At 32.9% G+C, this 72,089-nt stretch overlaps 3 protein-coding genes, 1 long non-coding RNA gene and 1 pseudogene across 4 annotated transcripts; 4 read left to right on the forward strand and 1 right to left on the reverse strand.

Moving 5' to 3' along the window:
- The first annotated feature begins 21,239 nt into the window (after window positions 1-21,239).
- Window positions 21,240-48,310, forward strand: LOC140049135 (uncharacterized). The gene is made up of 7 exons (XR_011845193.1): window positions 21,240-21,258; window positions 44,501-44,593; window positions 45,314-45,456; window positions 46,182-46,418; window positions 46,878-46,950; window positions 47,533-47,617; window positions 48,215-48,310. It is a non-coding gene; the product is annotated as an uncharacterized lncRNA (long non-coding RNA).
- LOC140049124 (integrin beta-1-like) lies at window positions 21,700-36,544 on the forward strand. Its single transcript, XM_072093952.1, has 9 exons — window positions 21,700-21,759; window positions 23,021-23,171; window positions 23,463-23,535; window positions 24,773-24,857; window positions 25,417-25,620; window positions 26,059-26,188; window positions 33,271-33,378; window positions 33,899-34,065; window positions 34,503-36,544. The coding sequence occupies exons 5-9, from the start codon at window positions 25,537-25,539 to the stop codon at window positions 34,563-34,565; spliced, it is 552 nt and encodes a 183-aa protein (XP_071950053.1). The 5' UTR covers window positions 21,700-21,759; window positions 23,021-23,171; window positions 23,463-23,535; window positions 24,773-24,857; window positions 25,417-25,536; the 3' UTR covers window positions 34,566-36,544.
- On the reverse strand, window positions 37,893-40,639 carry LOC140049123 (uncharacterized). The gene is made up of 2 exons (XM_072093951.1): window positions 40,058-40,639; window positions 37,893-38,108 (listed from the first exon to the last, which is right to left on the reverse strand). The coding sequence occupies exons 1-2, from the start codon at window positions 40,630-40,632 to the stop codon at window positions 38,075-38,077; spliced, it is 609 nt and encodes a 202-aa protein (XP_071950052.1). The 5' UTR covers window positions 40,633-40,639; the 3' UTR covers window positions 37,893-38,074.
- A 26-nt stretch (window positions 48,311-48,336) lies between the features above and the next one.
- Window positions 48,337-53,243, forward strand: LOC140049125 (integrin beta-1-like). The gene is made up of 5 exons (XM_072093953.1): window positions 48,337-48,400; window positions 48,764-48,893; window positions 51,238-51,345; window positions 51,955-52,121; window positions 52,554-53,243. Exons 1-5 carry the CDS (start codon window positions 48,350-48,352, stop codon window positions 52,614-52,616), a joined length of 519 nt encoding a protein of 172 aa, XP_071950054.1. The 5' UTR covers window positions 48,337-48,349; the 3' UTR covers window positions 52,617-53,243.
- A 5,066-nt stretch (window positions 53,244-58,309) lies between these two features.
- LOC140048889 (organic cation/carnitine transporter 2-like) lies at window positions 58,310-71,674 on the forward strand (annotated as a pseudogene).
- The last annotated feature ends 415 nt before the right edge of the window (window positions 71,675-72,089 follow it).

The following is a 72,089-nucleotide window of genomic DNA, read 5'->3' on the forward strand; positions in this document are numbered from 1 at the left end:
ACAACTACCCCCTTAGGACAACTACCCCCTGGATAACTAACCCCCGGACAATTACCCCCTAGGAACAATTACCCCCAGGACAATCACCCCCCCCCCCCCCGGGTAATTACCCCGCGGACAACTACGTCTGACACAATACTCCCCGTAGGACAACTACCTCCTGAACCTGAACAATACTGCGAGGGCAAATAATCTTTTAGGACAACTACCTCCGTAGGACAACTAACCCCTGGACAACAACCACCCAGACAACTATCCCTTTAGAACAACTACCCCCCGGACGGACAACTACCACCCAGACCATTCAACAACCTGACTCTGCCACATTGTATAATAGGAATTAATAACTATATTTTAATTCGTTACTTTGACGAATTACTATTCATTATTGTAAACAAAAGTAAAAGATTGAACATAAATATAGTCCTAAGGGAGGGGGTAGTTGTTCGGGGGTAGTTGTTCGGGGGTAGTTGACCGGGGGGTAGTTGACCGGGGGGTAGTTGACCGGGGGGTAGTTGACCGGGGGGTAGTTGACCGGGGAGTAGTTACCCGGGGGTAGTTGACCGGGAGTAGTTACCCGGGGGTAGTTATCCTAAGGGGTAGTTGTCCTAAGGGGTTGTTGTCCGGGGGATAGTTGTCCGGGGGTAGTTGTCCTAAGGGGGTAGTTGTCAGGGTGGTAAACATTCGGAGGGTAACTCTCTAGGGGGTAGGTGTCCTAGAACCCTTTTAACGATCAACGATGATAGCGTCGAATGACGTCGCCAGGAAAACAGGCTTTAGGAAATGAAGCGACGTAAGAGAGGGAAAGCCGCAGGTGTTCGCAAACGTCTCCGTTCCAGGCATTTTCGACCGTACTTACCAATACTTATCATCGGGAATCTACGATCGATTAATAACAAGGTAGACGAACTTAGAGCTTGTGTGAAATATTTCCATGACTACAGATCGGCATGCATTCTCGCATTCACCGAAACTTGGCTTTGTGAGAAGATAACCGATACCCATGTGGAAATAGATGGATTTAAGCTGTTTCAGAGGAGATAGATCTGGTGATATCGGCAAGGATAAGGGTGGAGGACTGATTGTTTATGTTAATAATCAAGATTGTCATCCAAACAATGCTACATTAAAGAAATCCATCTGCACCCCGAATGTTGAAGTATTGGTTGTGTCGGTATGGCCGTATTACATACCAAGAGAATTCTCCAACATAGTTATCCTAACTGTGTACATTCCACATAGGAAATTAGCTAAATCAGCAGCAATTGAAGTGGGTGAAAACATAAATGATATTGAGTCTTCTTGTCCTGAGGCATGCATTATAATGACTTCAACCACGGTACCTTAAATAAAAGTAGTGTATATTACTACCAATACGTGTCTTGTGGTACCCGGGATGCAGCCACATTGTACATCTGTTACTCCAATGTGAAAAACGCGTACTCGTCGACGAAACTACCGAACTTAGGAGCTTCCGATCACAACTTAGTTCTCCTAAGTCCGAAATATAAGCCCATCGTACAAAGACAGAAACCGAGGAAGATAGTAGTGGAATGTTGGTCGCCGGAAAATATTGATCGATAAAAAGGTGAACTTGACGCCACCGACTGGTCTGTTTTTACTGAAAATTCGTCAAATATAAATGAATTGACAGAATCCGTGTGTTCATATATTGGTTTCTGCACAGACATCGCGATACCCTCAAGAAATTAAGTTATACAGCAATAACAAGCCATGGATCACTTCGAGTGTTAAAGCAATCATCAATAGGAAAAAATCGCGTTCAAAAGCGGTGACAAAGATCAACTTAAAATCATCCAACATGAACTTAAAAGTGAAATAAAGGAACAGAAACGTAATATAAGAAGAAAATTGAAAATAATCTCGGTGGTAACGACGCAAACAAAGTCTGGAAAGGCATGCGACAAATGAGTGGTTACTCAAGCGTATCAAAGCCGGACGTAAAAATAGTAATATGAATGAACAATACGCAAAAATGAACTTAACAACTTCTATAACAGGTTTGACAAATAATTATGATTTTGCATCTGAACAGAAGGTTATCGAGGACACCCTACTATCCGATCACGACGCCTGTGCATACGAGTTCCAAACTGATGTAGCCGAAGTGAGGAGATATTTTTCCCGCCAGAAACCTTCTAAGGCAACTGGCCCGGACTTTAGGCCTATCTAATCAAATATTATTAAAACATGTTCTTCACAGGTAGCTGGAATTTTTACTACCATTTTTAATGTAATATACTCTCATCTTGAAGGCGTAACTAAATTCGGTCACTCTGTGAGAATCATGTATTATGACTTTAGCTCCGCCTTCAACACTATTCAACCTCACCGTCTAATTAATAAATTGTTTAATATGGAACTCCCGCGCTCACTAATATTCTTTATATATAATTTTCTAGTAAATCGTAGTCAACATGTTAAATTAAGTACAGGAGCCATCTCGGATTTAATTTTTACAAACACAGGCACACCCCAGGGTACAGTGTTGGCTCCATTTTTATTTTCAGTCTATACCGCTGACTTTAGATCTAATGACCAAACCTCCTGTCCTGCTATTAAATTCGCTGACGACACTGCTCTCATTGGGTTACTCAGGGGGATGATTATTCTCAGTATATTTCAGAAATTAAACGATTTGTAGAATATTGTGATTTAAATTATTTGGAATTCAACGTCTCGAAAACCAAAGAGATGGTGATAGATTTCGGACTAAAAAGAGGGTCGAGGCTAAAGACATGCTAATAAAGAATGCTAAAGTAGATAGGGTATCTATTTTTAAGTATTTGGGGGTGGTTTTTGATGAATATCTGTCCTGGGGTAACACATAAATTACATTATAAAGAAACAAAATTCACGCATGTCGATAGCCACATCCTTTGTATGTTTTATTTGTCAGTGATTAGCTCGTGTGCACTTTAAAGAACCTAATACATCTTTCGAGACGAGTAGGGGGTTACCCCGGTGTATTAGTACATCACAGCCACTGATCACCAACTGGGCCTTCTGGGATTCCAGTCTTTGACTGAAGAGGTTACCCAGTATAAATATAAATTTCAATCAATCAATTATTCGCACATCTATCATTGTACATCATAGTCCTCTGTAGGCCGGTAGATTGATTGATTTATATCTATAATTATTTCATTAATATCCTAAAACCATACGTAGGCCTAATTGTTTGCATAATAAAAGACACGACAGACGTATATTCTCTATATAATATATTAATTACAGTACATATAAATAGAGGTAAATTATTATATGCCTAATATAACATTATGCCTAATATAACATTATGCCTAATATAATATTTAAACGTGTTTACAAATGGCCATTTTGAAAAGACAGTCCTTCTCCGAGACCTGTGAAATACAAAAAAAAATTAATTTAATGATTGATAATAAATATTTATTAACCAAGTGTAGTGAAAATTTATTTTAGTTGGTTCCGAGCTTTCTCAGGCGTATATATTTCCACGCGACGTACACAGCTGTCACTGAATGATAACTCATACAAAAAGTATATTTAACTCAACTAGAACTTTTATTCCTTGTAATTCGATTAATACATCTTTCTACCACTACCAGTCAAGCCTTAATAAATTCTTTATCATCTTTCCGTTTATCTACTCTGATCTTATTCTCTCTTTTCCTTAATATCTATTACATTCCACTTTTATACTGGACATGCAAATTTTAGGCTTCAGAGGAGGATAACATTTTCTCTCCAAAATTTATACGATTTTGATTGGCTAATAATATAAGGCGGACCTGGTCTAAAGCATCCTTCTCTAAACACAGAGAATCACAACATCAATAATATGACATTCCCTTTTTTGGGAAAAAGATTGTGTCAATCTTTCCAAAAATTTAACATTTAAAACCATTTTACTTTAAACTATCTACTAATAACACCTCTATAATATTATTTATGCACGGCTTAATCCATCTGCATTTCCATTTAATGATTCTTTCTTGTAAATAACTTTAAATTTATATCCTTGTAAAAACAGAGCCCATCTCATAAGTCTAACATTGGCACCCTTCATTGAGTCCATCCATCTCAATGCCTGGTGGTCAGTATGAACTTGAAATTCACAACCATACAGATAATACTTAAGTTTATTGATAGCCCAAACAATAGAGAGGCACTCTTTTTCTGGCACAGAATATCTCTGCTCATGTACGGATAACTTTCTACTTAAGTACACAATGGGATAATCATTACCCTCACCATCTATTTGGCTCAGCACTGCACCTATGCCATAATTTGAGGCATCGGTTTGCAATATAAACATCTTATCAAAATTTGGGGCTTTTAATACATTATCATCAGTAAGTCGTTTCTTTAAAGTTACAAAGGCATTTTCACATTGTTCATTCCACTTAACGGTATTACGTTTACTCTTTAAAGTTAAATCAATCAATGGCTTAGCAATATCGGCATAGTTCTGTACAAATTTTCTGTAATAGCCAGTTAATCCGAGAAATGATCGGACTTGTTTCTTAGACAAAGGTCTGGGGAACTTTTCCACAGCCTCAACCTTATCAATCATGGGTCTAATTTCTCCATTACCAATCTTATGCCCCAGAAATTCTACCTGTGCATAGGCAATTTTACATTTCAAAGGCTTTGCTGTCAATCCAGCACTACTTAATCTTTCTAATACATCATTCAAATGAAAAATATGATCTTTCCAAGTTTGACTATAAATACATATGTCATCTATATATGCCTTAGCATATCCCTCAGTACCTTGTAATATATTATCCATTAATCTTTGGAAAGTACTAGAGCTATTTTGCATACCAAATGGAAGTACATTGTAACAATACTGTCCAAATTGTGTAATAAATGCTGATTTGTCTTTGGTCTTAGGATCCAGAGGCACCTGGTAAAATCCTTTAGTTAGATCTAACGTAGTTATGTATATTGCGGATGATACCTCATCCAACATTTCGTCTATGCGAGGCATAACATAAGGGTCAAATTGTGTAGTCTTATTTAGTGATCTAAAATCTGTCACCATTCTAATTTGGTTCTGGCCTTTCTTCAGGGCAATAATAGGTGCAGCATAGGCACTAACTGTAGGTTCTATTATACCCATAGCCAACATACTATCTAATTCTTCTTTCAATTTACCCTTTAATGCTTGGGGCGTTCTATATGCCCTATGCCTTATAGGCATTTCACCATTAGTCTTAATTTCATGTGTCACTAAGTGAGTTCTACCTGGTACATCCGAGAATACATTCTGTTGGTACTTTAACAATTCTGTTAATTGTTTAGTTTGTGTATCATTTAAATTACTACTAACGTTAACATCTCTCCATGTTTGTGATTGATGATAAGACAATCCTATGTCTATTTCACTATCTAACTCATTGTCATGGACTGTTGTTTCATTTAAGTCTACTTCTTCAATCGACTGAACATTTGTTACTACATAATAACCATCTTTACTTATTTCTACTTTATCATACCATCTCTTTAACATATTAACATGTAGAATTTGTTTTTCTTTTCTTCTACCTCCTATGTATATTTCATAATTTACATCATTGACCTTTTTTGTAACAGTGAAGGGGCCTTGCCATTTACTGCCTAACTTACTATTTCCTACTGGAAGGAATATCAACACTTTGTCCCCTTCTACAAATTCTCTATCAATAGCATTCTTGTTATAATTGTGGGACATAATTTCTTGTTGTTCAAGTTTGTTTACATTAGCATCTTTCATTAATTCCTCCATTTTTTCTCTTATGTCTAACATGTATTTGATAACATCAGTAGATGTTTCTTCATCTTCTACCCAATTACTTTTGAGTAAACTCAAGGGTCCCCTCACCTCTCTACCATAAAGCAATTTAAAAGGTGAATGGCCCGTCGCTTTACTAGGAACTTCTCTGTATGCAAACAGAAAGAGGGTATGTAGTTATCCCAATTTTTTCTTTGCTTAACTGTAAGTGTCCTTATCATATTTTTCAATGTACCGTGAAATCTTTCAACAAGCCCATTGCTTTGGGGGTGGTACACTGTAGTCTTTAATTGATTAATCCCCAACATACTACATATAGATTGCATAATTGAAGACATGAAATTAGTTCCTTGATCATGTACAATCTCTTCGGGTAATCCTACTCTAGTAAAGACTTCTATTAGAGCCCTGTCTACTGTTTCAGCTCTAACATTGGGTAACGGGATAGCATCCGGATATCTCGTAGCATAGTCAATTATAGTAAGCATATATTTGTTATTACGGCTTGTTCTAGATAAGGGTCCAACAATGTCTATCGCTATACGTTTAAATGGTGTACTTATAATCGGTAATGGTATCAAAGTATGTTTCATTTTACTTTTACCCTTATCTAACTTTTGGCATTCCTTACAGACTTTACAATAGACTACCATATCTTTAAATAGACCTGGCCAATAGAATTGGTTCAGGACCCTACTTTTAGTTTTCTCAACACCCATGTGACCTGCAAATGGCACATTATGACCTAAGTGTAATACACCCTGTCTACACTGAGTGGGTAATACAATCTGTTCCACTTGGTTATTCTTATCTTTAATACTACTCCAATTTCTCATCAATATACCTTGTCTCATAAAGAAACATACCCTATGCTGACCTATTTCTTCAATAGGGACTACCCTGTCAAACACTCCTTTGAGTGAGTCATCCTTAGTTTGCAATTTGATTAGTTCTTGTTTAGTTAGGTTCAGCTTGTGCTGTTGTTCATAAGTTTTACGTTTGACTGTTTTATCTTTAGCTTTATCCTCATTTTCGTCAAACAAATTATTCATTTCTGTTCCATTCATATCATCTAAACACTTAGTTTTATTTACTTTGTTGTCATTTACTACTGTTTTCAACCATTGTACATTAGTTTCTTTAGGCGGCTCTTCTATCGGCTTAAAGTTACTATCTTTCCCTAACAATATCATTTCGTCTAGTATTCTAACATCATTTTCTATTCTGGCTTGCTCCCTAGTTAGGACGAACATTTCTTTAGCCATAGTTTCCCCACAATTCTGGTCCAAATCATGACCCAATAACATATCCCTCTGTAATCCTTCGATTACGGCTACAATCACTTTTCCTGTCACTATCTTACTTTCTATAGCTACCTCAGCTAAGGGGACGATAATATCGCCTCCTATACCTCTTAACGTAACCCATTTTCCTGGCAAGTAACATTTGTTAGGCACTAAACTTTCCTTAACAGCTGACTGGGTACATCCCGAGTCTCTAAGCATAGTTATATCCTGTCCTTCTAATTTTCTTGGTATTGTACACTTCTCCATTTTATTTTCTACACTATCCATAACTACTTGGGGTCTATCTGATTTTTTTCCTTCACATCTTAAGCCATCTTTCACATTCGGGCCCTTCTTAGTGTCATAAGTCTTTCCTTTTGCTACCATCTAGGACAATCCCCTACTTTATGTCCCTTCTCCTTACAATTAAAGCATAGGCCATTAATCCATTCATTTGAAGGTTCTCTCTGTTGGAAATTTCTACCATAGTTATGGAATTTGCCTCCCCTTCCGCGATACCTACTGTATCCTTGCTGCCTAGCTCCAGGGTTATTCTGAGTCGTACCATTCTTAGGTTTACTATTTTCTTGGCCCTTATAATACGTAGGCTTATTTTCAGAATTTACGGCATTCCAATAGCCACGGCCACCTCTATTAGCTATATAATCATCGGCTATCATAGCCATATCATAGCTCTTATTTACTTGTTTATCTCTAAGATAAAGCCTCAGATCTTCAGGCATTTTATCAAGTGCCTGTTCCATTATAATCATTTCAATAATGCCTGCAGCATCATCTTCTTTTACATTAGCACATTTTATCCAACATTTTAAATAATGGGAGAGCTCATTCAGCCATTCCCTGATGGACATATCTTTAACTCTGTTTGAATTTCTAAATTTAAATCTGTAGGTCTCTGCGGACACATCATACTTTTCTAAGATTGCCTTCTTTAAGGTATCATAATCTACACATTCTTTTACGGTTAAGGATGCATATGCTGTCCTAGCTTTACCAGACAGTTCAGGTGCTAACCTAGCGGACCACGTATTCTTATCCCAACCTGTGGCTTCTGCCAAGTGTTCAAATGTTCTAAAATATATATCAATATCATCTGATTCCTTCAAAGTAGGAACATTTACCTTCATTTTATCTACTATATTTCTAGCATTACTGTAGCTAGACTTATTTTCTAATTCCATCATTTCCACTCTTTCTTGTGATTCAATTTTTCTTTGCTCTATATCTGCTTCTAATCTTAATTGGTCTTGTTGGTATTGTAATTCTAACTTTTTGTTTTCGGCCTCGGCCTCGAACTTCATTCGAAAATATTCGAGCATCATATTTTTAGGCATACCGCCGGGTATTTCGGGCAAATCAATATCCCTAGCCATGTTATCATACATTTCATTGACTTGGTCAACCATATCTTCCCTAGTATCTTTGTCTGACATAGTCTTATCTATATTTTTACCCGATCTTAAAGTTGTCATGCTAATAACAATTTTACTAATGAAATATGAAACTTATGTATACAAAATATGTTATAAAAGTATTTGTATTACCTTGATTCCATTCAGATATGTAAAAATATGAAATCCACATAAATTTTTAAATGCAATACAATCTAAGACATTAATTTACTTCAAATTCACAAACAACGTTCCAAGTTCGCTCCGTACAAAAATTTACTTTCGAAATACAAAATAGTTTACAAAGTCAGCTTTGCAAATCTTCTCCAAATTTACTGGGCTTCCTTCTGTTACTTCAGTCTTCTTCCTTCAGACCTCGGTGAATATATACAGTATCTCCGATGAATATCCAGCAGTCTTGAGCTCAACAATACTTCTTCTTCGTTGTAATATCCAAACAACGCACGTTATAAAAACTGTCAGGAATCCAGATCTTCGTAACCATTTAACTTTTTGGTTACTGATTTAACAGGCCCGTAGAGTAGGCACTGTCACTTCTTCTTCTTCTTCTTCTTGATACTTAAAGACCCCTTCCCTGCAATTTTGGACGTTTTTTGGAAAATAATACATATATATCACTTTAAAAACATTAAACCATGTCATTTCTTGTCTTAAATGTACGTTTTATGGTAAATTATGATAAAAAGTGAGAAACAATGCACTACCTAAGTAGCTCGCGGCGATCGACCTCTCGTGGACGGTCTTAGGCCTAGCCTAGCTAGGCTTAGTTTTTTAGGCCTAGCTGGTAAACATCGGTAACGTACGAACATCGTACGCGAGCTATATACCTAGCCTGACGTTGTATAGTTGCTGCATTAATTGTCTTTCTATTTTTGCCAGACTCCGTTGATACAAATTGGGGAAAACCCGGTATTTTCGCTGAAAAGTTAGGAGTCTTCCATTTGTTTTGGCCTCACGATCGATCGAAAAGTGGGCGAATTACAGGTGAAAAACAAATATATCAATCCGCGCGCAATGCATTTTGGGATTTATAGCGGGCCGCTATAATTATTAGAATCGACTTATTTTTCACATTTTTAACCATTTAAAGACGAAAAAAGTTATCGCAATAGGACCATATAGTATTATTTTTACATTAAATATAGTTTGTGATCTTAAATTAGATCTAAAAAACGTAGGGAATGGGGCTTTAAATCATGTAAACAAAAATTTTCACCGCTGCCACCATGTAGTGAATTTAATCTTAGTTGGTTCCGAGCTTTCTCAGGCGTATATATTTCCACGCGATGTACACTGCTGTCACTGAATGATAACTCATACAAAAAGTATATTTAACTCAACTAGAACTTTTATTCCTTGTAACTCGATTAATACATCTTTCTACCACTATCAGTCAAGCCTTATTTTCTTTATCATCTTTCCGTTTATCTACTCTGATCTTATTCTCTCTTTTCCTTAATATCTATTACATTCCACTTTTTAGAATTAATGAAGATGACGTCACGAATAATTATGGCATAGATCTTCTCAATTTTTGTAAAGAAACGAATTTAAGAATTGCTAATGGTAGAATTAACCCAATGTATAGTAAAAGCTACACTTTCATAGGACAACAAGGTAAAAGCGTAGTCGATTATATATTGACAAAAGCTGATAACTTCAGGTACATAGCAGATTTGAAAGTAGAAAATAGAATAGAATCTGATCATATGCCAATTACGTTTCAATTAGGCCTACTAACTAAAGATAATATAAAAATAAAAAAATTTAATATTGAAAATTGTCCTAATCCTAAACAAACTAAATTCAATTGGTCAGAAACATATACTGAAACATTTAAATTAAGATTACAGCATAATAAAATCGATGAACTTAAAAATGAAATAACTAACTTGATTAATGATAACCTAATTGATGAAGCTGTTTCAACTGTAGGTAGATTGTATGAATATGCATGTAAAGGAATTATCCATAGGAATTCCAACAATAAAACAACTAAAGCTAAAGACACATGGTATGACAATCAATGTCTTACACTTAAAAACAAAGTTCGAAGAAATTTAAATAGATTCCGACACAATCGTACACAAACATTGCTTAATGCATACCTGGAAATAAAAAAAGAATATAAAACATTAATAAAAAATAAGAAATACAGCTATATTAAAAGATCACGTACAGAATTGATTAGATCATTAGGAGAAAAAAACTCCAAATCATTCTGGATTAAACTAAAACAAACAAAACCAAATTTTCCAAGTAACATATGTATTAATACATGGCGCACTCATTTCGAATCCTTATTTCATATTGATGAAAATAGAGGTAATCAAAATGTAGAAAGTATCATTAATGATGAACCTGCTGTAAATGAAAACGAACCTAACCTAAATAATGACATTACAGTAGATGAGGTAATTCATGCCATTAAATGCCAAAAAAACAGGTAAATCACCTGGAATCGATGGATTATTACCAGAACTTTTTATACACTCACCTCAAAATCTAATCAATCTAATAACAAAATTATATAATATAATTTATAATACAGGACAGTTTCCACAGCAATGGGCAACCAGCCTTATTGTCCCAATATTTAAAAAAGGTGACAAAGAACAACCAGAGAATTATAGAGGAATATCACTTATTCCCGTTTTTGCTAAAATTTTCCTACATATTATCAATAAAAGATTACAATTTTGGGCAGAAGATAAATTAACATTCTACATCAGGAACAAGCCGGTTTTAGAAAGGGGTTCAGAACATCGGATAATGTATTTATTCTTAACACAATCATTAATAAATACCTAGGAAAAAAACGTGGGAAAGTATATGTTGCTTTCATTGATTTTAAACGAGCTATTGACTCCGTAGGACATCAATATCTTCACATAAAACTAAAAAATTCAGGAGTAAAAGGAAAAATGTTAAACGTTATTAATTCAATGTACAATAAGTTATCAGCACATGTTAAGGTCGACGGCAACATTAGTAATTCTTTCAAATGTCTAATAGGTATACAACAGGGTTCGCCACTCTCGTCCTTTTTATTTAATGTTTTTATTAATGATTTTTTAGTGAAACATTAAATGAGGAAGGCGACGAGCATAGAATCCAAATAGGAAATCTAAAAATTAATCATTTACTCTATGCAGATGACCTTATGTTATTTGGTGATACCGTTTATGGTCTACAATATTATTTAAACAAGTTATCTACCTATTGTACAAGATGGGATGTAACTGTCAATGTTAACAAGAGTAATATTATGGTGTTTAAGAATGGTGGTAATCTTAACAAATTTGAAAAATGGAATTACAATGGAAATACAGTTGACATTGTCAAATCCTCTAAATATTTAGGAGTTGTTTTCAACTCAAATGGTAATTGGAATAAAGCCAAAGAATACAATTGTCAACAAGCTAATAAGGCTTTGTTCGCATTAAAAGGATTGACCCATAGACGTTTTGGTAACCTCCAAGTTAATATATGGAACCATATATTTGATGTTAAGATTATGCCAATCTTACTTTATGGTAGCGAAATATGGGGTTTAAATGATATATCAGTATTAGAGAAAGTTCATCTAAGATTCTGTAAATACATTCTAGGAATAGGTAATTCTGCACCAAGTGTTGCAGTGAGAGGAGAATGTGGAAGATTCACTATCCAAATTCAAATATCATTAATATAATTCGTTATTGGCTTAGAGTAATCCAAATGGATAATGACAAATTTATTAAACAATGTTATGATTTTCAATATAGAAAAGCTCAAAGAAATGAGCAATGTTGGGCCAATGACGTAAAACAAATACTATGCATAAATGGATTTGGTAACATATGGTACTCACAACAGGTTAATAATATATATACTTTTATTTCAAATTTTAAACAAAGGCTTACAGACATTGAAAGACAGAAATTCTACGAAGATACTAGGCTACACTCTAAGCTCCAATATTACAAGCACGTTAAATATAAGTTTGGAATTGAAGAATATCTAACAAAAGTAACAAATTACAAACATAGACAAATTATGACTAAGATACGACTAGGAATTTTAGAATTAGAAATTGAAAAAGGAAGATGGAATTGTTTAAATAGAAATGAAAGATTATGCAAATTATGTGCTTTACAATCAATTGAAGATGAATATCATTTCACTTTAGTTTGTCCATTTTATTCAGATATTAGAACTAAATATATGTTTTCCTTTTATACAAACAACCCAACTAAATTAAAATATATTTATCTTATGTCTGCCACAAATACTGATCTTATTGTTAAACTTGGAAAATATTTATTTTTTTCATTTAAACGTAGAACAGAATTTTTAAACGCACTCAACTGGTATTTATTTAATATTGTATTACATTGTATATTATTTGGGCCAAAGGCCATATATAATAAATGTTTCTTGAATCTCCAAGAAAGAATGAATGAATGAAAGAATGAATTTATACTGGACATGCAAAGTTTAGGCTTCAGAGGAGGATAACATTTTCTCTCCAAAATGTATACGATTTTGATTGGCTAATAATATAAGGCGGACCTGGTCTAAAGCATCCTTCTCTAAACACAGAGAATCACAACATCAATAATATGACACCAAGTAAAAAATATCCACATAAATAATCTAGTTCCTAAAAATATCAATTAAATCTATATAAACGAAAAATGCATCGCATCCCGCCCGATCCATACAAAATAGCGCGACCGATTTCAAACGCGACCGATATAATCAAAAGTATAGCACTAGCGGCGCGCCATACAAAATACCGGAAGTTGATTTTATCGCGACCGATTTCAAACGCGACCGATTTCAAGCGCGACCGATTTCATCTGACACCAGGCCTACTAGCCTAGGCTAGGCCTACCTTTTTTTTTTTGGTGAATGATGAAAGGTTAAATATCAACTCGGCGTTGCCTCGTTGATATAATAACCTTTCATCATTCACTTCATGCCATTATTTGTACCATTACACGAATATAAAACATTCATTATTTTGTATAATATTGCATTTTGTGTGTCTGTCGACGCCTTGAAAATAGCGCGATGTGTTTAAATCCATATCACATAATAACTCCATTCGCGAAAGCATGTGAGTTTGTTCATACTAGATAGAGTCATGTTTTTACATGTAACATAACGATTAAAATCGAAATCTTTTTATAGAATCTGTAAATTCAATGTGTTATCATCGATTTTTGTATGATTTTGGTCGGATTTTGTGTAGGCCTACACTACCATTTCGTAGGGTCTTCGCTGTCGAGGTCTTCGCTTTTGACACACCCACCATTGTTGTCATGTGATAAGCCCAACATCTGAAAACCAACCAATATAGGCCAGGCTTGGCTAAAATCTGAGCCTTGCTTTTTGCATGGACTTTGTTTAAATACCAAATTATCTTGCCCATTTGATGTTTTTTTATAATTTTTTCAGAGAACACTTAAAGATCAAACCTTTTCGATGAGTCTTGATAGACCCGAGGGTGGACTTGATGCCCGTTTACAAGCTACGGTCTGCAGGGTATCTAATTTTACCTATTTACTTGTGACTCACATTTGGGATGTATGCTAAATTAACCTGCATATATTGATGGATCAAAAGTAGTTTTATTATTTTATGTTTACATTGATTTAACTATCAATCAAAGGATGTTTCAATACTATTAATTTAATTTTAATGTAGGCCTACATTAATTGATAATTAATAGTGCTAGTGGGCCTGTACTCGTACTGTTTACAATGTTTGTTTGATTTGTGTTTAATTTAACTTTTTCTTTTGACTAAGTTTTATAATATAAGTTAAAAAACATTTTTTTTCTCAGAGAAGTGATTAACTTTATTTAATTAGAACTACAAAATTGCCTATTTTCATGTTTTTTTTTTTTCATCTTTAAAACAGGAATTCAAAATGAAACACAGCCAAGAGAAGGCCTTCCACACTTTTAATGATCATTTGATGTAATTGATTTTTTAGGAGCAAATAGGTTTGCGTAATTATTCAAGACGTCATTTTATTATTTATATGAGTGATGCAGGATTTCACTTCGCACTTCATGGCAAGGTTTGTAGAAAAAAAATGTATAAGATATCAGGGGTAGCTGGCTCATTTGAGGGGTAACTGTATCATTGGAGAGATAGCTGGCTCATTTGAGGGGGAGCTGGCTCATTTGAGGGGTACTGTAAACTGTATCATTTGAGGGTTAGCTGTATTACTTGAGGGGTAGCTGGCTCATTTGAGGGGTAGCTGTATCATATGAATTTTTCTGGATTATTTGAGGGGTAACTGTACCATTTGAGGGGTAACTGTATCATTTGAGGTTTGCTGGATTATTTGAGGGGTAACTGTACCATTTGAAGGGTAGCTGTATCATTTGAGGTTTGCTGGATTATTTGAGGGGTAACTGTACCATTTGAAGGGTAGCTGTATCATTTGAGGTTTGCTGGATTATTTGAGTGGTAGCTGACGCATTTGAAGGGTAGCTGGCTAAAATATTTAGTCATAATTTAATTATTGTAAATAATTCACTCACATTATGAGTGAGTTCAAAAGTGGAAGAAAAAAAAATTGCAACCAAATGTTTTTAATTTTTCTTTTAGGTTGGCGGGCTGACTTTACCAAACGAGGGTGAATGTCATTTAGATGATCAAGGATATTATAGGCCTACTCATTCTGTAAAAAATGTAACTAATTTTCTGATTTACTTTTCTGATTTCATTTTTCATTGTTGTGTTACTTATGTAAATACGGACAATAATCCAAATAGGCCTACGAGATTGAATTGAAATCATATAAAAAACACAATTAATTAAATTACAATAATAATAATACGGTCAACCCTACCAACTGAACTCTCTGAAAACTGAAAACTTTCCCAAAGGCAGACGTTTCTTGAATTATAAATTAATTTTTACCATTAAAAACAAAAGATTTCTGATATTGGGAGAGTTGACTGTATTATCTATTAAAAATCCACATAATTCTATCAGAGGGGAAACAAGACAAAATGGCGCAGGCACTATCTGAACCCACGCTTTCTCAAATTCCTTGTTATGCATTCCACTCCCTCTCTCCTATTATGCTAAAAAGAGGTAAATTCAAAGTATGATTAATATACATATTTACTTTGTTTATTTTCAGGATTTTCTATCTTTAGGACAGCTTCATGAGAAATTATTAGAAAGAAATGTAATTCCAATTTTTGCAGTAGCAAAATCAAAACAGCGTGACCACCAAGCCACAGCTCCACTCCCTCTCTCCTATTATGCTAAAAAAAGGATCAATACAAAGTATGATTGATATACATTTTACATTTACTTTGTTTATTTTCAGGATTTTTCTATTAGAGGATTTTATTTGATTATAACTATTACCATATTAAAACTTAAACATTAAACGTATCCCTCGAATAAGCACCTACCTCAATGAAATCCGCCCCCACCTCTGCCCCAAAAGGCCAACCCATTCTTTTAAAAATGTACACTTTTAAAATAAAAACGTAAAAGACTTTTTGTTAATGCCAAAACTGTCTTTATTATTTTGTGTTTGTCGCCCTCTAATTGGAAAAGGTTGTCAATGTCAAAGGAAAATTAATATGGCTGCGCCCATGCAAGCATGTTGAGATGTTGGCTAAACTAGTTATTTGCAGTATAAAACAATCACATAGAAGCTATTAAACATTAATGAATATGCAATGTAGTTGTCCATATCAGGGACATTCAACTGTACGGTAAATATCTGTACCCCTTTGATTGAGTTTACATGTTACAGTTTTATTTGATATGTTTGTGTTTATAAATTATGCCTAGGGCCTAGGCTATAGGCTAGGCCTAGTCTAGTAGTAGGCCTACTAGAGAGAGGTAGGCCTAGCTAGCCCTTGGTCTAGCCTAGTTCTGGTCTAGCCTAGGCTTAGCCCATTTATCTTACGTATGATTACTATTGCAGTTAATCGTTGAAGATCATATCAGGTCAACGCATAAATTAACAGTAACCAAATAAAATAATAAAAACACAATTAATTAAATTACAATAACTAGATGGTTCGCTCGCGTACCATCTAGGTCGTTCCCACAGATGGTTCTCGAATATACAGTAATTTCAGCGTAACAAAACTGGCGATTTCAAATGTACTATAATACATTGTCGTTTACAGAAACGAATAAATAGACACAATGATTTATGTAGTCAACTAAAATTAGCACCCTGGGAATTACTTCCGAAGGAGAAACTTATCACAAAATGAGTTCAAATTTTTGATTTGGACTCATTTAAAGAAACCCAATTTGTGTTTTGTATAGGGTTGAGGGATGGGAAAGTGGATAGGTACAAAGAGGAACAATTTTTAAATATATTCTTTATCCACTCAGTAACGAAATATTGTGTTCATGTTTTATAAACCTATACATTATATACCTCTAAATACAGTAAAACATTTGCGATTTAATACTTTGTTAAAACTGTCACTGTCATAATCGATTGAAATATTAAAGTATATGTCACGATACACCACTACGACGTTTATATTTTTGGTAATTATTAATTAATACAAACGTTGAGAAGGAACTGTCAGTATAAAGTTTATTTGTATATAATAATGTGTTTATACAGTATATCTAACAGTAGAGCCTATCCACAATGTCAGTAATACAGTTTATTATTATCTAACAGGACGAACATTCACAGTAAGAAATGTTCAATTCAAATGAGGACCAAAAATAGTTAATAGGTATTTACAGTATTGTCAAAGTATTGCAAGTTTATTCTCAAAGGGCCCATATATTTACCTACCGTATGTGTTAAACCAAGGGCTCATAAATTTACCGACTTGTGTTAAACCAAACTCTGGCAGACTGAGAGATTGGGATGTTCCATTCATCGCAAATCAATACATTTTTATAATCGTATATTAAATCTATCAAAATAGTATTTTTTTAAGAAAATCGGCCTGTCTTCAACATTATGATGGTGTACTGTTCAACCGGTTTTCAGCTATTAAAAACAATTATCGTAGGAGGAGATAGGAAAATGCGAAGCCTCCTCGCATTTTTGTGGCGGGTATTTTTCAAGATGGACATCCATTAGACAGTGTATACCACGATCGGAAAACACCCCTTTTTGGGGCAAATCGTTGAACCTATATTCATTTTAATCGTCAATAACTAATTATCTAACTTAATTTAATTAGTAAACAGGGTTACATCAGGTGGTTAAAATCAGTACCGAAAGTACGAACCAACTTTACATACCATCGAGTAAAAATTCTAGAAGTAAGGCGCGATTTACCTAATTTTGCCCTTACGTAAATTTATATATAGATATTAACGCCGTGGCTAAAGATATGGTAACGTATCCTAACTTCCGTTTACTAAAGGTACGGTAAAATTGCATTGCGTCATAGGCCCGTTTCTGCTGCCAAAAATATACCGTATATATACGGTATATGTTATATACGGTATATTTTTTGGCAGCAGAAATGGGTCTCATAAAAAATATACCGTATATATTTGCGGTATATATACTGCATAAATATCCCCATCGTTTGTGGATATTATACGGTATATTCCAAAATATACCGTATATTTCGTTCCCCGTTTCTGCTGCACTCAAAATATACCGTAAATGTGACCCGACTCATGACACGAGGTCAAAAACTAACAGAGCGCGACGCGTTTGTTTTGGTTTTTCTGCTGCATTGAAAGTTGAAACACACGTGTAAAAGCAAGCAACAGATCAAAATGTCACTGTGGACCGAACAAATCACTATTTTTGCAATTCAATTGTGGGGGGAAGCGAAGGTTGGGGGGAGACTGCATGGCAACAGAAGAGATACCGAGATTTTAATTACAATAAATCGAATTTTCTTACACGACAACAACGTCATGTAAAATCATGGTAAAATACTGTATAATAGAAAATGGAAATTAAAACGGCAATATAGGATAATATAGCATAATATAAACTCAATTTGAATAACAGAGTTTATTTATAGTGACATTTCTAGATTGTTCTTGTATGTGCGGTGTAAATTCGTTGCCACTTCTGCTCATTAGATTTAAAATAGAAAGCAATGCTACGACGTTTTGAGAAACCATCATTGTTTTGTTTTTGTCAGCATGTACCGGTAGGTAAAAACCTCACTACACGAGGTCAATCCATACTTCTCACGAAATGCATTTTGGGTAATGAAAGCCAACTTTTTTACAACCCACCCACGAAGTATGTGCAGCGGAAACGGTGCACGAATTTCATATACGGTATATATACGGTATATTTATACGGTATATTTTGGGTTGGCAGCAGAAACGGGCCCATAGTCAGCCAATGGGGTGCTGGTACGTGTCTGACGTCATCGAATAAGGAAAACAGTGATCAACCGGCGGCTTAACATTTTCTTATTATGCTTCATTTATCGCTATTATCCCCGTCGTGTGACAAAACTAAATGTAGCCTAGTAGGCCTACGTCTGTTATTATTGATAGGCTAAAACATGTTTATTTTAATTCTAGAATACAGACATTGACCGTTTCAAAAGAGGCCTACTACGTACTATAACCATGCTATAGCCTCGGTATATGGGTTAGCCAGGCTGGGGCCAGCTGCACGTGTGTGCGCTGATTTCTGTGACTAAGACCTGGGGCTAGGCTAGACCTATTGTCTAAATCATAGTATTTGAGGGCCCCTTTATTGTCCGCATTTGCTTTTTGTTTATGGTCACCATCTGTAAACAAAGTTTATTATTAAAAAATATAGGCCTAAATAGGCAATTTGGAATAAAAATAAAACCCTCATAGTAACTATAGGCCTATAAAATGGCTACTTAATTTTTTAAAAGATAGAGAACAGCGTGTTAAGCTTAATCACACGTTGTCCTCGTTGTTGATAGTTAACACGGGTATTCCACAAGGTTGTGTGTTATCACCTTTATTGTATACAATATACACAAATGATTGTAAGTCAAATAATACAAAAACTGAGATTATTAAATATGCAGACGACACTGCTCTGATTGGTTATCTGGATTCAAAAGATGATTCAATGACAGGCTTCTTAGACAGTATTAATATTTTTCACAAATGGTGTAAAGATAATTTTTTTGATCTAAATATAAATAAAACTAAAGAGATGGTTTTTGATTTTCGGAAGAAGATAAACTACCTTCCCAAGATCAAAATCAATGGTGAGACCATTCCGGAAGTTAAAACTTACAAATATTTAGGGGTTGAAATTGATAATAAACTTAAATTTGATGCAAATAGTAGGTGCATATACAATAAATTACAAAAACGTCTCTTCTTTCTACGCAAATTAAACTCTTTTAAGATTGACCGTACTATTTTACAACTTTTTTATACTTCTATCTTAAACAGTGTACTTAGTTTTTGCCTAATATGTTATTATGGTAATTCACGTTTTAAAGATAGACTTTTACTTAATAAAATAGTTAAACAAGGCAGTAGAATAGTAGGCTCTGAACAAATTCAACCTGAAGTTTTATATAAGGAATTAGTAATTAAAAAATTGAAAATTATTTTAAAAGACCACGCTCATCCTCTGCACTATAAATTTAACAAAAGTCAACGTTGTGACAGACTGTGGCAATTCATTCGTCCCTGCCGCTATACGATTATATAATGAATGATAATATCATTCATTATATAATCGTATAATCGTATTTTATGCGCTAGTTTTATTTTTTGTAGTATTTTAAATCGACTTTTTAGGATTTTATATGTATATTTTGTATGGCTTTTTTTTATCGTATTTTATATTTTATGTACTGTATCCATTTTATATTTGTATGTACTGTACTTTTGAAAAGGCCAACAGAGTTTCCCCATGGGGATAATAAAGTTTTAATTGAATTGAATTGAATTGAATGGACGAATGAACTAGACGCAACACAATTTCCAACATTGAATTATAATTCCTTTACTTCTAATTTGGCTATCAACTTCTAGTCTACTGTAGTTTAGTGTTTAATGTTGTATAATGAAATAATATTTAAGATTGAGTGCATGATTTAAACCAACCACATGATCTTGCTCTATTACTACAGCATTGACGATTCTGGATTCAACATTACTACGTCTAGCCCCGAGGCTGAGTCACAGAATCATAAGCGCACACATTCTTGCAGCCTGGCGACGCCGATAGGCATTCTCTATATAGCTACAGACGCGAAGTGAAAAAAATCCAAAGTCCATTGGCTGATTATGACGTAATGCAATTTTACCGTACCTTTAGTAAACGGAAGTTAGGATACGGTACCGTATCTTTAGCCACGGCGTGATATTAATACAGTCACCCTCTCAACTGAACTCTCTAGAAACTTTCCCAAAACCAGACGTTTCTTGAATTAAAAATAATTTTTTACCATTAAAAACAAATTCAGAATACCAGATTTACCAGACATTTAGCCCAGCCCAAATATTTCTGATATTGGGAGAGTAAATCCACATAATTCTATCAGAAGGGAAACAAGACAAAATGGCGCTTGATAACTATCTGAACCCACGCTTTCTCATTCAAAAGCATGTCAATTTCTTGTTATGCTTCCACTCCCTCTCTCTAATTCAGCTAAAAAAGAGGACCAATATAAGTATGATTGATATACATATTTTAAATTTATTTTTTTTTTTCAGGATTTCCATCTTTAGGACAGCTTCAAGAGAAATTATTAGAAAGAAATGTAATTCCAATTTTTGCAGTAGCAAAATCAAAACAGCGCGGTGATCCAGCTCTTTATCAGGTATTGAATATGTTGAATCATAAAGATAGAATACATTCTAGTATCTTGTGTTAGTTCTTTAGAATACTCCACATGCTAGTCCTATTAGTGCATGGGTTTAGTATATCTGCTACTTGATCAACTTATATATATAAATATATTGTTATCTGAAAAATAATGGTTGGATATGCCATTTTAATGTCATGTAATAGTTCTTCCATTCCAAAAAATAGGTCGGAAAAAAAATGATTTACCTACCTGCCAGCAGTGCAGCATCTACCCAGATCAGCACGCCAAGAGATTGACCCCTGCTCTTTTTCGAATAATGGACCGAGTTCTTTAACATGCATTGTACAAGGGGCCAGCAGCTTTATATCCCATCCGGTGTATGAGGTATATTTTAATTTGTATTTCTTTATTTCAACAGGAAGTTGTAAATGAGTTTTTCCCAGGTGGATCTGTGGGAACACTCTAGCTAGTGATTCAAGAAACATTACTGAACTTGTTCGTAGTAGTTATGATGTAAGTTTGGAGTTTTTCTTTTTATTTTTTCCTAGTAGTTTTTTTTTTACTAATTATTATCATTAACACAAAACCAGCTAAGCAAACATTTATGCTGTTTGTGGAACAATTTTTGGATTTATAGGCCTTTATCGAGTGTAAATAAAATTAGGCCTTCTTAGAATTAAGAAGGCCTAAAATTAGAACTTCTTGAAAAATTGCTTTTTCTACAGACTTCGATGACGATTTTTAATGATATTGCAATATATTTTTTTTTTTTGATATAGTATTTATATTCATTTTTAATGTTAAATACAAATTATATTCTAAATGTTTTTTATACAATCAGTGCAATAGGAGACCTACTAGATAGTGATTAAGGTCGCTTTTTAGGAATCCCTGTCTCTGTCTAGTTTTGTGTGATGTTTTATTTTCTTTGTCCATGTTTTTCTATATTGTATTTTTATGGAGACAAAAATAAATGAAATGAAATAAAGTTTGATGTAAATTTAATTTAAATTAAACATTTAACTACATAAAAAGACTTCAATTAAAGTAACTTTTTTCTTGTTTAAAATTACTTGTACAAAATCTTTCACACAGATGTGGAGTTATACACCATGCAGCGAAAGGATTAATGCACACATTTTGTTTATTGCACATGTGTTATTAGTTATTAGTATCATAATTAATTAAAAAAGCACAATTCAAAAACATCTTTGTTTTTGTAATTGCATGCAAACATTTCTCTAGAGTCCTCTATTTCTATTGTAAAGTTTTGCCCATTTTATTAAATCTAAAATTTATATTATTTATTCATAAAACACAAAATAGATAAAAAAAATTGTCCTACTGATATGACCATGTATTTCAATTGATGGTGTTCCTGGGCAACATAACAATTTGTTTAGGGTCTTTAGATTTACAATCAGCTTTGTGTTTCTAGCATTTCCCTTTTAAATGCTGTGACATAATCAATAATGATGATTTTAATGGTGGCAATAAAGCATGAAGATGACATAATATGAATGAATGAAGATAATGGCATTGATGTTGAATCATCATAAATATGATACAGTACTATCATTAAGAAAACTTCTTTTATTTCTTTTTTCAAAATTATGATTATTATTATTTGTAAAATGTCCATTTATTGAATAAATGGTATGATACGATGATGATTAATTTCGACTATGCAGTGGTTGAACAAATAAGAACTTTTATCTAATATTAATAAGTTACAGGGTACATGATGTGCTTGAATTTTTATCAAAATGTTTAGTTTTTCAGTTAAACCTCTCGGATTTGAAGAGAACCTAGAAGTTGTCATAATAATAAATTGTGAATGTGAATGTAGCAAGTCTGTGACAGCAGACAGTGAGCTATGTAGCAATGGTGATGGTTCACTGGTCTGATAGTTTACCATGTCAAACGTAAGTTAATTTTTCTAAGGTTTTTTCAACTTCTTTACATTTTTTTCTTTTTGGAAAAGCATGATATACCGCTAACCTAGTTTACTAGTGTTTATTCATAATAAAATATTGCTGTTGAGTATTTTACAAATTTGTTTAACCATTATTTTCTGAACACATACTGTAAACTATAGAGGGCAGAAATCATAATTTTGATTTCTTATTTTCAGTATCCATGAAATGATGTATAGGCTTATGTACTTGTATGTTTAAAAAATATGAGTCAAATCCTATTTTTATTTATTTCAATAGAAGTAACTCATCTTTAGTTTGTTCAGGGCAAGGGTCATGCATATGTGGGAAATGTGTGTGTAACAAGCGACAAGTACAGTAGGTGAAATATAATATGATTTTATAGTTTTCTTATTGGGGCATATCAGTAGGTCAACTATTACAGTATGTACTGTGAGTATACTATAGTGGGTCAATTAGAGGAAAAAAGAAGTTTTTTTAAATCTGTTGCTGATGATAATTGACAATTAGTAAGTGCAACAGATTAAAGGTAATGTAACTCTATAAATAGAGAATGTCACTCTTTTATATAGGGTTTGAGAGGAGGAGGCGAGACTCAAGTAGTCAATTTGTTATTTATAACTACTATACATGGTTTCTCTATTTCTAATAATGGCATGAGGTAATTTCCCGATTGATCGTAATCAAAACGGTACTGGGTTTGGTCTACTAGCGTTCCTGCTCCCAACCAGTACATCCATTCATAGAAGCCTTAATGAAGTAAGCCTACCTGGTGGTGGCCATAGAACGGTCCCGAGATAACGACTATACTTCGGCTTTAGTCGATAGAAGATTGAATAAATTGTTAGAGATAGAGTATACGATGTTATGATTATGTGTAGATATGTGATTTGTTCTTTTTATTCCAATGATGTTATGTATTTAATAAATTTGTTATATCAAATAATTAAATTATCGTAGATTGCATATTATGCGATGAATATTATTTAATAAATTTTTGATATAATTATTATTATTATTATATTAATAAAAAAGATATTTGTTAGTATAAATTAAAAAATATAGATATAAGGAAGAAAAGCAAAGAGATTATGGAGCGGCTGTACCAGAATATACAACACTAAGTATTGTAAAGTTAATATATTAAAAATTTAGGCGATCTTGTCAAAGGTCAAGCGCCTTCAGCCTGCCACGTTTCGATATTCAATATTGAACTTGACCTGACGTGGTTCCACAATATCTTTATATGAAAATGGTAGAGTGGATAGAAACATAAATTAATTTAAATTTAAAATGTTTACCTTAAACTGGTTTTGAACTGAATCGGTTGATGTCTTATCGTTGTATGTATGATTTGGTTTGGTTTAAATTATGTTAAATTAAATAATAGTCAACTGCTATGTGATCAACAGACACTGTTGTCGTGACCATTTAGTCATTTAAAAATATATAATCCAACCCACTAAGTTTTTGCCAAATGTTGTAACCCGGCTCCTGATAATATATTGGTCATATATTTTCTTGAATGCAATTAAAATGTATTATAAATAGAGCTTTTTTTGTTGATTAATATTTTTTTCTTTTTCAAGAATCCTTTAGAAAAAATCACAGGAAAGTTTTGCAACTGTGATAACTTCTCTTGTCGCAGAGATTCTGCTGACCTCATTTGTGGTGGTATGTTCAATTTTGTTTATATTTTCTTTTTCATGCACAGAATTTGGTAAATTTAAGCTCTGCTCACAATATTAAGGATCATATCAGCATTTTTCTACTACAGTAACTAAATATCTTGAATATGATTTTAGTCTGTTTCAAATGTAGAAGCTATGATAGTCACTGCAATAAACAGATTATTAGATTATTGCATTGCATAAACAGGTTAAACAGAAACAAAATAGTTTAGTTACTGCAATAACTGCAATAAGATAATCAATCTCTGTAGAAAATTTATTATATTTCTCTGATATTTTTTTTTATTGTGAATTGCCTTTGAACATTTTTGAAAAAGATAGTATACAAATGAGGTATTTAATTATTATTAATTACTATGAAAATGGTTTTGATCGTCTTGTGTATTATGTACTGTATGCTGTGCTATATAACATATTTAGACTTGATACACTGTCTACACTATCACACTTATCAATACAATATTTGGGCACATTACACTTTTTTTGCCAAACTAGTCTGATAGTATAGACAGAGCTTACTAGGTATTTATTAACTTTGATAGGTCCATCAAAAGGAACATGCGTTTGTGGTCAGTGTGAATGCAAGCCAGGCTATAGTGGTCCTGATTGCAGTTGTCCAACAAGCATTGAAAACTGCCTAGCATCTACTGGAAAAGAGTGCAATGACGCTGGACACTGTGAATGTGGTGTTTGCATGTGTAAATGCAACACTGGTCTATGATGGCCCAACTTGTGAGGATTGTGATGTAAGTTCATTTATGTTAAAATCTTAATGCATCCTCAAATTCAAATGTATGATGTCATCATTATCAGGATTGATCAAATGCCCTATTCATAGAAATATTAATAAATTATTATCCATTAGTTCAATTTTAATTATTTTCTTTCATGTAATCTCTTTTATACAAAGCTTCTTTTTTCTTGAGACGCCATTTCATCATTTTAACATTGTACAGTACCATAATAATTTATACAGTACCATAATTTTTCCAATGATTTTTCTGATGATGAATAAATGTATTTGTATTATAATATAATTCTATTTTCTATGTAAAACTGTCTTAAGTTTAAGTCATGTGACACCCATCACCGAATCGTTCTATAGACGATCTGTCCCACCTATTTTGTACTTACTGTAGGACAGAACCCCAATTGAACATAGTCATATTTACTGATGTTTGTAGACATGTCCAGCTAAATGTGATCGCAATCGTGACTGTGTGCAATGTCTAGCTTATGGTACAGGTATATCTGAGGAAAAATGCCAAGAGTGTCCTCAAAGAATTATACTTGTTGAGGAAGAAGAATTAATAGGTAAGAATTGTGGATACATTTTAATTGAAAAGTAATAAACTCATTTATTTTATTTGATTTGTCTTCAAAATTCTGTAAACCTTCTTGTTTCATTTCTTTTATTGTATTCATCCGATAAAAAAACTTTAAAAAGGATAAAACACGATTAAAATACATTAGTACAATCCAATGTATTGAGTTGCCATGTTGTAATTGGTGGTGCACAGTGTTTATAAACTATAAAGTATAGTAGGACAAGCATATGACAATTTAGGAAATGTTTCTGGTTTGTTCAGGGAAGAGTGCCTTATGCATATGTTGCTTTCACGACACATGCATTGCGTACTATACTTCCTGTCAAAGCAAAATGAACAAGTATTTTAACAAAACTTTTCTCTCAAAACTACACTGTTATGCAAATGAACGAAAATGAATGCTCTTTATTAGCTATCTTTTCATGATGTTATAAGTACTGTATAATCTATACTGAGTTTTAGCAGGTACTGTATAATTTATGGCATTGTAAAATATTATTATAAGGATTTTCTTAAGCACTTAAAGGAAATCTTCTGTGATCTAATAGTTTTATATACTAGCTGTTTATTATCTTGAATTATTAAAGATTTGTAAAAAATAAAGATTATTATAAGGAAAGAAGAAGGTTTAATTGGTAAGAAGTCAAAAAGTTGAAAAGTAATAAACTAATTTATTATATTTATTTTTTATTTCATTTTATTTATATATTCATCCGTTGATTAAATTGATTAAAAAATGGTCCTCATCATCTGTTTTCCATGGGGTTGTGTATTGCTGATCTAGCGAATTATAGGGCTAGGCCTGTTTGTGTTAATCAAAAGCTTTCAGCACTTGCATATTGATGTTTCCAGTTCATAAATTCCTTTCAGGGAAATTGGTTGTTCGAATAGTTTTTACTTTTTGCGAACTGAAAAAAAAAATCAGGAATTGATGGAAGTAATTCTCGGGTGGGACATAAACCCATGACTTTTGGCAGTAATGACTGAAACATTGTTTGCCAAAACATTTTATTTCGGTACTTTCAAAATATAAATAAATAACTAGAATTGAATTCGTCACTTTGACGAATTATAGGTGATCATTTTTATCATTTTAATAAATTAACATTTTTTAAACATGCATGTACGTTAACATACGATCGTTAAAAGTTGATGTACGCCATCCTATGACGTGATGCATTCGCATATACACTTATAGTGCTGAGTTCTACCTATTATGTGTCATACAATATGTACAGTATATACTGTATATCTATATACAGTGTAGCATAGGTGAAATTACGGGACTCATATCGTGTTCTAATTTTTTGGTATGATGGAATTTTCAAAATAAACTCGAAGATGACGATTTCGAAAGATAATGAATTGAGCAAATAAATATAAGGATTGGAAGAAAATTTGACACGTAGAAGCGCAATGCGCGGTCTTTGAAATTTGTATAACTTTGACTAAAGAAATTTAAAAACTACTTTTTAACTTCAACTGGCCATATGATAACATCACAACATCCGATAGGCTTAATTTTAATATGAATTCATATCTACATTTCATCAGATTTCATAATAAGTTATAATCTTCAAGGTCACCTTTAATTCTGAAGAGCTATAAGATATTCAAATGTATGGTGTAGCTGAAATTACACGACCTAGGTTATTCAAGTTTTTACGCATGATGACGTCATCAAAATAAAAAGGTTGACAACTCATTAGAAGAATAATTAATTGAGCAAGCACATACTAAAAGTTGTGCAAAAATCGGGCTCAAATAACGGAGATCCGCTCTATTGAATGTGATAACCCACACAAAAAGATAAAAATTCCTAATTTTTAAATTCAAGTGGCCATTTGATGATGTCATACCATTTTGTACGTCTAATGTGTATATACATTTGTATCTACAACTTATTGGCTTCCATAATAAGTTAAAAAAATTGGGGGTCATCTGCCATTCTGAAGAGTTATATTCATTTTAAAAAGTCCTTATTGTTTACCATTTTTAGCACTTTTGTACAATTAGTGTGCGCATTTTGTCATTTTTAACGTGCTCGTATAGCGTTATTTTAAGTCGGAATGGACTCAAAATTGGTGAATGTACTAAGGATTGTGAGTAGAATGTGATTTATACATCAAATTTTATTTTTTACGCATTTTAAGAATCGTGCGCACAAAAACGCATTTTTGCGCAGTAATTTTTTGAAACACGCAAATGGCCTAATTCATGCTCTAAATTGATCAAAACCTAATTTTGCGCGTTTTAAATTTTTAACGCGCGATTTCACGTGCATGACCTTGAAACGCGCAACTTTTTATTTGCTAATCTTTTTACCCTTGACCTGAAGTTTACCTGTAGTGAATTTCATTAATATGTCATAATGAATTATGGAGATATGATTGATAATGTGATTTCACAAAATGGCGTATAAATGACGTCACGGATGAGTGATCACGCTGGAAAGCTGATTAGGATTAAGTTATATTATTTGAAAGATATTCTGAAATTTTGGTAATCATTGACATTAAACTTTTTTTACCTGTAGTGAATTTCATTAATATGTCATAATGAATTATGGAGACTAGATGGCACGCTCGCTTCGCTCGCGTACCATCTAGGTCGTGCCCACAGATGGTTCTCGAATACACAGTATTTCCCAGCGAGAAAAAAATGGAGATTTCAAATGTACGTACTGCAGGACTACATTGTCGTTTACACAAACGAATAAATATACACGATGATTTATGTAGTCAGCTAAAATTAGCACCCTGGGAATTACTTCCGAGAGAGAAACAAAATGAGTCAAATTTTTTTATTTGGACTCATTTAAACAAACCCAATTTGTGTTTTGTATGTAACATTAAGGGTTGAGGTATGGGGGAAGAAGATAGGTAAAAAGAGGAAACATTTTAAAATATATTCTTATCCACTCAGTAACGAAATATTGTTTTTAATGTTTTATAGGCCTATAAATAATATACCACTAAATACAGTAAAACATTTACGATTTAATACTTTGTTAAAACTCTCACTGTCATAGTCGATTGAAATAGTAAAGTACATGTAACGATACACCACTACGTACGTTTATATATTTTTAAATTATTAATTAATACAAACGTTGAGAAGCAACAGTAGTAATAACGTTTATTTATTTGTATATTATATGTTTATAATCTAACAGTAGGGCCTACCCACACTCACAGTAATAAAGTTTATTTGTATATTTGTTTATATTATATCTAACAGTACCAACACTCACAATAAGAAATTTGCGATTCAAATTGCGATCAAAAGTGGTTAATACCTTAACAGTATTGTACAGCATTGCAATACTATTTATGTTTATTCTCCAAGGGGGCCCATAAATCTAAATCTATACCTCTATGGTTAAACCAAATAATTTGGAATGTTTCATTCATCACAAATCAATACATTTGTAAAAACGTATATTACATGTATCAAAATAGCATTTTTTAAAGAAAATCGGCCTGTCTTCAACATCATGATGCTGTACTCGAACTGGTCAACCGGTTTTCAGCTATTAAAAACAATTATCGTAAGAGGAGATAGGAAAATGCGAAGTGTCCTCGTATTATTGTGTGCGGGTATTTTTCAAATTGACATCCATTAATGTCTTATAATAAATAAGTACTGTAATAGTTACTGAAGTTACTATTACAATCTCGTCAATGAAAACACGAAAATGTATATGCACTTACTTATGAAAACGTATACAGTATTATACTCAGTTATTGAAACAGTAGGTTTAAAAAAGTTTCGTTTGTCTGTAAAATGATGTAATCAAGCTGTTTACATGAGTCTTAATTTATAAGCACATCAATAATAAAATAGTTTATCTATCCTGTAATTGGCGAGATTATGGTCGCTGTTGAATGAAATAAAGCCAATCGGTATCATATTTGTACAGAAACGTTTTCGCGGCCGAAGGGTGTAACCTAAATTCGTTGTATTATCGTCAAGAACTAACTGTAACTAAACTTACATAGAAAGTAGGGTATCATAAATTTGGCCTTAGCACTCGGGGGAGTGGCTAAGATGAAGTCCGTGGGACTACTAAATATAAATTGTAATGAACCTCGAGGGACATAAATAGGAATATTTCATGTTTCATTATCAATGTATAATAAATGGAAACTGTTTACCGATTCAAATAATAGAAATTGGTTTTTAACATTTTCCGAACCTATTGCAAGTTTATTCTCAAAGGGCCCATATATTTACCTACCGTATGTGTTAAACCAAGGGCTCATAAATTTACCTACAGTACTTGTGTTAAACCAAACTCTGGCAGACTGAGAGATTGGGATGTTCCATTCATCGCAAATCAATACATTTGTATAATCGTATATTAAATCTATCAAAATAGTATTTTTTTAAGAAAATCGGCCTGTCTTCAACATTATGATGGTGTACTCTAGCAATCTATCAAAATAGTATTTTTTAAAGAAAATCGGCCTGTCTTCAACATTATGATGGTGTACTCTAGCTGTTCAACCGGTTTTCAGCTATTAAAAACAATTATCGTAGGAAGAGATAGGAAAATGCGAAGCCTCCTCGCTATGTAACATTAGGGTTGAGGGATGGGAAAGCGGATAGGTACAAAGAGGAACAATTTTTAAATATATTCTTTATCCACTGAGTAACGAAATATTTTGTTCATGTTTTATAGGCCTATAAATAATATACCTCTAAATACAGTAGGCCTAAAACATTTGCGATTTAATACTTTGTTAAAACTGTCACTGTCATAATCGATTGAAATATTAAAGTACATGTCACGATACACCACTACGACGTTTATATTTTTGGTAATTATTAATTAATACAAACGTTGAGAAGGAACTGTCAGTATAAAGTTTATTTGTATATCTAACAGTAGAGCCTATCCACAGTCTCAGTAATAAAGTTTATTTGTATATATTTTTATATTACATCTAACAGTACGAACATTCACAGTAAGAAATGTTCGATTCAAATGAAAAATAGTTAATAGGTATTTACAGTATTGTCAAAGTATTGCAAGTTTATTCTCAAAGGGCCCATATATTTACCTACCGTATATGTTAAACCAAGGGCTCATAAATTTACCTACAGTACTTGTGTTAAACCAAACTCTGGCAGACTGAGAGATTGGGATGTTCCATTCATCGCAAATCAATACATCTGTATAATCGTATATTAAATCTATCAAAATAGTATTTTTTAAAGAAAATCGGCCTGTCTTCAACATTATGATGGTGTACTCTAGCTGTTCAACCGGTTTTCAGCTATTAAAAACAATTATCGTAGGAGGAGATAGAAAAATGCGAAGCCTCCTCGCATTTTTTTGGCGGGTATTTTTCAAGATGGACATCCATTAGACAGTGTATACCACGATCGGAAAACACCCCTATTTGGGGCAAATCGTTGAACCTAAATTCGTTTTAATCGTTAATAACTAATTATCTAACTCAATTTAATTAGTAAACAGGGTTACATCAGGCGGTTAAAATCAGTACCGAAAGTACGAACCAACTTTACATACCATTGAGTGAAAATTCTAGAAGTAAGGCGCGATTTACCGAATTTTGCCCTTACGTAAATTTATATATAGATATGATTGATAATGTGATTTCACAAAATGGCGTATAAATGACGTCACGGATGAGTGATCACGCTGGAAACAATAAAAAGAAAAAAAAAATAATAATAATAATAAAGATTTCATACAATAACAATAGGTGATCATTTTATTCTAAATGATCACCTAAAAAGTACTGCTCTAACCACTGTTGAAATATATCCCCTATGAAGAAAACTATGCATTGCTTTCTATAAAAACCTTGTATATCCACATAGTTTTACAGGTGGATGCTTTATATTTTGTGCTAGGTAGGTGTGTAATGAATTGGAGAATGCCAGAGATTTCAGTAAAATATAAAACTTAATAATAAATATATAATACATTTCTGGTTTTAGATAAGTATTTTGATAAAATGCCACACAGATTCCAGTAATAATAATAACAATAAAATTCTTTTTTTTATTATTTGGAATTATTTCAAAATTTTTAAATACAAGGGTTAGCCATGATTTTGTAATAAATTTCTAGGAATCACTCTGATGTTGGTATGGAAACCAAGGAATTCACTCTGATATTGGTATAAAAACAAGGAATTCACTTTGATATTGGTATAAAAACAAGGAATTCACTTTGATATTGGTACGAAAACCGCATATTGTACAGTACAAATCAAAACTTTGGATGAGCCACTAAATATATGTGTTCCAACAAAAAACACAACATTTTCTGCTTTCTGATTGGCTGTTGTTTTGACAACATATTGGGTTAAAAAATATGGTATATATTAACAATATTTTATTGATGTTAATAAAATAATCTGATGGCAATTGGATTCAATTTAGAAATGATAATACTAATATTGCTGGTACAATCAATGAAACATATGTAGATTACATTAACATCATAAAAAATAACTATTTGAAGCAAAGTGTCCTTAAAAATGTATGGTGTACGTTATTGTCAATGCAATGGATTATCCAAACTGTCAATTATGATTGGTCAACTCACTAGCGTTTGTAGCGATTTTTGTTTTTTAAATCATTTTTTTCTGATTTTAATTATTTTTTAAATTATTTTATTTATTTATAAATGTTATTTTTAAGTGTTGTCTTTTTATGTTACTTGTCTTGTCAAATTATATTGTACTAAGGGTCCGTATTATGATCAGCTTTGTCTGGATGTACTATCCTTGTTAAATATTGTTGAAATAAAATAAATATGGGAACCACACCTTTTGGTTAAAAAAACATTTTTTGAATATTGCCACTTAACTTTATTTTATATGAAACATAACCATGACTTTATGTTTGTTTAATGAAACGCATCATCATTGTACTCTACAATTGTCTTAACCTTTTATTGAAATATCTGGTATCTTTATAGATAGAAAGTAGTTCACTACAGTTAAAATTATAAAAGTGTATAAAAATAAAATAATAGTATGGAGGTTATGAATTTATTTATGCCAAATTGGTGGGGTTTTTTCACAGTAAATGGAACTGATCCTTGTACATACAAAGATGAACTTGGTTGTCTCTTCTCTTTTAACTTTGTTATGAATGGAACAATGGAGGTGATTCTGGTACAGAAAATAACATGTAAGTAATGTAAAAAGAAAACCCAGCAAAATGAAACCCAATACATTGTCTAAAGCTCTGTCTACACTATCAAACTTTATGTGACAAAAACATGTTATGTGCCCATATGGTGATGAAAACTACCGTAATGGGTACATTACACTTTTTTGTCCAACTATTTTGATAGTGTAGACATAGAGCTATATATTGAGATCTCTGTGCACTTCACACACGCGCGCACACACCTTCATATATACAGTATACATCCCCTCATTTGACAGGGACAATTTGATGGACATCAGCAGGCATACTGAACTTTTTTCACAAACAATTACGAAAGAGTACCATAGTAACCTGTATTCTTTGTATATTAAACATCTTTTATTTTTCAATTTGAGACATGCACTTCATTATTATACTAGACTTGTTTGTACAAAGTATGTGAAATGCATGATAGAGTTAGAGTGAAAAAAAATGATTGCAACACTTCATGTTAATAATTTATATGAATATTTATCAACATGTGGTACTTTATTTTCAGCTTGCCCAGAAGGAATAGATGCCTTATGGCTGGCTATTGGCATCATTATTGGTATATTACTAGTTGGTCTAGCCCTTCTGCTGGCCTGGAAGATAGCTACATATATATATGACAAACGAGAATATGCTAAATTTTTGAAAGAGTTAGAAAATGCACAAACAGATGCAGTAAGGAATGATTATTTTTTTTATCTTGTAGTTAATGTTTATTTATTTATTATTTATGGTTTCCCTTTAAAGACCAGACCATTTGTATGTAGAGTCAGCACTACATAGCATCCAAGTTCACTGTAGCTGACGTTCCAAGAAAACATTATTTATTTTAAACATTTCTATTTGCATTTGAACTCTCTATCTATCTCTATATCTATTTCTAGTATGATTATGATGTATCGTAGTATTGTAATTGAAAATGTTAAATCTAACAGTATTAGTAAATACCTTTAATTAAAAGTATAAGTATATATTTATGTCAATTTCTGTGATTAACATGCATTGCATTGGAACATTAGCATTGAAAATACTAATTGAAATTTAATTATATGTTTATGAAAAATTAAACCAAGAAAATATTACCTAGACATACTTACTTGCCTTTTTTTCAGAATATAAATCCCCTTTTTAAATCTTCTACAACAACCTACAAGAATCCAACATATGGTAAATAGAAGGTTTTATGCAAGATGTTGATACCTGTTACCAAACAAGACCTCAGTCAGAACCATCCAACAAGGCCCGATCAATTTGAAAACTGATACACAGACTAAACGATATCAGAATAATAATTTATGGCAAAGTTCAGACTGTAACTGACAGATCCATCAAGCCTGTTATCAGAAAAAGAAATGCCCACTAGGCTACAACTGACATCAGATCAAAGTACCATGAGATACTCTCCACTGGGCCACACAGTAGGATATCAGATCAAAGTGGCTTGTCCAGATCCACAAGGCATGTCAAATTATATTTAATAATACTAGATGTCGTGGCCAACACAAAATATACCACATAATTATATAAAATGGTCTGATACCAGAAACTAACAACCAGAGCATCTTGTCAAACAGAATTCACCACAGGTATCTGATAGAACATGACATTTCTGTAGTATAAATTGAGGTATTAATTATTTGGCTAGAGAGCTAACTCCATATTTAACAATAAATTGTTGTATTCATTACTCTAAAAAAATAAGTAATTTATAAAAACTGGACTGTACTTTTATGTATGTTTTTATTTAAAAAATATATATATATACAGTACTGTATATATATTCTGACTCATGTATTCTTCATAATATTGTAAGTTATTGTTTTATGTTACTAAATAATATTTTTGAAAAGATACAGCGGATAATTTGTTAAGCACCAGAACTGTCCTCATCATTTTTCTGTAACATAGTTAGCACTCTAGTCAATCTATTAATACCTCAATGGTACTAGATCATGCTGAATTTGGTGCTAAGTTGCAATATGTGATAAAATTAGAGGTTCATTTGACAAAAAAAATTAGGATTTAAGAATAAATTAGAGTAGCGTATAGTGGTGTGGCCATGTCTTCTGCCTTTAAAAAAAGTGCTTTATTTTATTTAAGATAAATATTTTATATAAAACATGTGAAAATGTTGTTATCTGTTCACATATTTTTTAAATTATAATAATATCTTATATTATGACAGTATAGTGAGCTTACCAAAAGTACTGTAATTGGTTACTCTATAGTAAACCTTAAAACACAGTACTGACTGTATAAATAAGAACTCACAGCCAGTGTTCAAGGGAAACTCTATTAAGCTTGGTTCCCACTAGGACGCAGTAGAAGGACGCATGTTCGAATAATCTTTTGCGTTGTGGCTTACGTCATTGCATTGTGTCATATTGGGAACCAGACTTTAAGGCGACACTGGTCCCAAAGGTGTCTCTATAATACAGTTTCCACTGTAATATTTATGCAGGTACATAACAAAGATGGAGGAATTTTCCCTCTTCTATAAAAATATCCTAACTATCTAGTTTTCTGATTTGATGATAATTCTCCAATTTATATGTATATGTTTCAAAAGTTTAATTGTTAAATTAATACATAAAAAGTAATATAAAGTATTGAAAACGTCAAAAATCTTTTTAAAAAATGTTCATATTTTCTGAATAGATCTCTTATATTTATCCTTCCTTAAATTCACAATATACACTTACTACTGTTTTTTTACTTGGGCCATTCGGCAATGTATTCATTCACTATTATACAATCACAGGTCAATACATAACATTTTGTCTTCTAAATTTGACTCCATTTACATTAGTTTCAAAACTATACAAAGGTCATATAAAAGGCAAACTGTTCCATACTGTTGGACACTATAAACATTAATAAGCAATACTGGTTGTAAAACCATATTGTAATATTACTACTTTCTACTGTTTTAAGTTTGTATTTATTATTACTTTGTTATTGTATGTGTATATTATTACTTGTTTAAGACAGAAAAGACGTTTACTTTGTAATTTAAATATAAAATGTAATAACAAAAACAGATAACAACGTTTATGAACCATCGTGGATCCACTTTCAAGATCAAACAATAATAGGAAGAGTAAACGAGACTTACCTGTAAGTTGAAGTTTGATCACTATTTTATGAATATGTGAGTGAGGTGTAAACTGAGATCCCGACGCGCTCGCGCACCCTCATACTTTAAATCAAACATGTCCAGAGTAATAATTTGCAGCGATAAGTATATATATGATAACCTGCATTGTTCTATAATAATAATTGTTTTACTTGGGGTGGGTTGAGGCGGGCAGTTTACACCTCACTCACATATTCATAAAATAGTGATCAAACTTCAACTTACAGGTAAGTCTCGTTTAATCTTCCTATTTTATTTCATATACGTTCGCTGTAAACTGAGATGTTTAAAGCCAACTCTGGAAACATGTTTGAACTGTAAACCAAATAATTGACGGAAATGTTAGTTTCAATAAAACAACTTTATTTCCAAAAGTCTACATTCATTCATAAGGATGTTTGCCCTAACGGGCAACTTAAATATGACAACTATCGTGTTGTATTAATAATAAAGCATTTATTTTGCTTATAATCAATAGTCCAACGTTTTAGGATTCTCACCCTAAAAACATCAACTAGAAAACTAAACAACAATATTAAACTGGTTCAAAATGCAAACAGGGGCTATTTGTAGTAGCCAACAACAAACACAACCAATATTAATGAGTTGATGAATCAACTTTTCTCAACAGTGCCTGTTGAAATGACGGATTTCCTACAAATTTTATAGGCTTATTATAATATCTGTTTAGTGTGTGTTCGTTTCTCCACCCAGCTGTTTCCATTATTAAGTCAACCGGGACACTCCTTAATTTTGCTGATGAAGGTGCAGCCGCTCGGACCGAATGGGCTTTAAATTTTGTTGTATCTACTCCTGCTTCTGATAAACCTGTCCTTATCCATCGAGCAATTGTGTCTTTTGATGCCTCGGCATACGGTTTCTTATGACATATAAAAAATCTGTACTTATTTTCCCTTAAATTACTAGTTTTTTCCCTGTACTTTAGAATTGTTCTGACCGGACATAGGGCAGGGTCTTCACTTTTGTGGAAAACCACCAGTTGACCTGTATTGTTTGGTCTGCTAGTTTTTAGTAATGTACAAATGTAAAAGGTGATTGCTTCATTCTCGATATTCATATTTGAAAATTTGAAATTATATAAGGTTTGAAGCCTACTTGAGGACAATAATGCTAATAACAATGCTACTTTTATGGTAAATTCTTTAAGCGATAATGTATCGTCGTTAATTGTTCGCCTCAGATAGTCTGTAACTAAGCGAACATCCCAAATTTGTGCATATTTTGGAGTCGGTGGGTTAAAATTGAATAACCCTTTCATAAATCGTTTCAGTTCAATAGACTCCTTCATGTTTATATCTAAGATTTCGAGAAAGTTTACAATTGCGCTTTTCGCCGTACTGATAGTACTGTAGCCTAAGCCCTCGTCCTTCAGCTTTATCAAGAAATCGAGGACGTGACCGGTTTTTAGCTGTTGCCATGTGATTCCTCTGATTTCACAAAAGTCTATAAATTTTGTTAGCTGTGAGTTATATTGCTTCCACGTTGACCGTCTCCAGGATTGCAGAATGACGTCTGCTGCAGTATTGCTTATTCCTTTGTTGTAGAGTTCCGCCCTGATAGCCTGCAGGCAAAAAGGTTAAGTCTGCTATAAAGAGGATGACAATCATCTGAACCATGTAATGTTAAGGCATGTTTGGTATTCTTAAACCTCAGTGGTTCCCCAACCATCATTGATAGTAATTTAGGATACCAATACTGTGTTGGCCAGTTTGGGACCACCATGATAACTATGGCATTATCTGTCAATATTTTTTTGCAAACATCTACCTATAAGGCAGAACGGCGGAAAAGCATAGAGCTTGGCAGAGGACCAATTTTGTAGAAATGCGTCGATACCAATTGAATCTGGGTCCGGTTTCCATGATATAAATTTCGGAAGCTGTGCATTGTGCCTAGAAGCGAATAGGTCTATATCTAGTTCGCCGAATGTTTTAGTGATTTTTATAAACAATTCTTTGTTAAGCATCCATTCTGTCTTATCTTTAAACTGACGAGACTTTGCATCAGCTATTATATTATCTCTACCTGGGATGTATTCTGCACTTATCCAAAAATTGTTCTCAATGCACCAAGACCAGATGGCTTTTGAAATTTTATTGCACGCAATTGATTTTGCGCCGCCCATGTTGTTTATGTAAGCTACTGCCGTGGTATTATCAATCTTCAACCTTATGTGCTTAGCTTTTCTCTCACGGGACAATGCTTTAAGGCCGAAAAAAGCAGCCAGCAATTCTAAGTAATTAATATTTAGTGCCCCTGTAGCATATGCAATGTCTAGGTCTTTGTTTATCCACCTTCCCCCCGTGTGGGTATGTCCATCAGTGGCACCCCAGCCTAGACCACTAGCGTCTGTCTCAATTGTTAGGTCGGGGTACCCATGATATATCAATTTATATGCGTCTTTGACATTATTTTGCCACCAAAGAATATCGTCCCGTCCATTGACGGAAATACTAATAGGCCTATCGTAATGGCCTTTATTTAGTTTTAGAGCTAGTATTTTCTCCTTCTCTAGTGCCCTATAATGAAGCTTTCCATACTCTACAGCAGGTAGTGTTGCTATAATTTTGCCTAAAAATTGCGCAACTTTCCTAATGGTAGTATGACTTAATGTAAGTATGTGTTTACTTTGAACTCTAATTTCCTCCTTCTTGTGATATGGAAGGGAAACCGTCATACTTATAGAATTTATTTCAAATCCCAAGAAGGTTATGATCTGCGTAGGATTCATTACTGATTTTTCTCTATTAATGATAAAACCCAATGAGGCTAGAAGTTCACTAGTTTCCCTGGCGGTACCGCCGGCCAAGTCTTCTGACTGGTTTATACACAAAATGTCATCAATGTAAACCAACAGAATATGCCCTCTGCTGCGCAAAAACGCAATTGGGGGCTTCAATAATTTCGTGAAAAGTCTAGGCCCTGATAAGCCCATTAGGCAATGCGACAAACTTATACAGGTTGTCTTTCCAAACAAATTTTAAATATTTAGTGTCCGACTCTGCTATGGGTACAGTAAAATATGCATCTTTGAGGTCGACTGACGTCATATATACACCTGGTGAAATTAGTGTCAATGCATTTCCAAACATTTCCATTTTGAAATGTTTGTATGTCACATATTCATTTAATTTAGAGAGGTCTAATATCATTCTGAACCCTCCATCTTTCTTTGGCCTTGTAAAAATATTTGATACAAACTGGTCATGTTCAAACATGGCTGGTTTGACCACCCCTTTTGATATCAATTTAACTATTTGATCATCAATAGCCTCCATATCCATGCTGCTGAGTTTGTATGGATGAGGTATTTTTCCTTTTAGGTGGTAGGGTATGGCTTTATCAAACTCTATTTTATATCCTGAAACCGCATTTAGGATGTATGGATCCGAAGTATATTTTTTCCACCTATGTATATATGACCTGAGTCGACCTCCTACTATGTCAAGGTTATTATGTTTGTTAACCTTATTGTTAGGAGAAATACTTATATTATCAATCGACTCATACCTCTTCGGCTGTTGTTTTAGGTCCTTTTTCCCCTGATAAAATTTGGTCTGGTTGTAGTTGTTTGTTGACCATTTGTGTCGCCGGGTTTGACCTAAAAAAGGTTTGCCATTTCTATTGTATGGCTGGTATCTGTAGTTGTTGGACCTGGTCTTTGGTTGGTACGACTTAAAATTAAATAAGCCTGCCGTAGCCTTCCTTTCCTCATCCAGTTTTTTAACTGTAGTACTCAGGTCACCAAATAAATACTCTGTAGGCTTAATGCTGGGTTTACATAAATGAGTATATTTGGCATTTATTTCCGGTTTCAACATCTCCTTACGAAGTGCAAGTAACTCGAAGTTCGCATTGGCAAGTAGGCCGATTGTGTCCTGTGCTATCTCCGATGACTCATTTCCATCAACTAATTTAGCAAGGGCGGTAATTCCCTTTATCAAAGGTTTTTGTACCTTTTGAAATTTTAGATCGTTAGACCGTGCCCTTGGTGTAATGGAATCCCAAATAGTTGGATTGACCTTTGGCACCATTAGGGCCTCTAGATTTTCCGGTATAGGATAGCTTTTGATCAGCTCGGTCATTGCACTCTCACTCATATGCGAGTGCAATAAGTATGTTAGCGTGTCAGCCAACTCTTGGCTAACTGCTGGTGCCAATTCGTTAGAAACAGCAAATCTTGCTGCAAAACCCGGAGGAAGGGGGCCTTTGACCTTACTATTACTATTAGTGGCTGGCCGCTCAGGATTTTCATCCTTCTTGGATAGTTGTGTACCTGTTACTTCCCCCTCCTCCAGGTCAGACACATCACGTTCGTACTGATGATGCCTATCGTAAATGTTACTCGTGAGGCTAAACCACCGAGCTACTGTCAATGTCATCATATTCATTGTTGTGACATTGTGATGACATTTGTGTCATCAACTGAGATAAAAGGTCGTGCGTTGACTCATTTATTTGTTGAGCAGCCTTCGTCTCTTTAACCTGCTGCTCAACCAACCGCTCAAGGTTTTCAACCCTAGCCTCATAGTTCAGGCCTACTCCGACCTGTTGATTAGGCTGCAGCACGTTAGTGCATGATTGCCCGGCGATAGCAACGGCATCGCTGTTGCTATGCATATTACCTTCTTTAGGAGGCCTAGTAATAGTACAGCTAGACCCCGCCTTCCTGGCCTTTTTGGTGGGCTTAGCCACCGTATGCTGTACAAGTGGAGTTGTAGCTGCAAATGTTACATTTCCAGCAGAAATCTCCAGCACATCTTCTTGTATTGCAAGTGATTTTCGTTCCATGATCGTTCGGGTGCACGCCGTCTCCAAACGATGGCGCCGATATGAGGGTGCGCGTGCGCGTCGGGATCTCAGTTTACAGCGAACGTATATGAAATAAAATATACATAATATACCGTAACACATCGAACATAAGTCCATCTCGATATCAAGCCTATTAGGCTTCTTTTCAAGATACTATGGGCTTCTTTTTCGAAATACTGTATTATAATGTCAAAGGAACAAGTTATGATCGTGTTATTATGGTATGGATATATTAATGACCTTGCAACCATTTTTAACCATGAACTCGTATATTTATTCTACAATTTATTGTTTTCCAAATGCTACTTTTATTTCATCTTGCATCTTCTTGTCTGCTTCCTTTGCAAATATATAAAATTGGCAGAGAATGTTTTAAAAATCATATATGAAAGTCATTAATTTAATCTTTTTGCCATTAGATTTTGTATTAGAATTATTTAATTCAAGTTTAATGTCAATCTTTAAATAGACATTTTTGATGAAATAACTGTCTTAAAAAAACTGTTTACCGGTACATGATTGATTTTTTTTAGTATCAATGTGGTAGTTATTAATAGTTCAAGGGTTTGAATTGTGTAGTATTTAGTGAATTTAATATAAACCAAGTCTTATTGTAGGCCTATGTAAGAGCACAAGCTCGTTCAGGGATGTCGGGTCGTTCGATTCAAAATGATTCTAATCCTAAGGTGCCCTTTTCAAGTTAGAAATCAGCAGCGAAAGTGGTAAATAGGCCTCATGACAATTATTTGGCAAATTCATTCATCTGCTACTATACTAGGCCTACAGCTATATTTTCTTTTAAAAATCTTGGCTATGGACTAGGAACAGCGAAGAGTAAGACTCGTTCATCTTTTAAAATTACAGTACAAAGCTCCCGGCCCTTAAAAAAACCCATCAACAATACCTAAATTGATATTGCTTTTTATTTAATTGTGAATTACTATAAAATAGTGTATTTATGTAATTATTAAATAATATATATTAAACACAATCACATCTAACCCAATTCTGTGACAATAAAAAAAAAGGTTTATCTGATTTTCCAACAGCATTTTTTATATAATCTTGTAATATATTTAGGCCTATAACTTAGTTTACACAATTTTATTTATATGTATTTTTGTCTGTAAATAATTGTATCTGATTATAATGTTATAGTGTACTAGAAGAAAGAGATCGGCAATAATAAATAGCAATGTGTCGATTGGTCATGAAGGCACCAACTTCAATTTGTACACCAGGTATTATATATATCACGCGTTTATTTATTATGAGTGTTGATATTAACGTTATCAATCAATCAATCAATCAATCAATTGACTTTAGTACAACCTTTACGTAACGTTATATTTTATAATTATGAATGCTGCTTTATTAGTAGTATGGCCTGTGTGGTATATTACGGCGTTGTATTGTCTTCTCGTCTTTAAAATCGACAGCGTAGGACACTGCGATGTCTTGCAATGTCCAGCAGATGAAGTGGTGCGCGCTGCGAGTGCTGTCTTACAACCTTATGAATTTAGTGTATGTAGGCCTATATAATGTTTGAAACATTAAATTTAAACTAGATGGCACGCTCGCTTCGCTCGCGTACCATCTAGGTCGTGCCCACAGATGGTTCTCGAATACACAGTATTTTCCAGCGAGAAAAAAATGGAGATTTCAAATGTACGTACTGCAGGACTATAATACATTGTCGTTTACAGAAACGAATAAATATACACGATGATTTATGTAGTCAGCTAAAAGTAGCACCCTGGGAATTACTTCCGAGAGAGAGAAACAAAATGAGTCAAATTTTTTTATTTGGACTCATTTAAACAAACCCAATTTGTGTTTTGTATGTAACATTAAGGGTTGAGGTATGGGGGAAGAAGATAGGTACAAAGAGGAAACATTTTAAAATATATTCTTATCATCCACTCAGTAACGAAATATTGTTTTTAATGTTTTATAGGCCTATAAATAATATACCACTAAATACAGTAAAACATTTACGATTTAATACTTTGTTAAAACTCTCACTGTCATAGTCGATTGAAATAGTAAAGTACATGTAACGATACACCACTACGTACGTTTATATATTTTTAAATTATTAATTAATACAAACGTTGAGAAGCAACTGTCAGTAATAACGTTTATTTATTTGTATATTATATGTTTATAATCTAACAGTAGGGCCTACCCACACTCACAGTAATAAAGTTTATTTGTATATTTGTTTATATTATATCTAACAGTACCAACACTCACAGTAAGAAATTTGCGATTCAAATTGCGATCAAAAGTGGTTAATACCTTAACAGTATTGTACAGCATTGCAATACTATTTATGTTTATTCTCCAAGGGGGCCCATAAATCTAAATCTATACCTCTATGGTTTAACCAAATAATTTGGAATGTTCCATTCATCACAAATCAATACATTTGTAAAAACGTATATTACATGTATCAAAATAGCATTTTTAAAAGAAAATCGGCCTGTCTTCAACATTATGATGCTGTACTCGAACTGTTCAATCGGTTTTCAGCTATTAAAAACAATTATCGTAGGAGAAGATAGGAAAATGCGAAGTGTCCTCGTATTATTGTGTGCGGGTATTTTTCAAATTGACATCCATTAGACAGTGTATACCACGATCGGAAAACACCCCTATTTGGGGCAAATCGTTGAACCTAAATTCGTTTTAATCGTCAATAACTAATAATCGAACTCAATTTAATTAGTAAACAGGATTACATCAGGTGGTTAAAATCAGTACCGAAAGTACGAACCAACTTTATATACCATCGAGTAAACATTCTAGAAATAACGCACGATTTACCAATTTTTGCCCTTACGTAAATTTATATATAGATATATATATATATATTTTTCCCTGAAAAAATATGGTTGGATATGCCATTTTAATGTCATGTAATAGTTCTTCCATTCCAAAAAATAGGTCGGAAAAAAATGGTTTAGCTACCTGCCAACAGTGCAGATCTACCCAGATTAGCACGCCAAGAGATTGACCCCTGCTCTTTTTCGAATAATGTACCGAGTTCTTTAACATGCATTGTACAAGGGGCCAGCAGCTTTATGTCCCATCCGGAGTATGAGGTATATTTTAATTTGTATTTCTTTATTTCAACAGGAAGTTGTAAATGAGTTTTTCCCAGGTGGATCTGTGGGAACACTAGCTAGTGATTCAAGAAACATTATTTAACTTGTTCGTAGTAGTTATGATGTAAGTTTGCAGTTTTTCATAGCACCTTTATTTTTATTTGAGATTTTTTCCCATTAGTTTTTTTTTACCAATTATTATGTCAAACATTTATGTTTGTGGAACAATTTTTTGATTTATAGGCCTTTATCGAGTGTAAATAAAATTAGGTCTACATGCCATTAGAACTTCTTTTTCTACAGACTTTACGATGAATAAAGTATTGACAATTGTTAATGATATTGCAATATATTTTTTTTTTTTTGATATAGTATTTATATGCATTTTTAATGTTTATACAAATTATATTCTAAATGTTTTTTATTCAATCAGTGCAATAGGCAACCTACTAGATAGTGATTAAGTTTGCTTTTTAGGAATCCTGTCTCTGCCTGGTTTTATGTGATGTTTTCTTTTCTTTGTCCATGTTTTTCTATATTGTACTTTCATGGAGACAAAAATAAATGAAATTAAATAGAGTTTGATGTAAATTTAATTTAAATTAAACATTTAACTACATAAAATGAATTAACCTCAATTAAAGTAACTTTTTTCTTGTTCAAAATTACTTTAATTCTTTAAAAAACATCTTTCACACAGATGTGGAGTAATATACACCATGCAGCGAAAGGATTAATGCACACATTTTGTTTATTGCACATGTTTTATTAGTTATTAGTATCATAATTAATTAAAACAATTGTTTTTATAGAAAATTACATCTTGTCATCATTCAACTTGTAGACACGGTGACAGGTCCTATTCATGTAACCTACTCAGCCTATTGCGATGGCGAGACATTGACGCCTAATTCGCAGAACTGTAGGAAATGTCATTAAATTTAAACTAGATGTTAGTGTCAATGAGTGTACAGCAAATTCTTTCTCGTAAGACATGATTACATTGTTTATTACCAATCACAAGTGAGGCATTGACCTTGGTGCATGCGTTGCAACGCTTAAAATAAATGTTTCTGCTGCCCAAGCCTGTCCGATCTAAAATTTGGTTAGCTTCTTTTTAAAATTTTTTTATTGTAGGACCATTTAATAAAAAAGCACAATTAAAAAACATCTTTGTTTTTGTAATTGCATGCAAACATTTCTCTAGTGTCCTCTATTTCTATTGTAAAGTTTTGCCCATTTTATTAAATATAAAATTGATATTATTTATTCATAAAACACAAAATAGATAAAAAAAATTGTCCTACTGATATGACCATGTATTTCAATTGATAGTGTTCCTGGGCAGCATAACAATTTGTTGGCTTTTAGATTTACAATCAGCTTTGTGTTTCTAGCATTTCCCTTTTAAATGCTGTGACATAATCAATAATGATGATTTTAATGGTGGCAATAAAGCATGAAGATGACATAATATGAATGAATGAAGATAATGGCATTGATGTTGAATCATCATGAATATGATACTATACTTCTTTTATTTTTTTTTTCAAAATTATGATTATTATTATTTGTAAAATGTCCATTTATTGAATAAATGGTATGATACGATGATGATTAATTTTGACTATGCAGTGGTTGAACAAATAAGAACTTTCATCTAATATTAATAAGTTACAGGGTACATGATGTGCTAGAATCAAAATATTTAGTTTTTCAGTTAAACCTCTTGGATTTGAAGAGAACCTAGAAGTTGTCATAATAACAAATTGTGAATGTGAATGTAGCAAGTCTGTGACAGCAGACAGTAAGCTATGTAACAATGGTAATGGTTCACTGGTCTGTGGTATTTGTGAGTATAATGAAGGCCGGTATGGAGAGGTCTGTGAATGTGATGACACTGGCTCAGACGAAACTGAAACACTTGCAGATAGTTTACCATGTCAAACGTAAGTTAATTTTTCTAAGGTTTTTTGAACTTCTTTACATTTTTTTCTTTTTGGAAAAAGCATGATATACCGCTAACCTAGTTTACTAGTGTTTATTCATCAAACGTCAAGCATTAACAAAAATATTGCTGTTGAGTATTTTACTCATGTTTAACCACTATTTTCTGAACACATACTGTAAACTTTTATTGTTTACTTATTATGTTCAAGTGCAGTATATGGAGAGCCATCTCGATAGTGCTTTGCACTCATGGCAATCCTCAGGATGCTGCACCGCTGTCTTGTCATGTTTTTTGTGTGCCTGAAAATTGAATAAAATAAAAAAAATAAATAAAACTATAGAGAGCAAAAATCATAATTTTGATTTCTTATTTTCAATATTTATGAAATGATGTATAGGCCTATGTACTTTATGTTTACAAAATATGAGTCAAATCCTATTTTTATTTATTTCAATAGAAGTAACTCATCTTTAGTTTGTTCAGGTCAAGGGTCATGCATATGTGGGAAATGTGTGTGTAACAAGCGACAAGTAGGTGAAATATGATTTTATAGTTTTCTTATTGGGGCATATCAGTAGGTCAACTATTACAGTATGTACTGTGAGTATACTATAGTGGGTCAATTAGAGGAAAAAAGAAGTTTTTTAAAATCTGTTGCTGATGATAATTGACAATTAGTAAGTGCAAAAGATTAAAAGTAATGTAACTCTATAAATAGAGAATGTCACTCTCTATAGGGTTTGAGAGGAGGAGGCAAGACTCAAGGAGTCAATTTGTTATTTATAACTATTGTACATGTTAAGTTTCTCTATTTCTAATAATGGTCAACCACTATACGATCACAGACACTGTTGTCGTGATCAGTTAGTTTAAAAAAATATATACAATCATTGTCATCATTATTACAGTTCAATAAATATCTTATTACCATATTAACATGTTTATAATGCCAAGCTACATTATAATCCAACCCACTAATTGTGTGCCAAATGTTGTAACCCGGATCCTTATAATATACTGGTCATATATTTTCTTGAATGCGATTAATATAATATAAAATGTATTATAAATAGAGCTTTTTTGTTATGATTAATATTTTTTTCTTTTTCAAGAATCCTTTAGAAAAAATCACAGGAAAGTTTTGCAACTGTGATAACTTCTCTTGTCGCAGAGATTCTGCTGACCTCATTTGTGGTGGTATGTTCAATTTTATTTATATTATTTTCTTTGGACTTTGGTCAATTTAAGCTCTGCTGACAATATTAAGGACCATATCAGCATTTTTCTACTACAGTAACTAAATATCTGTTTCAAATGTAGAAGCTATGAGAGTCACTGCAATAAACAGTGTGTATTATTACCCAAAAAAGATTATTAGATTATTGCATAAACAGGTTAAACAGAAACAAAATAGTTTAGTTACTGCAATAACTGCAATAAGATAATCAATCTCTGTAGAAAATTTATTATATTATTTCTCAGTGATTTTTTTTTTATTGTGAATTGCCTTAGAACATCATGAAAATGGTAGTATACAAATGAGGTATTTAATTATTATTAATTATTATAAAAATGGTTTTGAGCATCTTGTGTATAATATACAGTATGCTCTGTGCTATATAACATGGACTTGATAGAGTTAATTTATGACTAAGCTCTGTCTACACTATCACACTTTCTGTGTCTAAATTGACGTGCCAATGGACACGATAACATCATATTCAATACCCTTTTTTTTGTCAAACTAGTGTGATAGTGTAGACAGAGCTTATAGGTATTTATTAACGTTGATAGGTCCATCAAAAGGAACATGCATTTGTGGTCAATGTGAATGCAAGCCAGGCTATAGTGGTCCTGATTGCAGTTGTCCAACGAGCATTGAAAACTGCCTAGCATCTACTGGCTGGACACTGTGAATGTGGTGTTTGCATGTGTAATGCAACACTGGTCTACGATGGCCCAACTTGTGAGGATTGTGATGTAAGTTCATTTATATTAAAATCTTAATGCATCCTTAAATTCAAATGTATGATGTCATCATCATCAGGATTTATCAAATGTCCTATTCATGAAATATTAATACATTGTTGAGACCCCATTTCATCATTTTAACATTATACAGTACCATAATAATTTATACAGCACCATTCTTTTTCCAATGATTTTTCTGATGATGAATAAATGTACTTCTATTTTCTATGTAAAACTGTCTTAAGTTTAAGTCATGTGACACCCATCAGTAAATCGTTCTATAGACGATCCGTTCCACCTATATTTTGTACTTACTATAGGACTATCATGTACAGAACCTCAAATGACCATAATCATATTTACTGTTTGTAGACATGTCCAGCTAAATGTGATCGCAATCGTGACTGTGTGCAATGTCTAGCTTACGGTACAGGTATATCTGAGGAAAAATGTCAAGAGTGTCCTCAAAGAATTATACTTGTTGAGGAAGAAGAATTAATAGGTAAGAATTGTGGAAACATTTAAATTACAAAGTAATAAACTAATTTATTTTATTATATTTGTCTTCAAGATTCTGATAAACCTTAATTGTTTCATTTCTTTTATTTTAACCATCCGATAAAAAAACTTTATAAAGGATAAAACACCGATTAAATTACATTAGTACAATTCAATGTATTGAGTTGCCATGTTGTAATTGGTGGTGCACAGTGTTGATAAACTATAAAGTATAGTAGGACAAGCATATGACAATTTAGGAAATGTTTCTGGTTCGTTCAGGGAAGAGGGCCTTATGCATATGTTGCTTTCGCGACACATGTGTTGCGTACTAAACTTACTGTCGAAGCAAAATCAAAATGAACAAGTATTTTAACAAAACTTTTCTCTCAAAACTACGCTGTTATGCAAATGAACGAAAATGAATGCTCTTTATTAGCTATCTGTTCATGATGTTATAAGAACTGTATAATCTATACTGAGTTTTTGCAGGTACTGTATAATTTATGCCATTGTAAAATATTATTATAAGGTCTTTCTTAAGCACTTAAAGGAAATCTTCGGTGATCTAATTGTTTTATATACTAGCTGTTTATTATCTTGAATTATAAAAAATTTCTAAAAAATAAAGATTATTTAGAAAGGAAGAAGAAAGTTTAATTGGTAAGAAGTCGAAAAGTTGAAAAGTAATAAACTAATTTATTATATTTATTTTTTATTTAATTTCATTTATATATTCATCCGTTAAAATTAAGATTGATTAAAAAATGGTCCTCATCATCTGTTTTCTATGGGGTTGTGTATTGCTGATCTAGCGAATTATAGGACTAGGCCTGTTTGTTTTAATCAAAAGCTTTCAGCACTTGCATATTGATGTTTTCAGTTCATAAATTCTTTTCAGGGAAATTGGTTGTTCGAATAGTTTTTACTTTTTGCGAACTGAAAAAAAAATCAGGAATTGATGGAAGTAATTCTCGGGTGGGACATAAACCCATGACTTTTGGCAGTAATGACTGAAACATTGTTTGCCAAAACATTTTATTTACTTTCAAAATATAAATCGCCTTAAAAAAAGTACTGCTCTAAACACTGTTGAAATATATCCCCTATGAAGAAAACTATGCATTGCTTTCTATAAAAACCTTGTATCTCCACATAGTTTTACAGGTGGATGCTTTATATGTTGTGCTAGGTAGGTGTGTAATGAATTGGAGAATACCAGAGATTCCAGTCAAATATAAAACTTAATAATAAATATATAATACATTTCTGGTTTTATATAAGTATTTTGATAAAATGCCACACAGATTCCAGTAATAATAATAATAATAATAACATTCTGATTTTTATTATTTGGAATTATTTCACAATTTTTAAGACATATAATACAAGGGTTAGCCATGATTTTGTAATAAATTTCTAGGAATCACTCTGATGTTGGTATGGAAACCAAGGAATTCACTCTGATATTGGTATAAAAACAACAACATCACTTTGATGTTGGTACGAAAATCGTGTATTGTACAGTACAAATCAAAACTTTGTATGAGCCAATAAATATATGTGTTTCGACAAAAAACACAACATTTTCTGCTTTCTGATTGGCTGTTGTTCTGACAACGTATTGGGCTAAGAAATATGGTATATATTAAAAAATATTTTATTGATGTTAATAAAATAATCTGATGGCAATTGGATTCAATTTAGAAATGATAATACTAATATTGCTGGTACAATCAATGAAACATATGTAGATTACATTAACATCATAAAATTTTGAAGCAAGTGTCCTTAAAAACGTATGGTTTTCGTTATTGTCAACGCAATGGATTATCCGAACTGTCAATTATGATTGGTCAACTCACAAGCGTTTGTAGCGATTTCTGTTTTTTAAATCATTTTTTTCTGATTTTAATTATTTTTTTAATTATTTTATTTATTTATAAATGTTATTTTTAAGTGTTGTATTTTTGTGTTATTTGTCTTGTCAAATTATATTGTACTAAGGGTCCGTATTATGATCAGCTTTGTCTGGATGTACTATCCTTGTTAAATATTGTTGAAATAAAATAAATATGGGAACCACACCTTTTGGTTAAAAAAACATTTTTTGAATATTGCCACTTAACTTTATTTTATATGAAACATAACCATGACTTTATGTTTGTTTAATGAAACGCATCATCATTGTACTCTACAATTGTCTTAACCTTTTATTGAAATATCTGGTATCTTTATAGATAGAAAGTAGTTCACTACAGTTAAAATTATAAAAGTGTATAAAAATAAAATAATAGTATGGAGGTTATGAATTTATTTATGCCAAATTGGTGGGGTTTTTTTCACAGTAAATGGAACTGATCCTTGTACATACAAAGATGAACTTGGTTGTCTCTTCTCTTTTAACTTTGTTATGAATGGAACAATGGAGGTGATTCTGGTACAGAAAATAACATGTAAGTAATGTAAAAAGAAAACCCTAGCAAAATGAAACCCAATACATTGTCTAAAGCTCTGTCTACACTATCAAGCTTTATGTGACAAAAACATGTTATGTGCCCATATATGGTGATGAAAACTACCGTAATGGGTACATTACACTTTTTTGTCAAACTATTTTGATAGTGTAGACATAGAGCTATATATTGAGATCTCTGTGCACTTCACACACGCGCACACACACCTTCATATATACAGTATACATCCCCTCATTTGACAGGGACAATTTGATGGACATCAGCAGACATACTGAACTTTTTTCACAAACAATTACGAAAGAGTACCATCAGTAACCTGTATTCTTTGTATATTAAACATCTTTTATTTTTCAATTTGAGACATGCACTTCATTATTATACTAGACTTGTTTGTACAAATGTATGTGAAATGCATGATAGAGTTAGAGTGAAAAAAATGATTGTGATGGCTTTTTTGTAGGAAATATTTGCAGAAAAATAAATGTCATTCAAGTGCAGCAAACACGGCTTGTCTTGATTCAACATGTGCAACACTTCATGTTAATAATTTATATGAATATTTATCAACATGTGGTACTTTATTTTCAGCTTGCCCAGAAGGAATAGATGCTTTATGGCTGGCTATTGGCATCATTATTGGTATATTACTAGTTGGTCTAGCCCTTCTGCTGGCCTGGAAGATAGCTACATATATATATGACAAACGAGAATATGCAAAATTTTTGAAAGAGTTAGAAAATGCACGAACAGATGCAGTAAGGAATGATTATTTTTTTTATCTTGTAGTTAATAATGTCTATTTATTTATTATTTATGGTTTCCCTTTAAAGACCAGACCATTTTTATGTAGAGTCACCACTACATAGCATCCAAGTTCACTGTAGCTGACGTTCCAAGACAACATTATTTATTTTAAACATTTCTATTTGCATTTGAACTCTCTATCTATCTCTATATCTATTTCTAGTATGATTATGATGTATCGTAGTATTGTAATTGAAAATTTAACAGTACTAGTAAATACCTTAAACTTAAAGTATAAGTATATATTTATGTCAATTTCTGTGATTAACATGCATTGCAGTGGAACATTAGCATTGAAAATACTTATTGAAATTTAATTATATGTTTATGAAAAATGAAACCAAGAAAATATTACCTCGACATACTTACTTGCTTTTTTTCAGAATATAAATCCCCTTTTTAAATCTTCTACTACAACCTACAAGAATCCAACATATGGTAAATAGAAGGTTTTATGCAAGATGTTGATACCTGTTACCAAACAAGACCTCATTCAGAACCATCCAACAAGGCCCGATCAAATTGAAAACTGATACACAGACTAAATGATATCAGAATAATAATTTATGGCAAAGTTCAGACTGTAACTGACAGATCAATCAAGCCTGTTATCAGAAAAAGAAATGCCCACTAGGCCACAACTGACATCAGATCAAAGTACCATGAGATACTCTCCACTGGGCCACACAGTAGGATATCAGATCAAAGTGGCTTGTCCAGATCCACAAGGCATGTCCAGATCCAGATAAAGATCCCAGAAAAACATTCAAATGATGTTTAATAATATCGGATGTCGTAGGCACACAACACAAAATATACCACATAATTATATAAAATGGTCTGATAGCAGAAACTAACAACCAGAGCATCTTGTCAAACAGAATTCACCACAGGTATCTGATAGAACATGACATTTCTGTAGTATAAATTGAGGTATTAATTATTTGGCTAGAGAGCTAACTCCATATTTAACAATAAATTGTTCTATTCATTACCCTAAAAAAATAAGTAATTTATAAAAACTGGACTGTACTTTTATGTATGTTTATATTTTAAAATATATATATATATATATATATATATATTCTAACTCATGTATTCATAATATTGTAAGTTATTGTTTTATATTATTAAATAATATTTTTGAACAGATACAGCGGATAATTTTTAAGCACCAACTCTGTCCTCGTCAATTTGCTGTAACATAGTTAGCACTCTAGTCAATCTATTACCTCCTCAATGGTACCTAGATCATGCTGAATTTGGTGCTAAGTTGCAATATGTGATAAAATTAGAGGTTGATATGACAACAAAAAAATTAGGATTTAAGAATAAATTAGAGTAGCGTATAGTGGTGTGGCCATGTCTTCTGCCTTAAAAAAAGTGCTTTATTTAATTTAAGATAAATATTTTATATAAAACATGTGAAAATGCTGTTATTTGTGTGTAAAATTATAATAATATCTTTTCTTAGGATAGTATACAGTAGTGAGCCTATTAAAAGTAATACTGTAATTGGTTACTCTATAGTAAAGGAAAATATTAGATCCCGTCAATTAAAGTTGCTGGACCACGCGCTTCTAATGCCTGATGACGAACCATTCAAAGAGTACGCTCTGTATGTTCCTCAACATGGGAAAATAAAACGAGGAAGTCAGAGAACCAACTTTCTGAGATACATCCAACAGCTTTTAGGGGATGAAGGAGGCATGATTACCTCTGATAAGCTGTCAGAGTTAGCCAAGGACCATTGTGGTTGGAGAAAGCTTGTAGTCGCCTGCTCCGCAGCCGACAGATGATGATGATAGTAAACATAAAAAACACAGTACTGACTGTATAAATAAGAACTCCCAGCCAGTTTTTAAGGGAAACTCTATTAAGCTTGGTTCCCACTAGGACGCAGTACAAGGACGTAAGCCGCAACGCAAGCAAATAGGTCGAATGCATTGTGTCATATTGCTAACCAGACTTTAAGGGGACACTGGTCCCAAAGGTGTCCCTATAATACAGTTTCCACTGTAATATTTATGCAGGTACATAACAAAGATGGAGGAATTTTCCCTCTTCTATACAAATATCCTAACTATCTAGTTTTCTAATTTGATGATTATTCTCCAATTTATACATGTATATGTTTCAAAGGTTTAATTGTTAAATTAATACATAAAACAGTAAAAAGAATATTTAAAATATTCAAAGTATTGAAAATATCAAAAATCTTTTTAAAAGATGTTCATGTTTTCTGAATAAATCTCTTATATTTATCCTTCCGATACGATATACACTTACTACTGTTTTTTTTTTACTTCGGCCATTCGGCAATGTATTCATTCACTATGTACAATCACAGGTCAATACATAACATTTTTTCTTGTAAATTTGACTCAATTTACATTAGTGTTAAACCTGTATAAAGGTCATATAAAAGGCAAACTGTTCCATACTGACACTATAAACATTAATAAGCAATACTGGTTGTAAAACAATATTGTAATATTACTACTTACTACTGTTTTAAGTTTGTTTTTATTATTACTTTGTTATTGTATGTGTATATTATTACTTGTTTAAGACAGAAAAGACGTTTAATATATAATTTCAATATAAATTGTAATAACAAAATGAGATAACAACGTTTATGAACCATCGTGGAACCACTTTCAAGATCAAACAATAATATACATAATATACCGTAAAACATCGAAAATAAGTCCATCTCTATATCAAGCCTATTAGGCTTCTTTTCACGATACTATGGGCTTCTTTTTCGAAATAGACTGTATTATAATGTCAAAGGAACATAAGTTATGATCGTGTTATTATACGGTATGGATATATTAATGACCTTGCAACCATTTTTAACCATGAACTCGTATATTTCTTCTACAACTTATTGTTTTCCAAATGCTACTTTTATTTCATCTTGCATCTTCTTGTCTGCTTCCTTGGCAAATATATAAAATTGGCAGAGAATGTTTTAAAAATCATATATGAAACGTCATTAATTTAATCTTTTTGCCATTAGATTTTGTATTAGAATTATTTAATTCAAGTTTAATGTACATTATTGATTTTTTTTAGTATCAATGTGGTAGTTATTAATAGTTCAAGGGTTTGAATTGTGTAAACATCGAGTATTTAGTGAATTTAATATAAACCAAGTCTTATTGTAGGCCTATGTAAGAGCACAAGCTCGTCCAGGGATGTCGGGTCGTTCGGTTCAAAATAATTCTAATCCTAAGGTGCCCTTTTCAAGTTAGAAACCAGCAGCGAAAGTGGTAAATAGGCCTCATGACAATTATTTGGAAAATTCATTCATCTACTACTATAAGGCCTACAGCTATATTTTCTTTTAAAAATCTTGGCTATGGACTAGGAACAGCGAAGAGTAAGACTCGTTCATCTTTTAAAATTACAGTACAAAGCTCCCGGCCCTTAAAAAAAAACATCAACAATACCAAAATTGATATTGCTTTTTATTTAATTGTGAATTACTATAAAATAGTGTATTTATGTAATTATTAAATAATATATACTAAACACAATCACATCTAACCCAATTCTGTGACAATAAAAAAAAAAGGTTTATCTGATTTTCCAACAGCATTTTTAGTCGCGTGGAAGCGACTCTATAGTTCACTATGTCGGTCGGTCGGTCTGTCTGTCTGTCTGTCTGTCTGTCTGTCGGTCGGTCTGTCTGTCTGTCTGTCTGTCTGTCTGTCGGTCCGGTATCACTATGCGTTTTATCGCTTTCTGACCTTATCTTGATATCAGTTTAATCTAGCTAGGTCAATTTTTCACAGTATATTCCTTATTGCCAGGAATCAATGTGGTTATGTTTTCACGGTGCGCAATAAAAAATTACGCGGTCTACGCACGATTTAACGAAATCACGTTTGTAATCATATCTTCACAACCATGAATCACAATTAAATAAAATTTGGTACTCATACATTTCAGGGCATAAATCATCATATGGCAATACAATTACGTGCGTAGCGCATGTAACGCATGCGTACGCGCGCTTAACATTTTCAAAATTTATTTTCGATGAAATAAGAGTACATTTCAGGCAATTTTAAGCGTTTACAAAATTGCCATGAGTGCGCATATTTTTGCGCGCGCACTGCGCGTTAAATGTTATTGGGCACTCTTTTTGCCCGATTTCTGTTTTCTTGACTTACTTTTCAACTCGAAATTACGTTATACGAGCACGTCGAAAGTGACAGGCTACGCACGTGTAAATTTAAAAAAAAATAAATGTTTTTAAACATTTCAACATTTTTAAACATGTTCAGTAATTTCGGTCAGTATAGTTCACTATGTCGGTCGGTCGGTCTCTCTGTCTGTCGGTCTGTCGGTCTGTCTGTCGGTCTGTCGGTCTGTCTGTCGGTCCGGTATCACTATGAATTGTAGCACGCGACTTAATGGCTGTTGGCCTTGTTTATATAATCTTGTAATATATTTAGGCCTATAACTTAGTTTACACAATTTTATTTTTATTTATTTTTGTCTGTAAATAATTGTATCTGATCATAATGTTATACTAGAAGAAAGAGATCGGCAATAATAAATAGCAATGTGTCGATTGGTCATGAAGGCACCAACTTCAATTTGTACACCAGGTATAATATAGATCACGCGTTTATTTATTATGAGTGTTGATATTAACTGTACGTGTATTTTGCCATATACTTTTCATTAAATCAATTTACCTTTACGTAACGTTATATTTTAGAATTATGAATGCTGCTTTATTAGTAGTATGGCCTGTGTGGTATATTACGGCGTTGTATCGTCTTCTCGTCTTTAAAATCGACAGCGTAGGACACTACGATGTCTTGCAATGTCCAGCAGATGAAGTGGTGCGCGCTGCGAGTTCTGTCTTACAACCTTATGAATTTAGTGTATGTATATAATGTTTGAAACATTAAATTAGTTAAATGTAATCCGTAAGTGCCTTGGAAAAAAAAGCTTGTAATATTTTGTATAGATATTTATAGTATTAACCGTACACAAATGTTTTTATAATAGCTATATTATTATAGGATAATATCAAATAAAACACTTTATCACATCATTTTTCCCTTTGTGTTACGTCATTGAATATAGCCTATATTCGTCTATTGATCCTTCTAATAATATAAGTTGTCAAAATAAAGTACCGGCACAAAAACTTCTTTTATTTTACGATATATAAATTTATATTATAACTTAACTTAACATACGAATGAACAGTAATCTTTTACTTGACCACCAGCAGATAAATATGGACACTGTAGGTAATAGGTCTTTACTGTATTCACTTCTGCCAAAGATTTTTATTTTATAATAATGGTCGCGTTTAGTCTGAACTACGCGCGATTTTATGAAATGTTATGATCATAAATTCGAAACCAGATATTTTCCAATACAGCACTGGTTTATAATATCAAAATAGTCAACTTTCTACAGAGCTTTACCATTTAAAATGCACACAATAAATGTCCTAAAACGTTGCCGGCCATTTTGAGCATTTCAAATTATCATGTCATTGTCCGTCTTGTTAGCGTCACGCTCGTATTATGCACGGCGTACAAAACATACTTAACGAGGCCATTTTTTATGAACTAAAACGAAACACAACATGCAATTTAAACTAATAATTCGTGCGATTACAGCGCCTCAGATGCCAAAAGGTGACAATGAAAATTATAGATGTACAATTTTTTTTCCGATCCGAAAAATCATCATATATTGCAAACTTATTTTTAGGATAGAGGATAATCATATTTCCATCACCGCATTTATAGGTTCTATAGAGCGATTTGGTTTAAACTTGGTAAAAAGAATAACACATGACGTCTTATACGTATACTTCAAGCTTAACAGATACAAACTGGAACGCCCACTCACTGGAAATATTAATAAACAAACAATAACTACTACAAACTTGTGGATCAAGTCTAGCGAATCACCTAACCGTAAAATGTACACACGCAACAATAGTGGACTAATCGTACACAGCATAAAGTTTTATTAGCTGGTCTAACTGATAAAAGGATGATGGCTTCCAATTGGCAGTGCAGTGCAGTCCTCTCCTACTCCAGAGTTTTATTCATTTTATATAGTCACATTGATATCAACTTCGTTTTACAATATGGATTTTGACGATGTTCTAAAACTTCTTGGCGACTTCGGTCGATATCAGAAGCGACAGTATGCCATGGTTTGCCTAATCGTCATTCCTGTTGCAATACATAGCCTATCGCATGTGTTTATCTCCGGTAGAACAGATCACTGGTGTGTCTTACCGGAGTTACAAAACTTTAATTGTACAAACAGTGATTCAGTCGAAAGGGAAGCATGTATCAAAATAAAACAAAACTTAGCAAGACCTAAAGATGATGTAAATACAATACCAAACGAAGCACAATGCTGGATGTATACGAGCGAAGACATCACGGAAGCACTTTTTACAAACAACGTATCTCGAGAACTTGACATTACATTGTGTACAAATGGATGGGAATACGATACCTCTCAGTACAAGTCAACTATCATCCAAGAGGTAAAGTCAAATATAGGTAGTTACGTAAGCATCTAAAATTGTGTTAATATTAGTAGCGTGACATCACAAACGATGCCTCATTTTGTGTTCCTTGTCAAGTCAATACGGACATTTAGGTTTTTCACAATTTAGGGAATGGTTCTTTCTCAATAGTTACTGTATAGGAATGCTTATAAATAGATGGAGAACTAATAAATAACTATGTGTGCAAGCCCACAACACGTTTTTTTTTTTGGCTGAAAGAACATTATTCGCTGCAATAGGCCTCAGCAGAGAGCTTATACATTTGGTCTGTTTGGCATAATATTGATTTGGGCGGTATGAAGGGAGTTACACATAAAGTCTTGGAAGTGTTGTTAGAAAGCGAAAAGAATGCATGTTATGATATCGTACCGGTAATGTTGGTAAAAGTCTCAAAATTATCTTGGATCAACACTAGTGGGATTAGGTGATAGAAATCATCTCACCACCACTAACCACTGGAATCAGTGTATTGAGCTTCGAACAATTATCTTAAATTTTATATAATTAATTAATTCCAAGCTGGAACTTTGACAAATTTTTATTTAATTTCCGGTCAACTAAAGGTCCAATTCTATAACTGGCTCAGTCGCGCTATACGTGTTTATTAATTAATCGAAATCGTAATTGGTTGCTAATAAAGAATCAACTGTTTCTGAAATACGAACCCCTATAAGAATTCTAGTTACGCGTTTGGTTTTTTTTTGTAATACAGGTTTCTAGGGACACCGTGTCGAACCAGGGAGATACCTCCCGTACAATGGTTAGAGCACATTATCTAGTATACAAACCCATCCGTTAACGACAAAATTATCACAGAATTAGCGTTTTTTTTTAGAAAAATATTCCAATGAGGGTTAAATGTCGACACTATTGTATGAGAGAATTTTAAGAGATATTGTACGCGTTGATGTGAGCTGAATGGCATACGGTGGTAGAAACTTTTCTGATTGGTTGATCAAATGACAGTTTGTCTTCCTTTGTGGTACTGCAAAGACTGCATTATGTGGTTGGGAACAGATTACTGGGACAGAATCTCCACTCACGCTCACGGAGGTTCAACTGTATTAACCATTTAAAAAAAGAAATGATTTGATGGTCACTTTATCATGCACGATTGAGTGAGATGCTTTCCGTGTTACACTTGGTAGTATAGGATAAATATAAATTGCAACGTTATATTGTCAGTATTATACAATAACATCTTTCATGAAATATTTATTAAAATGAATGAGTCCATGACTCTAATTTTTATGATGGTAGGCCAAATGGTATGAAATTTATAGCAATTAAAATTATGCCAAGAAAATGTCAATAATGTGTCAATATATTTGTTAAAATATCGAATAATAGTCATAAACTTGGCGCATACCGCGTTACTTACAAAACAAGACATTTCACTTCCGTATGAATGCATTGTGAGTATAAATGCCGGGGTCATCCAGTAACTAATCAAAACTCCAAACATTTCGTTTTATATTCAAATGACACACTGAAAAACCCGAACGTATCTTTTTAAGCTATATCAACCCTTTTTTATCAGCTAATCTTTAAACAGTAGTTAGATAGTACATCAAATTTAATTTAGGTTTACCGAAAACCAAACTAAGTGGGTCAGGTTTATCAAATCTACGGTGGCCTGTAAGTGTCACGGCAACTTTTTTTAAATATCACGGCAATTTACAAAAAAGCCACGGCAATTTACAAAAAAACACGGCATTTGAACAAAAATACCACAGCAACTTAAAAATGAAACACCATGGCTTTTTAAAAAAATTACCGAGGTTTATTTTGTAAATTGCCGTATATTTTTTTAAAGTTGCCGTGACGCTTACAGGCCACCGTACAAACCGCGATCGAAAGTATGAGTGTTCGCTCTGACGTCCTAATGATTGTGGTGATTGTATTTTTTCCTCTTTGTTTGTTATTACGTTGGTAGGTGACATTGTTAGAGCTCATGAAGACCCTGAATAAAATCTCAAAGTAGCCTACTGCACATTATAATATATAATTTCTTGGCAAATGATGCATGTGATACGATTATAACGAGTTACACAAATCAAAGTTAACTTAACGAATACCATGCACAATTGTAGAATCACTAGTCCATAAGAAATTCGGCGAATCTCGATTCACATGAGAAGCTGTTTATCCTGAATCTGGACGTTGACTAGATGTTATTGTGCACTTTAACGAAGAATTACTTTTTGTTGTGGATAGGAAAGACGACAATCGGCACAAAATAAGTAGAATACTAATGCCTTTTCAGAATGTTTGAATAAATAAAACATGAATGTTGAAAGATAGTTACAAGAAAGAGATAATAAACAATGATAATTTATTTTTAATTTTATTTGTATATGCTGTACAGCTCACTGCATGTTTATTAAATCATTTTGTAATGAAAATGTATAAACAAGAACGTTATTATATTATTACCAAATAGTATTTAAGTGTTTATCAATTGTAAACCATTATCTTGATTTTACCAGTTTCTGTTTTATAATTTCAGTTTGATCTTGTCTGTGAAAAGGCCGCAAAGCCATCGCTTTCACAGTCAATTTTTGTTGTTGGAACACTAGTTGGTTCACTTGTTTTGGAGCTTTAGCGGACAAGTAAGAGTATTTTAGCATTTCCTAACTGAACAGACGACCGGCGACGTATTGGTTTGTCTGTTGTTTTAAAATGTAGGGGTATATGTAGTTAGTAGATTTTGAATGGTCTTACTTATATATTATCATTGCGAAATTCATATGTCAAATTTTTTTGCAACTAAACGCTTATTTAATAGAACATTCCAATTATTTATTGTTTTGTGTTGTTATATCAAATGATAAATCCTTGTTGGTGCTATGAGCTAAATAACGAATGTTGTAACCGTACACATAATTCCATTGAATTGCTCTATAATCAAAATCACAGTTCGCATAATGTCACTCTTCCGTGACTTAAAAACCTCAAATATCTTTGACATAAACAAATTACAGACATCCCTTTTCATGTATGGACTTAACAATAAAAGAATTTTTTCTAAAGAATAATAAGCTGCACAGCTAGCTAAAATATCCGAAATGTAAATACGTCCAATATAACTCAGCCGAAACTTTCTAAAATCAATCATTCAACAGGACCCGTACTATGGGACTCCCTTAACAAGTTTAGTTACTTGACCATATTTTCATCACATTTAAATACAAATTCAAAAATACCTAATATCACAATAAAACCCATATTTCAACTCAGCTTTTACTCTTTGTCTCTAGTGCATGTACCGTCTGTAACCCCTCTTTGTTCCTGTATATTGATCCACATTTTACTAATAATGTTTTTCCTGATGGAACTAATATAAAAGCTCTTTGAGCTTATTTGGTCTGTTAGACACAATGACAAAACTATTTACAGTATTATGTTTATCATACTTATAAATATTGCTTTGTTCGAATAAAAGGAACTTTTTAAACATTAAACCGGTTTAAAATTAAAATTGGTAACAATCTGAAACATATATGATACAATGGGACTAGTGCAGACCATTGGTGCTAATAATGGAGCAATACAAAAAAAGTAAAGTAAAACTCTTGACTAATTGATTTGTTAAAATTATTTTACATAATATGCTATTTTAGCTATAACGCTAATTTAGAAAATGACTCTTTGGTTCATTCAATGTATTCACCGCACTAGTCCCGAACTGTATCTTGTTTGATAAATGACACTGTATTTGGGATTATAATTTATTACATGATGCAAATACGCATTTTTGTTATAATTTTCTTCATAGGTTTGGGAGGAAGCTTGTTTTGTTTTTAGCTGTAGGCTTGCAGTGTGGCTCTGGAATATTAACTTCCTTTGTGAAATCGTTTGCTGCTTACACGGCGTTGCAATTCATCACGGTGGCAGCAAACATTGCTGTTTTCATCACTGCTTTTGTTATAGGTAGGGTATTTATATATAGATATGCATAATATTCACTCAGTGCAGACCACTTAATTATATTATATATAGTAATTATTTAGATAATTATGGTAGATCGAGTTTATTGTATTTCCAACAAAGATCGACACAAAAACAGCTTGAAATAGTAGCTTGATGCTAAACATTGCTCTGCCTTACCTTTCTTTAGTCGATGTCTTTCGCGAAAGACAACAACAATAGTTTTACATTACATTCATGTGAATAATGGACGAACAAATCACCTTGTTTGGTCTAATCATTAATCAAGTGCTTCACTCGTTCAGTGCCCACCTTAACCAGATGAGACGCATAAACCAATACGTCTGAACAGGGGCTGCCATAAGTGTCAGCAGTTATGATTTCAAATGCCTAATGGAACCAAGCTTCATATATACATTATATACAGCACCCGATATTCCCAGATTATTGTCAAAGCTCTAACCGGACCAAACGTTGCTTGACTTCGGCGACCTGGCGAGAACCAATGTTTCAACGTGGTAAAGCCGTATGCCTACATTCATTATGCTTTAACGCTGACGAAAAATATAATTATAAACAATAGTTACTTTATTCCCGGAGCAACCCTTTAAAAGTTTAATGTAAGTATACTAAATGCCAATTTACACAAACGATCGTTAACGGTAAGCGGTAAGCGGAAAACAAAAATAGCCTATATAGAATCATGCTATTTCGTATGACATTTTACAAAACAAGGAGCGATTGAGTGGAAACCCGCTCATGATAGATACAAATTCTACCTGGGACGACAAGCACAAGGTTTTACACCTACCACTAACTGCTCGAATCGTCTGTATAAATTGCCCTTAAACTGTACTAAAATACACTATAATAATGGTAATCATTGTTTATCGATTACGATTATTATTATTGTTACGATTTACTATCGATTTACAGCTTGTGGCTAGTGTTCCTGGGCTATTATATTTTCTTTATTATACCGTAAGAGAAAGTTACCAAAACACTGCATAAATACCGTAACACTTTTTGCATATTTTTTTTTATTGTTTTATTCTCAAATATTCAAGTCCATAACAGGAGTTTTGCCTTTCCTTTGTAATCTATATATAAATTTACGATAATTTTCTACCATCTAGTCTATATATAAATTTACGTAAGGGCAAAATTCGGTAAATCGCGCGTTATTTCTAGAATGTTTACTCGATGGTATATAAAGTTGGTTCGTACTTTCGGTACTGATTTTAACCACCTGATGTAACCCTGTTTACTGTTTAAATGCCACACAGATTCCAGTAATAATAATAATAATAAAATTCTGGTTTTTATTATTTTGAATTATTTCACAATTTTTAAGACATATAATACAAGGGTTAGCCATGATTTTGTAATAAATTTCTAGGAATCACTCTGATGTTGGTATGGAAATGAGAAAACCGTAGCTCCGAAATTTCCTAACTTTTCACTCTTTCAGTTATCTCCTTACTACTGATTTATTCGTATTCTATTGAAATTATATCACTTAAACGTATTATTTGTAATGTCGACACCATCAAATCGCCCAAATCTTCGTAAAAATAAAAACAATCCTGGGCCGTCCACCGAGGCTGAAATACCTCGGCAACAACTGGATCTTAGCACAGGGCTTGACCTTCTGAGACAGGATATCGTTACGCTAACTGACAAACTGAGTGGACGGCTGGATACCTTGCTTTGTAAGCAGGATAAGTTGATTGAACGAGTGGTAGCGATGGAAGTTCGCCAAATAGATATGGAGAAATCGGTTACATATACATCAAAACTGATCAGTGAACTGGAAGAGAAAAACATGGATCTTACCACCAAAGTATTACATTTGACTACTGAAATATCTACTAACATGAAACCGACTATCGAGAGACTTGAAACGGAGATTATTAACTTAGAACGCTATTCCCAAAGTTTTAACCTGCGTTTTGGAGGTTTTCCTGAAAGTAAAGGTGAAAATGTGCATGACATCTTAAAAGAATACATAACAAATAGGCTGGACATACCTGTATAATATCGAATTAGCACATCGCACAGGGAAACACCCTAAGTCTGTGAATGATAAGCCCAGATACATCATCGCCAAGTTTGTTTACCGACCTGAGCGCCATCTTGTTCTAAAAAAGGCAAAATCAACAACAAAGGAAGGTGGGAATGTGTTTGTTCTGGAAGATTTACCAGCTGTTGATATAGCTAAGAAGAGAGCTCTCCGTGACGTAATGCATAAGGCGTGGAAGGAAGGAAATAAACTGGTCTTTCGCAAAGGTAGTCTGTTCATGAACGGAAAATTATACAAGTAGTTGGATGCAAGGCTTTACCGGTACTGTACATTAGCTGTTATTGATGGAGCGACGGCTGTCACACATAGTTACCAATTAGGCAATTATACGTGTACGTCTTACTTAGTATAAGTCGATTTGCTTTGATACTTATAGTTATACGGTATTTATTGTATTTGTATTTTGTATTAATATTTGTCCTCAGTGAGGAAATTCGGATTAGGCCCTCCACGGACCCACGGCAGCCAGCAGTGCAGCGCCTACCAGATTAGGCAATGAGAGTAAAGCATCTTGCCTAAGGATGCAATTAGTATGGTACAGAAGATAACCTCGAACCCATGCCTATCACATGCTAGTCCGATATTACCATTACACCATCACTCTCCAGTATATACAGCACCCGCCACGATTTATAGACGGTCTCCCATCCAGAACGCAACCGGGCCCAACGTTGCTTAACTTCGGTGATCTTACTCCAATGCAAAATAATGTCAATGGTGATTGCAATCATTGCTCAAGTTATTATGATATAGATTTGTTTAATACTATATATAGTTCAGAAACGTCATCTTACTTTTCAATATTAAACCTAAATTGTAGAAGTTTAAATAATAAGTTTGATAAATTTTGTAACTTTATTCAGTCCTTAAATCATAGTTTTACTCTACTTGCCCTAACTGAAACTTACTTAATTTTGATAGATTTAATATACGTTTATGCAAATGTATTGATTTGAAATGAATGTAACATTCCAATCTCAGTTCCACAAGTGTCTATTCCCTCAGGCGTCGTAAAGGCAAGTACTGCATACTCATAACAGAAATTCGATCCATTTTTTTTTTCAATCTGTGCTGCAGAGGTTGGATATAGATTTGTTTTAACGGATAATGAGCTAGCGTTTTCAGTCGCCGTATATTATGTACAAATCTTTATTATTGCAGTTAAACCACCCACGTGACATCATCACCCTTCCCTCGCTGGCATGAGTAGCATTGTAAAGCCAGTAGAGGATAGGCCTACGGTGCATCACATGCCCTAAACGCAGAACAACTTTTGTGGCTAGGGTTAGGAACCAACTTAAGTATGAATTGGCTCTAAGAAACAATTGAAAACCATTAGGCCTACTAATTAAGTTGAGTTAGATAATTTAATATTTATTGACGATTAAATCAAATTTATGATTTGCCCCGAATAGAGAGGTGGTTTTCACAAATTGTTTAACATTATATAAACATACGTCGTAGTGTATCGTTACATGTACTGTACTATTTCAATCGACTAGGACGGTGAAAGTTTCAATTACATCGCAATGTTTTACTGTGTTTAGTGGTATATTATTTGTAAAACATGAAAACAATTAATAATTCGTTACTAAATGGATAAAGAATATATTTAAAAATTGTTCCTCTTTGCACTCATCCTTTTCCCCATCCCTCAACCATAATGTTACATACAAAACACAAATTAAGTTTGTTTAAATTTGACTTAAACAATTGGTCTCATTTTGCAACAAGTTTCTCTTTCGGAAGTAATTTCCAGGGTGCTAATTTTAGTTGAGTACATAAATCACAGTGTCTTATCGTCTTCTCGGATTGTCCTGCATTATTGTACATTTGAAATCGTCAGTTTTTTAACGCTGAAATTATTATGTATTCGAGAACCATCTGTGGGCACGACTTAGATGGTACGCGAGCGAAGCGAGCGTACCATCTAGTTATTATAAATAATACAACAAAAAGAGTGAAAGTAAATTGAAGTGATTAACATTTTTTTTTTCATTCATTTATTTGGCACTTTGACCAGTGTAATGGTAAAACATGTATGAACATGTTAAAAGCTATCAAATACGCTAAATTAACAAATACATTATTGTTTTGTTAAACTAAAATAGGGCCTATGTTTTAACATTATAGGCCTAATAGAAAATTATTTTAGTTTTTTACAAAACAATAATTAATGCATTCGCTCAAATTCTTGACCGAAATTACTCTCTTTAAATACGAATAATCTCTCTTTTTCAAGATTTTTCCCAGAATCAGCACGGTGGTTGATTTCTCAAAAAAGATATGATGAAGCAAAGAAGATAACTGAGAAGGCAGCAACTGTAAACAACGTTAACTTGCCAACAGATTTTCACTTTTCTGAACACACTGTACGTATAATAGTTATTACATATAATCAGGTATATGAAACGTTATCGAATATTTCTTAATTTTAAAAAAATGATTGTTTATATTTTTGAAAATTTCCAGTAATAATAATATTCATTCATATACAAGACACAAAATGTTTTTTATTGGTTTTTCCTGATGGTAAAACAATTACAATATATACAAAGATTTCAACAACGAACGGATTTAAAGAGGCATAGAGACATTACAAACCACCAGAGTTGAATACTGCAATTAATTTATAAACGGTGAAGATGTATATGTATCTTATCCCGTATCTTTTTAAAAGTCAACATGGGCACATTTATCTTATTTCTTGGTTCTGGTATTCCTTGATAGACAATTGATAAACATTTGAAGATAAAAATGTATACACACGAAATAAGGGTATTTCATTAAGTTATCAACAGGAAAAGAAATGTATGTTTCCTTAAATGAAAACGCACCTTTCTATTTTGAGGTAAGCTTCTTTTTCTTCTAGCTATTCACTTGCTGAACTTTTATATTTTCAGGGTAAACCATCTTCACTCATGTCGTTTCTTGATTTATTTAGACCATGGCCAGTTTGTAAGTTTGATGTTTTTGTGCCTGTTGGACACTAGTTACTTTTTGACGACCTAACTTCTGAAAAACTAAATAGTTATTTTAAGAACAGACATTGGAAAATTACTTCCTTTGTCAAACTCGAAATTGGCAAACTAAAGCTGTCTAATACCTTAGCATCTACCATTGTTTGGAGAAGTTTGTTTGCGTGCTGTTACTGGAGTCTGTCATTTTGCAGGCCTTCTTCAAACTTCTTCAATTTCATTTCAATTCATTTCATTTATTTTGTCTCATAATACGATGGTAACGATCAATACCGTGACTATTTTTAATAATAATAATAATTGTTTAAATATTTAAATATTGTTTTTTTAAGGATTGCTGTTAATATCTCTTACTTTGGCCTCTCTCTGAGTACTTCTGATTTTGGCGTTAATCATTACATATCTTTTCTTGTATCTGGTGCTACCGAGATACCAGCCTATGCATTGATTATTGTAGCTCTGGACTATTTAGGACGCAAACGATCTTTATCAACAACATTGTTACTCGGTGGCGTTGCTTGTTTACTGACTATTTTTATTCGTAAGTAAACAACAACACCAATAATGATAATAGGCCTAATAAAAGAATTTATAATGCCCACAGCTGCAGTACATACATGTATAAAACCATTTATTTTAAAGAATGAATAAAACAAGTTAAAATTCCATAAAGGTCTCCGACAATTAGTGATACTAAGGTAATTAAACTGTTTGTTTAAAGGATTTGGTATTTGCTTCCATAGTCAAATACAGAATTAGCTTTCGAAAGTATTACCTTTCGAATTCCAACGTAAAAACTTACACGGATACCTTTCAGTAGTTTTAATAGACTACATTATTATAAGAATGAGGACAGTAACATTTTAACACATTAAGTCATAATAAAAGTCTATGTAATTTAAACAAGTCACCAATAGATAATAAGTCTAGCACTTTCAATCTATACAAATAAGATGTGTCCCAGGAGCCTTTCTAAACATCATAATCCTTGTTGCTTTCTTTTGTATACGTTCTATTCTATTAATTAACTTCTCAAATGGTGACCACATTGAAGATCTTGTTGTACGCGGTAAACTTTTCCATAACATTCTCCAGCTGTCCAAAGTCTGATGGGACTCTAAGCAGTATAGTATCATCTGATGATCTAAGTGAGCCAGCTGGTTAATACGATACAAGATTCTACTCAAAATAATAATAATTTTGAGCAATATTCTGTAGTGCTTTAAATGTGGTTATGAGTAATTCATACTTAGTCCTGCGATGAACTGGTAGCCAATGAAGAAGATCTATGAATTAAAAGTTCGTCTTATTATTGGTGATTCGTACTAGAATCACCTATTGATTTTCTAAGAATAACTATAGTAAGACATTATTACTGTGTTTTGTTTATACCAATAATTGACTTTGTAATATATTTTTTATTTTGTTGAAAAGCAATAGGAATAGGACGACTGACAGTAGCGATGGTAGGAAAGTTTGGAGTAACCGCTGCATTCGGTATTATATTTTTCTATACTGCAGAGCTCTATCCAACTAATATACGGTTAGAAATATTTTCTTCTGTTTAGTGTTTATATCTAGTCTAGTTCAATTGAAAACAAGTTAAATACTGTGTTAAACGACCAACTGTTCTAATAATTGTAATTGTATATTCGACGTCATGAGGTGTAGACTTAAAGCACATAATCTTTTTACTCCTCTATTCAACTCATACAGAAGAAAACAATGATTCTCGCCATCATTTTTGGAAGCGACTCTATAGTTCACTATGTCGGTCGGTTGGTCGGTCTGTCTGTCGGTATGTCTGTCTATCTGTCTTTCGGTCTGTCGGTCCGGTATCACTATGCGTTTTATCGCTTTCTGACCTTATCTTGATATCAGTTTAATCTAGCTAGGTCAATTTTTCACAGTATATTCCTTATGGCCAGGAATCAATGTGGTTATGTTTTCACGGTGCGCAATAAAAAATTACGCGGTCTACGCACGATTTAACGAAATCACGTTTGTAATCATATCTTCACAACCATGAATCACAATTAAATAAAATTTGGTACTCATAAATTTCAGGGAATAAATCATCATATGGCAATTCAATTACGTGCGTAGCGCATGTAACGCATGCGTACGCGCGCCTAAAATTTTCAAAATTTATTTTCGATGAAATAAGAGTACGTTTCAGGCAATTTTAAGCGTTTACACAATTGCCATGAGTGCGCATATTTTTGCGCGCGCACTGCGCGTTAAATGTTATTGCCCGATTTCTGTTTTCTTTACTTACTTTTCAACTCGAAATTACGTTATACGAGCACGTCAAAAGTGACAGGCTACGCACGTGTAAATTAAAAAAATATAAATGTTTTTAAACATTTCAACATTTTTAAACATGTTCAGTAATTTCGGTCAGTATAGTTCACTATGTCGGTTGGTCGGTCTGTCTGTCTGTCGGTCTGTCGGTCTTTCTGTCGGTCTGTCTGTCAGTCTGTCTGTCGGTCCGGTATCATTATGCATTGTAGCACGCGACTTAATGGCTGTTGGCCTTGTTATTTTGGCATTGTTATAATCTAGTTCTTTTTTATTGTAATGTTTATATGTTCTTCTTTCCATAATGATGATGATGTAATGATATGATATGAATGTATCTTTGTCAAACTAAGAGACTGCTTTATTCATTGGCAACAGGTCAGTTGCTGTTGGTATTTGTTCAACATCTGGTTGGATTGGAGCCATCCTATCACCATATATCCTCCACCTGTCAAAGTATTGGGCACCACTTGCAATGTTAACATTCAGTGTATTAGCCATTTCATCAGGAGTACTTGTTTTACTTTTACCCGAAACTGCCAATAGAAAGTTACCAGATACAATGGATGAAGTCACACAACTTAGAATGTAAGGGTTTGTTTGCAATGTTTCAAAATTTGCATTCAGAATGTACAAATATAGCGCAGTCATTAAAACATAATGGGTTCAGTAAGATGTCTAATCTATCAGGGCACGAATTATGATTATTATGTGTAATTTTTTGTTTTGTGTAATTATAAAGTTAATATTTGCATAAATTAACTAAACAGCGCTAGTAACAGCATGTTGCTTTGGTAGGTCTCTGTGTGTGTGGTTTATCTTCTTTCTAAGTTTACAGCTTCGTTTCGATCAGGGAAGACGTGTAGACGTATGCCTATGTTACTGGACTACGATCACTATTGAATATCATGGTCTGAACAAACATGTTAAAACGTAAAATAGCTATGTTATGTTAAACTAACCAGCCGTACCTTGGGTGTATTTGTATAATTTCTTTCACTTCATTTTCTACACTTTTTAATGTCCATTAATATTAATTAATATTAACGTTTTATAATTTATTTTCAGATCTGTGACAAATTATCGTCAGTAGAATTAGGAGAAACAGAAGCTTTGACACAAACAACATTGATATCATGAGATAGGTTACACCGACGTACCATGATTGAATTCCGTAAAAACGTGAAAAAACAGCAGTTCCCAAAAAAAAAAAATCCAGTCTCCTGTGGCTTGCTCATAAAAGCAATTGGGGTGATAAGGTTTATTAAATATTCAACGCTTTTACACTGTGTTTTAATCAACATTATGATGTTAATTTGTATCAGTACATCTAGGTATTTTATAGAATATATCCCAAAAAAATAATGAAAATCCATATAATAGGTTTAATTTAAGCGCATTTTGTAAGTATTTCACATGATTTAAATTTAGACTTGTTTTTAGCGTTATTTAATTTTCTAAAAAGGAGAATTGATGCATATTCTAATGAATAACATGAGAATAGGCAGCAATTCGCCTTTATAGAAAATTAAATTTCAAATTTATAAAATGTACGCATATTTAGAGTATTGGAAAATATAATCAAATTAGCCAATTATTGCATTGTTAATGATTTAATAATACACTGTATAATGGTTATTGATGTACATACCGTATATTTTATTTTAATGTATGGATGATGTTGCATGAGACACTTTGTATTAATAAAAAAAAGCCATAACATCAAAATATGAAAAGAAAAAAAAACAAAACATCAATTTTTTTAATGATATGTAACAGTGATATACTAATTCTAATTAATTTATGATGTACTGAAATTGAAATAAAGTTTAGAGAGTGAATCTCACAAAAAGACAAACAACTACAGCCAGCAATTTGTTTTCTTTCAAAATACAATACAATATATATATATATATATTAAATAGCCTATATAAATGCGTGAACGTGATTGGTTGAGTACGATGATATTGACTGAGTAATTTTCGAGTAATTATCGTGTCCCTGTCATTAAACATATAAAATATCCAGCAAATTCTCCTGTACGATGATATTG

This window comes from Antedon mediterranea, chromosome 5, assembly GCF_964355755.1.
Source record: "Antedon mediterranea chromosome 5, ecAntMedi1.1, whole genome shotgun sequence".
In the NCBI taxonomy this organism is placed as follows: Eukaryota; Metazoa; Echinodermata; class Crinoidea; order Comatulida; family Antedonidae; genus Antedon; species Antedon mediterranea.

Bases quoted from the DNA above. Each gene is read 5' to 3' on its own strand.
- LOC140049125 (XM_072093953.1), top strand. From the start codon at position 48,350: ATGTGTAATGCAACACTGGTCTACGATGGCCCAACTTGTGAGGATTGT. The intron at 48,401-48,763 runs GTAAGTTCATTT...TACTGTTTGTAG, and splicing joins CAACTTGTGAGGATTGTGAT to ACATGTCCAGCTAAATGTGA. The intron at 51,346-51,954 runs GTAAGTAATGTA...CTTTATTTTCAG, and splicing joins TCTGGTACAGAAAATAACAT to CTTGCCCAGAAGGAATAGAT.
- LOC140049123 (XM_072093951.1), bottom strand. From the start codon at position 40,632: ATGACCGAGCTGATCAAAAGCTATCCTATACCGGAAAATCTAGAGGCC. The intron at 38,109-40,057 runs GTATGAGTCGAT...TTTTGCCTGCAG, and splicing joins CTAAAACAACAGCCGAAGAG to GCTATCAGGGCGGAACTCTA.
- LOC140049124 (XM_072093952.1), top strand. From the start codon at position 25,537: ATGACGCTGGACACTGTGAATGTGGTGTTTGCATGTGTAAATGCAACA. The intron at 25,621-26,058 runs GTAAGTTCATTT...TGATGTTTGTAG, and splicing joins CAACTTGTGAGGATTGTGAT to ACATGTCCAGCTAAATGTGA. The intron at 34,066-34,502 runs GTAAGGAATGAT...CCTTTTTTTCAG, and splicing joins AAAATGCACAAACAGATGCA to AATATAAATCCCCTTTTTAA.